This window comes from Vitis vinifera, chromosome 11 (genome assembly GCF_030704535.1).
Source record: "Vitis vinifera cultivar Pinot Noir 40024 chromosome 11, ASM3070453v1".
Classification (NCBI taxonomy): Eukaryota; Viridiplantae; Streptophyta; class Magnoliopsida; order Vitales; family Vitaceae; genus Vitis; species Vitis vinifera.
Genome location: NC_081815.1, coordinates 5721157 through 5793245, shown reverse-complemented (window position 1 = coordinate 5793245; position 72089 = coordinate 5721157). Strand labels below are relative to the sequence as shown.

Sequence of the window (72089 nt, the reverse complement as noted above, 5' to 3'; positions counted from 1 at the left end):
CAACATGTCGCACAATCGTGGCCTTTGTCTTCAAATCATTTTGCCCCCTTTATTTTTGTGGCATAAAGTGATGGATTCCTATGTATCTCATCATCTTCCTTGGTTTTGTTTGGCTCTGCACCGAAATCGTTTTCTTCATCTTTACCTGACTCATCTTCTTTCGAAATTTCATGACAAGAGATCATATGAGTTGATGTCATCATCCCTCTATTGAAGAACTCCAGAGAGAAGTATTCTTCTAAGGTGATAGGGGTGAGGAACTTTAGTACCAAGAGGTCATCAACTTGTACAATCGTTTGTTTTCTTTTAAGTTTCTTTTCTTCTTTTTTCTTCGCATATCGATGAATATTTTGCTTACGTTGTTCATTCCTAGGAAGATTTGGGTAGGGATGAGATTCTTGCTTCTTGTGAGGTCTACTTCGCGTCACCAATGCCCAACCTTCTTCGTTATACGACATTGATTCATTATCAAAATAGAAGTGACGAATGGTGTCTTGACATGACACTTGCGTTTGCTTTGGTTTCGGTGACTTGCATTGGATAGTATGGGCGCATGCCTCTAGTGTCTTAGGTGGAACATGTAACAAAACAGGATTGAGGGACCCAAATGTGACTGTAGCATGATTTGACTCTACTACTTCATCTAGATCCAGATGAATTCTTCCTTGTTTTGTAAGTTTCATTATAAGATCTTTTAAGATGAAACATTTCTCCACCGGGTGACTGATGATTCGATGGTAATGACAATAGTTCGGATCATTAAGACGACCTATTTCTTCTGAACGCTTGCACTAAGGTAGTTCAATAACTTTTTTCTAGAGCAGGTATTCCAACATGCTAGGCACATCAGAGTCAGGAAAATGGTACCTCTTCTCCTTTAATTCCTTCAAGGTGAACCGACACCTCTCATTTTCTTGGGTTGGTCTAGCATCTTTTACTTCTTTCTTTTTATCTCGCGCAAGAGTCACATTTACCGTCATTGACTCCTGGATGAGTTTTATTGAAATCTTATCACTTGCTTTCCCATTGTGTCTTTCTCTTTGCTAGTCAATGATAAAGTCATTTTTAGCATCATGGTTGGCTATGCTGAGCTTCATGTCATGTGCTCGGGTAGCTAATTCTTCAAAGGTATAGGGTCGTATTCCTTGGAGAATGTATAGGAGACCCCAATGCATTCCTTGTATGCACATCTCCACGGTTGATACCTCCGATAATCTATCTTTGCAGTCGAGGCTTAAGGAACGCCAACGGTTGATATAATCTACAACCGGTTCATCTTTCCATTGTTTAGTGTTAGAAAGTTCCATCATACTTACAGTTCGTCGAGTGCTATAGAAATAGTTGAGGAATTCACGTTCCATTTGGTCTCAACTATCAATACACTCTAGTGCAAGGTCTATGTACCAATCGAAAGCATTCCCTCGAAGAAAACAGACGAATTGTTTAACTAATAAGTCACCATCTGTACTTGCATTGTTACAAGTTTCAACGAAATGGGCAACATGTTGTTTTGGATTGCCTTTTCCATCAAATGATTGAAATTTTGGAGGTTGATAACCCATAGGCATACGTAGGTTATCAATCCTATTAGTGTAAGGTTTAGAGTACATGAGCGTACTCTGTGAGGGTCCACCGTACTGCGCCCTAATGGTGTTAGTTATCATGTCCTAAAGTTGTTGGACAGATAATGATGCCACTGAGGTAGATTTCGTCATTTGTCTTTCACCTTGCATTGTCCTATACATATGTGGTGCATCATCGAGAGGAGATGCAACATTCGAAGGGTGGTTGAGTCCGTGACTTGACTCACCCGTATTTTGTACTTGTGCCTCAACCTTGTTTATGAGGGAGGCTATCTGTATATCATTCTTCTCGACTATCTTGGTGAGTTTGGCGATGACGCAGACCATCTCTTCCAATTGCTCCTTTATAGATGTAGTGCTCGTTGCCATTACCGACATGGTCATCGAGAAGGGAGAAGTAAAAGAGTCGGAATGATTAGAGTAGTTTTCCTTCTTTGAATTTCTAGTTGGCGACCCGGAGTGTGAGCCGATGCTAGAGTTGGCATAGGTAATAGAGCAAGGAGATTTATCCCCAAAGTCCTGTAGTATTGAAGGGAGTTTTCCCCTACTACAAGGACTATGACCCTTTGCCCCGAGAGAAACCAAGGTGATGAGTGGTTGGTGCTCATCGCGTGTTCTTACCTGTTTTAGCAAACAAGCAGACTCACTTGTTTGTTTTGTTGAGATTGAAGATGTTGATTTTGCTTTGCTACGAGTCATGGGGCCCATAGCGGTGTCATGTGTCGATTGTGCAATGACAATCTTGTCATTGCCCTTGTTGACATGCACAACTTGAGTTCTTTTGGGTGCCATTGACATAGTAGAGATCAATCTTCTAACAAAAGAAATGAGAGGCAGAGAGGTCCCACCGGGCGTGCCAGAAATTTGTACACACAAATTTCGTAAAATTTTATCCTGCAAAAATTAGCAAAATAAAATAGGAAAAATAACGCGAACAAATGATTTATTAAATTTAAGAATATCGCGGGTACAATCTCATAAATAAATAATAATAATATTCTTTCCAACAAAGATTCTTTTGCCTTGATCACACTTTAGAAGACAACGATGACGTTTTCTTGATTTCAAAGGTCAATCGAGGGTCACAAGTGGCTTATTCCCAAATGACCCCTTTTCTTGTACGAAGTTACCTTTCAATTTTCTCCTTAGAATTTTCCTTTATGGAGTTTTTTTTCTCCGATTTCTGAAATTTCTTCCCCCCTCTCTCCTTGATGGAAGACATCTCTATTTATAGGTGAAGATAGGCTTATTCCCAAATGACCTTTCAATTTTAGTTGCTTAATTCAAGGGATTTAGTTTCTTAATTTTAACAAATTTTCTTTTACGGGAGGTTTTACCAATAAGATAATAATAATAATAGTTGGAGATGAGAGAGACTTATCCACAAGATGAGAGGCTTATCATTTTTTTTTTTAGAAAACCAAATTAATGATAATTTATTTATGTCTACAGTAACATTTTTTCGCGTGGATTTTTTATTTATTTATGAAATTTTCCTTTTTTCTTAAAAGAAACACCCCTCTATTTATAGATGAACATAAAAAATTTGAATTTTGAATTTTCGGATTATAGTTACGTAATTCAAGGAATTTAGTTGATTGATTTTAGTAATTTTTAATAACGTTTTCTTTATTATATTATTTTTTTTTATTGTTGGAGATTAGTTTCATTTTTTTAGGAAACTTATCAATTAGAGGATATCTATATTTTTATTTACTTATTTTTAAGACCAAATTAATGATAATTTAATCCACTAAATCTTGTTGTGTCTACTCGTTCAATCCTCGGTTGTTAATATCAACATTAAAGAGGGATGAAAGGCAAACCCTCGTGGTCTTATTGGGTGGGTTGGGCTTGGAATGCGATGGGTTGACCTTTCATTGTCTTAGTAGATGGGTTGGGCTCGGTATGTGATAGGTTGACCTAGATCCGATAGATTGATTCACCGACAATCCAACCGATTTAAGGCTGGTTCATTGTGTACTCTGGCTCAAAGACTAAACCGGACCAGGCTCTGGTCGACGGTTCGACTGGCCAGTCCTGTTTTTTCCCAACCCGATTTAAGTTTTATTAGATTCAAATTGATGGGGTTAGCCTCGAGTAGTCAAATCGGGTTAGGTTGAGTTGAACCCATTAGTAATAGCCTTCTTAAATTTATATATTATACATTTATTTCTAAATTTTAAAAATAAATAATACATCATTTTGAGATAATAAAAAAATTATTTATAAAAAATAAAATAATATATAAGAAAATTAAATTATTATTTGAAAGGGCTTGAACAAAAATTATTATATAAAATAATATAAATATTATTATTAAATACTCAATTTGGATTTATATTACACAATGCCTCAATTTAAGTCCAACCCAAATTTATATCAGAGGAAATATAATTCATTGATTAAAATGACGATAGTATATATTTTCTATTTTTTATTTTTAAAAATAAAAAGTTTTATACAAAATATTAGAATTCTTATACCAAAAAGTAGAAATTTATCTTATGCTTTATTTATTTATATATATTTTTTTCTTTTTCACAATTTCAAAAATTTGAAGAAATTCCTTAAATTTTAAAAGTGTTTTAATACTTTTTTTTTAATAAGAATTTCTACATTTTATATTTTTCAAAATAAAATATAAAAAATATATTCAAATGAACATACTTCCTCCTTTTTCCAGAACTTCCTTTGTCTTTCTTTCCAGCTTGCCAAAGGGCCCAAACAGTTAAGCCCAACCTCAATAGATGGCCACCATCAGCAGTAAGCCTTGAACCTACACAAAGCATGTAAGAAAAAGGCCAGACCAAGTCCACTTCCTTGTTGGTCCAGCCCATTCACGGCTCAAACCACTGAAAAGTTGGAAACCTTAAGGTGGTTTGATATTTTTCTTAAGTGGGTGTTTGACAAAATTATTCAAATTGTTGATTTAAAACTTATTATTTATTTTTTTCTTAAGTGTCAAATTTATTTGATAAATTTAATTTAAAATTTATTTTAAATCACCAAATTAATATATCTATCTTCATTAATTTTAACTAATATTTATTTATTATTTAAAATTATTTTTAATTTTAAATTGTAATATTAAACTATTTTACTAAACATACTTAATCTAATTAATGATTTAAATTAAGTTATTAGTCATATTAAATATTTAAATTAATTCATGGAACACTCTTATAATTCATTAGTTCGTACTTAGAAGATAAAAAGGAACATACATGAATTTTGACAAATATATTAAAATATATTATTTAAAAATACTTTATTATTATTTTTTTCTAAAAACATAAAAAAAAAAAAAATTTCAATTATCAAATATATTTTTCTATTTTTTGTTTTAAAAACAAAACCTTTGCCAAATACACACTACATCGTTCCCAAATGGAAATGCTACGGCGTTATTAAAGAATCACATGCATCTCCCCAAGTTGAGTCCCATCTAATCCCACCGTTCAAATCAAACCCAGGCCAAAAATGATACGTCACATGCCCATGTCATGTTAAAAATTTCAATTTCACCTCCCAAACACAGGTGTCATTGCCAGAAGACAGTTAGATCAACGGCCCTCAACAACGGTGGTTGATCCAACTGTGGATAGAGACTTCGGAGTATGGATCGAGTGGTGCATGGACCACCCTGAGGGCCTGAGTGTGTGCTGCCCAAAAGTTCAATAACCTTATCCCAAAAACGGTGAGCCCACTGAGTATATCATGTATGGCTACAGTTTGGACAGAAGAAGAAGAAGCCAAGTTTGCATTAAAAGTTGACTGCTTAGTATTTTTCTGATTTTTTTTTTTTTGCCTATTGGTATATCGATAAGACCAGCTTTTTGTCTTGATCCCAAGAAAATAAATTGAGAAAAAAAGTATCATAAGCAAAATCATTTTATTGATGTTTTTTAAATATTAAATAATTTAAAATTACATAAATTTTTAGCTAATTTTTAATATATTTGATTTAATTTTTTTTATTGTGTACATAATTTTTATTTTTTTTTAATATTTTCTTACAACCAAATATGACATTATGAAATCTTAATAAAAATCAGATAGTTTTAATTTTTATTCAACTCTATTATGTGGGGGTTGATGGTTCAAACACTGAAATTTGCCTTGAATTCTTATTTGTTGCAGTTGGTGAAATAGCCTTGAATAGTTGAGTATTGACTATTTAGTTAGGTTATTTTTAGGTTGGATTCCTTGGAATATGCTGATATTAAGTCATCTCTTATGTACTAATTTTAGAATTTTCCATATGAATCTCTTTCTTTCCTGGTTTTGGAAGCAATTGTAAACCATCTAATCTCTTTATTTCACCAGCATTTTGGGGGTCTGCTTGGCCCAAATGCTGCTTGTCTTCCATCCTTGTGAGTTGGGTGAGGCCTAATTGATATACTCTTGTTGTTTGTTCTTAACCTATTTGTTTGTTTTCTCGATATTTATATCTTTAATTAGTTGTTGTTTTTAAAAACTGTTTTTTGTTTTTGAAAATAAAAAACACTCAAAAATACCTCTAGCAATGATTTGAAGTTGTTTTCCCTATTTTCTACACTATAAACTAAATAAAAAAACACCCGAAACAAACCATAAACCTTACCCTTAAACCCTCAAAAAATGCATCATACAACAAATTAAACAAAATCTCAAATTCACACATAGAAAACAAACTCACAAATCCTTATATTTGTGTTCTCAATTTTTATTTTATTTTCCAATTTTCTTCTCCAAATGAATAAATTGATCAACAGCAATATTAGTTGTGGATGATCGTGACAACATTGCTAATTGAACTTTATATGGGCAACGGAGGTGGGGAAATAGAAGTGATGAGAGGAGAGGGAGAGAGGAGTGTGCAAGAAGCAACCATAAAAAGAAAGAGAGAAATATCTTGAGAAAGATATTAGAGGAAGAAAAAGAAACAATCATAAAAAGAAAGAGGGAAATATCTTGGAAAAGATATTAGAGGAAGAAAAAGAAGGTCGAGATGAAAAAATAATTTGGGGATGAGGATGGGCATGCAAAAGGTTTAAAAAAGAAAAAAAAAAGATTTTAAAAACAATTTTTATATTAAAAAATGGATACAATTTTTTTAAAATTTTAAATTATTTATATTTTAAATATTAAGTTGATTAAAGAAAATACAACTTTTTAAAAATTAATTTACCAAAAAAAAATAAACATGTTGAAAAGGCTTTACATTTATAGATTAATTTAATTATCAAATTATTTTTATGTTTAAAACACATTTATTATTTTTATTTAAAAAATGACAATAATTGGAAAGAATGTTGGAGGGATAAATTTTGGTAGAAAATAAGAGAAAAAAGAGGATAGTTAGTTAAGAAAAATTTAAATAAATATATCCTTATAAATTATAAATCATTGAATTAGTAATATTTCACACTAGTATTTAAAATAGTAAAATATGTGTGATTTTACATAATTTTCAATATTTTCATGCAATGTTTCTATAATCAATTTAAAGTGCTACTAAAAGTTTTAAATTTGAATTATTACCTTTAATTTTTTTTAATTAAAAAATCTAACAATTTATTGAAGGGATCACTTTACTGTTGATCCTTTAGTATGATATTTAACTATTTATTATTAAAATATTTCATCTTCTTATTTATTATAATTAAAATAAAATAAAAATAGAATAAAAAATTTAAAATAAAATAAAATAAACTAAAAATGTAATTGGATTTCCCAATCAAATCCATCACCCTTTTATTATTATCTTTTATTGAATTTTTTTTCTTTTTTTTTGTATCTTTTTCCATAAATTGAGAGGAGTTATGAAGAAAACACTATTTTTTTTTTTTAAAAAAAACAACTTCTAAACATGTTGTTTTGTTTTACTTGTTTTAAAAAACTTATTTATTTATTTATTAATTCAACCAAACATATTTTTTTTTTAGAATAAAAACTGTTTTTCATATTTCAGTTCATAAGCAAGTATTACAACTAAGAATACCTCTTTCACTATCAAATGTAATACATGCATAAATTACAATGGGATTATGGTTAGGTAACAAGTGTTACAACTAAGAATACCTCTTTCACTATCAAAAAATAAAAGGTGTCATTTCCATTTCAAATATATCTAGTTGCTAATTTGACTTAGTTATGCAATGATTATAAACAAAGCACGAAGACAAATAATTCCATATATAAGAGTGTATTTACCTCAACATGTCTTCTCACATAGTCTAATAAGGTGAAACTTAAATATTAACAACAAAAGTGCTATTCACTCAAAATATCACTCCCATATGTGTCATTAGAAAAATATCTTTTACTAAAAATGTAGAAGTTTAAATTCTATGAAGGTAATGGACCTATATTTTAAAGCTTGGTCTTATTTAAGAATATACAAATTTTGATAAGTTTGGTTTAAATATTTTTTATGCTTTTATAGGATATAGTAATACAAGCGATTCTATTCAATGATGCAATTGACGTGTTCGAGAATGAATTTATCAAAGAAAAAACATACTTCATTTCAAATAGATTGGTGAAGCAAGTAAACACTAATTCTCTCTCTCTCTCTCTCTCTCTCTCTCTCTATATATATATATATATATATATATATATATATATATATATATATATATATATATATATATATATATATATATATATAATTTCATTGAATTTAAGGACATCAAACATCATTTAGAGACTAATAATTTAAGTTGTAAGTATGTATATAATTGTAAAAAAAAACATATTTTATTTTTAAGATACTAACTATTTTATTATTATTTATATTATGATTTTGGTTTTTTCTTTTAATCCTATTTATGCATTGTGTATGATGAACATTCAGATTTGTATCACTTGTGTTATACATGACTTTGGTGAATTAGGAATTGTATAGAAGATTCAAGTTATGAGTTTCTTAAAAGTAGATGAGTTATTTACAATTGGTTCATAGATTTAAACAATCCATTTAAGGTTATAGTGTATCTCATAATTGGAAAAATGATTTATTTTGGTCATTGATATGGGGTTCATAGACACATTGAACAAAAACTATGGTAAGTCATGATATTGACTATTTGGTAGTCATGATTTCACCAAGCTACTATGTTGCATAAGTTCTCAACCTTTAGAGGTTTTTAGTGACTTTGACTTACAAGTTAAACCTTAAGGTGGTCATATATTTCTTATAAATTGGGTTATTGTTGATCAAGACAAGTGACAATATGTATTCTCAAGATATATACTGTTATATCTCATGAGTTTGAGACAATGTATTTCCTTAGGTGATTCTAAGGACATGTGATAATAAAATTTGTGGTTATAGTAATTCCTTAAATGGACTTGACATATGTTTTTGGAGAGTTAGAGTATGTTAATTGATCATATAATAGGAGGATCTGAGGCTCAAGAATGGTATAGATAATCTTAAGTGCTTGACATGAGTTCATAGGAAACTTGTTTGAAATAATTAGTAGGTCACATATCTAAGTTTTCTATACCAATCTAATATCATAGGATACTGAAACACAATTGATTCTATGTAGTGGAATGTTAAGTTAACTTCATATTAGCCCAAGGGTTCTCTTAAGTATATTTTGATGAAAATAAACTATGGTTAGTATGTTAATGATTTAAAATCAAGATAAGTTTTAGGCATAAAACAAGAAAATAAAAAGAAAAGTCAAGTAAACCATAAAAAAATCCAAGGAAAGAAAAATCAAGGGTGCATGAAGATCATTCAAGCTTAAAAACTCAATCTAAGATGAATACTTGGGTGTACCTAGGATTTTTACATATTCATGCATCATCTTCATACTTGGTGTTTCCTAAAACTATGATTTAAAGTTCATATATTTTCTAAACTCGAGTATATTTTCAAAAACCTTAGGTAAATCAATTCAAATTTGATTTATAAAGGTATTTAAGAATGTTGTATAATTGTTAGAAGTATTTTGAATTGAAAAATATAGGTTTTGTACCTTTTTAGGTCCAATCGATTGAGGGTGGATTGAACCAATTCAATTGGTTGGGAATTGGTTGAATTGGTTACCTTTTACCAGTTGAAGTCTAGTTAAGGGGTGCAAAGAATTCTCTAATTTTTCAAAAGGATTGTGTTCTCAGTTAAGGAAAACCTCTTCTCAGTTAAGGGTATCCCTTTCTTGATTGAGGTTCAATCGAATCCTAAAAAAGACAAACGACTACCTGTTGAGCATTAATTGTCCAACAATTACTCAATCAATCAAACCAGAGCTCGATCGGGAAAGGTTCGTGTGGACCCGCATCTTTCACGTGCGCCCCCACTCGATCGGCGAGACTCGCTTTTTATTTGTGAAAAATTGATTTTTGAAAAAAAGTTGGAGTCGCCACTTATTTTATTTTTATTTTTGAAGGGAAAATAAAACAAGAAATAAAACCCTAAAAAAATGACTCCATAATTTTTGGAAAAACGTGTCTTTGAAAAACCCGAGTCTAAGTCCAGGGATCAGGTTACCTATTGGGAAGGTACCTTTGAAAGGTAGCACCCCTCTAAGCCCTATAAAGGTCTCTACTGACAAAGTTAAGGGAAGTGTGACCATTAATCAGTTAATTATGGGTACCTAAGTAGACTAGATGATTTCGAATATTGCATGCCTAACAAGATCAAATAACAATGAAGGAAAGTTAAGGATGCGTACCTGGACGGCTTCCCAAGCGCTATCATAAAACATGAGAGATAGTATAGAAGTATAGCACACAACATGTATTTAATCATAGCGAATCTAGCATACATCTAAGCGCCTAAGGATTATCAAACATATGCATATTTCACAGTGACATGATTGTTTACAAAATTTAGAAAGTAGGTGATACGTACCTGGATAACATAGATAACTTACAATGCGCTTCCATAAGACATAAGGGGTTAGATAATAAATAATAATAAAATATAGAAATCCTAGCATGCTCGTTATTTAATTAGCATAGCAGAAATTATCAAAGTATATGAAAACACTAATTATCACACTCATCTTGTATACAATTCCTAAAAAAAAGATAGACATAATTTCAACAAGTGACAAAAGTGGCAACAAAAATAATTTTTGAAAAGATTTTCTTATGTAGGGGTTTCACCAATTCCCCAATTGATATACACGAATTTAGCTTAGAATCATCCCATTTGTTTGGGACCACAAACTTGGATTCATGCCTTACTCAAAATTGTAATTTTACTCGAAATTTGAGAAAGATGCAAACCGATCAAAACGTGGTTGCACATTATTTAAGAAAATGAGATTTTGATTCTAGGAACTCTAAATGAATTTTTGAAATAGATTTTTAAGGAAAATGAGATTTTGAGAATAGTGTTGTATTTTAAAAATAAAAAGAAATTAATTTAAAAGCAATAAAGTGTATGAATCAAAATACCAAGCAAAACAAAAGAGAACAAAATCACAGAGTAGAATTTTTGACAACCAAGAAAATTGAAGGTGAAAATGGAGGCCAATCTTCACTATTTTCCGATAGCCTCTAAAAATTGATTTTGACAAAGGATGACCAAAGTGATAAACCAAAACCATAGATCTTACAAGCACTGAAGCTTTAACAACGTTTAATCTTAAGATAAACTTAATCGAGCACTAAATATTATGTGACCTTTAAAATAGTACAAACGATACGTATCAACTAATATTGATGATTTGGAGTCATAAATTTAATCAACTAACTAAACAATTGAATAAAAGAAAACAAACACTTAGAATAAATAAAATTAGTCAAAACTAAAATGAACTATTTTTAAACACAAAATGACAACATGGGAATAGATTAAACTAATAGCCTACAATTCGAAAGCATAGAATTAATGGAAAAATGGAATAAAAAAAAAAAAATCTTAACATAAACTAAACAATATGAAACCAATCAAATTAATTAAAACTCTAAAAAATACCAATTAAAACAGGATCAATCAAAACTAAAATAATTATTTATTTATTTATTTAATTTTTTTTTATTATTTTATTTTAAAACATGGATATATCAACGCAGAATGAAATAAATTAACCAACTTAAATTCTAAAACTAATAAACTAAAAGGATGAATCATGAATTAAATTTAACAACTTTTAGATATGAAAAGAGTGACATGGAAGCAATTGAACTAATAAACTGAATTTTTAATAACATTTAAACTAAAAGATAAATTAAAACTTAAACTAAAAGAAATTATGAATTTCCTAGTTGAGAACAAAAATAATGCAAATCAAAATTCTAAATTTTTAACTATCATCATGAATTATCCAAACTCTAAAAAAAATCCTAACTTTTCCATTATCAACAAAAATTGCCCAAACTAATACTAAAATATATATATATATATATATATATATATATATATATATATATATATATATATATATATATATATATATATAATTTGTCAAACTAAGAAAATAAATTGTAACTACATTAAACAAAAATCATAATTTTTAAGATGGAATAATAAATCAATAATAGTTAAGAAAAATTAAAAATTAACGTTTAAGCTAAACACGGATTTCCTTATTGAGAACAAAATAATGCTAATCTAAATTTTAAATTTTCAACCATCGTCATGAATTATCCAAACTCTAAAAAATCCTAACTTTTCCATCATCAACAAAAATTGCCCAAACTAATACTAAAAAAAATCTAATTTGCCAAACTAAACAAATAAATTGTAACTACGTTAAACAAAAATCATAATCTTCAAGCTAGGATAATAAATCAAAATTAATTTATTTAGTTAAGAAAAAGAAATTAAAAATTAACATTTAAACTAAATATGAATTTACAATAAAAAATAAAATAAAATTTAAAATGCATAGGCCAAATAGGAATAATTTTAAAACTAAATCATGAATATAATGTTATTGGAAATAATTAAAGCTAAACAATAGATAAAATCCTAAACAAGTATGAATTGAATTGAATATTTCATGAAACAAAATTATAATAGCATGAATTAGATTACCTTAAAACGTGAAGGCCACTTTCCACCAATAAGAGTTTTTAATTAAAAAAAACAATTCCAAAGGTGACTTGTGTGATGGATATCCATGCACAGCAAGTCCTCAAAGTGCTGCACGTTAATGGAGAGGAATTTCCTTTGACAGCGTGCACGCTTGTGCTCTTGAAAATGAAGTCGTGAAGATCCGTAGAGTGGTGGAAGCCTTTCCCTTAAAATTCTGGTGCGGCTATGGTGTCTCCGATGAGAGGGGCTGGACCCGAGATTGTCTCCGGAACTCAGCTTTCTTTCCTTCCTTCATCGGTACGGCTGTTCTAGAAATTTCCTCAAGGGTGCGGCTTTTCCTTGCACCTCCAATGGTGCGGTTGTACTGGAAAAATCTCTCAATGGTGCGGCTACCTCCTCTCACATTCCAGAAAATCCCCCTTGCTCCTTTCACCCGGATCCTCCTTAGTGCGGCCGAAATATTCCTCCAAACCCAGATACGACTGCACCTGCTCCCACTTCCAGAATCGTGCTCTCTCACGCCAAGGATGATGCGGCCCTCAATCTTCAGAATGTTGCGGCTGCTGCTCCTTCAAGATTCAATGAGGTCGGTCTCTATGCACCTTCCCAATCGCAGGGTCTATCTCCGATGAATCAACAAACAGTCGCCTCTGTCGGTTCCAAAACAGCAGCCTCCAATCCCCTTGAAACATCCATTGATCCACTCTAAAAAATGACAGCCTGAATTCTTTCTTTTTCCCCTCCGTCAATCGTGTGTGTTTCCTCCTTTTCTTTTCTTTTCCTTCCTCTCTAGTACCCTACCAACATGGGAAGACAACTCACCAGCCCGGAAAATGATCTTTCTTTCCCTTAATCACGCGGCTGCACTCTTCCTTTTCAGACCACTTTTTTTTCTTTTTCTTGAACACAACCTCACATCCTGTCCACATACATGCTGCACCCTCTTTCCTTTCACTTGCCAAAACCTAGCCTTCTTAATCTTCTTCCCATAATCATCCTGTTGACTCCACCGACCACCTTCATCATGCTAATCTTCTTCCCATAATCATCCTTTCCCATAATCATTCTTTTTAATAATCTTTTTTTCAATATGGAGTATGTAGAATCCTGGGCAACAAAACAAAATATAACAAATAAAAAAAATAGAAAAAATAAGGGTTAGAGTAATAATAAAAAAAAATGTGACTAATAATTAAAAATTCAAACTATGTCATTTTAAAAGAAATTAAAAATATAGATCACATGCATAACTAAAACGAATTATCGACTCAAGCAATTCCCTATCAAAATAAATTAATAAATAGATAAATAAAAAATGAAATGAATATGATTATTAAGCTCATGCAATTTTCTAAAAATAAGTAAATAAATGAATAAAACTAATAAATAGAGAAAGATAAAAAAACAAAAACAAAATCAAGCACATGCAAGCCATACGAGCTATGCAACCATGCAAGCCATGCATCCATGCAAAAAATGATCTAAATGGGCCTAATGGTAATGACTAATGGGCCAAGTGTGCCTAAATGGGCCTAGGGTGCCTAAAAGTTATCCTAAAAAAAAAGCAAGAAAAGCCTAAGTCTAAGTTAGGGCTGCCAAGGGTCACAATAAGAGGTCAGATAATCCCTCAACCAAAGTTTCCGAGGTGGCTTAGAAAAGATAGGCTAACATGAATATTAATGGGTCACCAGGGAATTGCTATAAACGACATGTGCGAGGAAGACAAAATGGAGGGTCTACAGTTCGTTGTTGCACTTTTTGGTATTTAAGGTTGCAAATCTATAAATAAAGGACTTTTATTAATTTATTGTTAAAAAAACACTTGTATTAAACTCTTTACCTACCTTTTTCTCACATTCAAAACTCTCTTTCTTTTTGGTGCATTAACTTTCTCAATTGTAAATTCACATTAGTGTATCTTTGTATTCATCCTAACTTCTTTGTATTTGTTTATCTATTAAGCTAGGTTGACTGTGCTTAAACTCTCATCTATTTGAGTAAGATTGAGTGTTAGAGATTTAAGTTAGGATTGAACTTAAAAAAAGATTTATAGAGTCTATTGGAGCTGGTGAATCCAATTGTAAAAACATGAAAACTTGAATTGAAAGTTTTGAATTAGTGGAACCCTCACTCAAAAGGAGGTTGAGGAGAATGGACGTAGACAAGACTTATTAAACCATTACAAATAGTGTTTGCATCTCTCTAACACTATCTTTTTACATTTATTGAACTATTACTTGCTTAATTTAAGGAGTTCTTTGAAAAAGTTTTAAAACCTAATTCACCCTTCCTTTTGAGTGTTTTTCTTTAGTTAGTTAGCCTTTTTTCACACTTTATAATTTGATTTTGAGAAAGTTAGTATTTTTTTATGGGTCATAATGATCCTCGCTCGAGTTCATATTCCTTGGTGGCACATTATTTTGGGGATATTTAGGTCATTTATTTATATGTGTGCATATGTATGTTTTGGTAAACATGTAAGGTTGTGTAAGAGTTTATGAATAGTCTTTTTGGATTGAGTTAATTAATTAAGACTTAGTGAACTAAATTAAATGATCCAAGTCCAAGCCCAAGATGAGTTCAAGTCACTTAAGCTCAAGATGGGTTTAAGTCACTTAGGCTTATAAACAAGTCTGTATAAACCCCCTTAAGGGTTTAAGAATTGTATTTTTACCATTTCAGTCTTTCAGAGAGAGGAACCTTAGCTTTTATCCCCATATAGAGGATTCTATCATCCTTACATGTCAAGATATGGGAAAGAGAGCTATTGGGCAAAAAAATTGCAAGGTTGTTGAAATCTACACCACCCACTTCGTCGATTGGGATTGATATGAAAACATCTAGATCCTAGTTGTTGTTTTATGAGCACCTAAATCTAAGATTCATTTTTTAAATGTTTTCGTTGTCTCGATCTAGATCCCTATGATGATAGTAACATGCACCCCAACGAAGACAAGACTTAGAATGATGTAATTTAGAGATTTCAACACTTGCAAATATAGTAGTTGTTTTTGTGAAAGTTGATTCCCTCACTTGATAAAGAAAAATGGAGTTTTTGGTGACACAAACATAATGTTATGCTCATGAACTCATTGAAGTAATCTTATACATTTTTTATTTTTTATTTATTTTTAAATATAATATTGTTTAATAGTTTAGTACTATAACTTATTTATGATACGATTGTATTATGTCATGAGCCTAGAGTTTGGTCGTAGTGACAAGGCCTATGCGGTAACCCTTATAGGCTTGATCAAGGGGCTCAACCTACATGCCATACTTTTCAAAGACTATATGTTGATCGGTTTTGTCCTACCATAGACTCATCAGGGAAACAACTCCAGATCCTGACTAGTTTGTGTAGGAGTAGTCAAGTCTCATCTTCATTATTAAGTCCTTGACCAATGACAAGCTCCCCAAACTTAATTGGGTCGGCATGCCTAAACTCCAAAGAATCTTCTGCTCTAACCAGTCCTTAAAGCATGATCCTCACTTCATTTTGCTCTAACCAACCAACATATTCTTCTCGATAAGCACTTTCACTATTATCACGGACACCAAACAAACAGTATGTGACATTCTTCCCCACCCAATCTCTTGCATGCCCTAGTGCAAGGCTTCATATTTTCGCCAAATGATGCCCTTCAAATATTGCTTGCTCCCCATAAGCCAATAGCCACCAAGGTCCGTAGTTGACACCCAATGGGCTAAAAGAGATGTTTTCTCACCTTAGGAAGTGACATCCACCCATCGTGTTATCCTAGTAACACCCTAGAAGTAGTGCTCCCAGCACAAACTTCCACCCCTAGTAGGCAAGATATTGTGTGTTACTAGAACAACAAACAACACCTTTTTGATCCAGAAGCATCCATATTCCCTCATGGGTCCTTCTAAGTATAGCTTGAACACATGCCACAATGTTCATTTGATTGCATTGTTGCAATATGAGGCTTCATAGGTTACTTGTATTGCCATCGAGGAGATAACTCTTTGGTTAAGATTGTCAGAAATGAACATCGCCATGTTTACCACTTGTCTTGCTTTGATATCACTTGTCACTGGCCTAGAGTTTTGCCATAGTGACATGGCCCATGTGACAACTCCTATAGGCCTAATCAAGGGGCTTAGCTTGCACGCCATGCTTTCCAAAGGCTCTATGTTTACTAGTTTCATCCTACCATGGACTCATAAGGGGAACTACTCCAAATTCCAACCAATTTGTATAGGAGTGGCCAAACCTCTTTTTCATTATTAAGTCCTCGATTAGCAACAAACTCTCAAAACTCGATCGAGTTGGTATACCTAAACTCTGAAGAATCTTCCAACAATACCTACACACCCAATCTTTGGAGCATGATCCCCATTTCATTTTGCTCTAACTAGCCTACATATTCTTCTCGATAAGCATTTATGCTATTGTCACGGATACCAAACAAACAAGCTGTGACAATTAATATTATAAGAAGATCTTGTAAGAAATCAAATACATTTACTAGCAAAATAATTCCCCTACAAACTGATAATTACTTTTTATCGAAAACATAAATCACAACATATGCATGTATTTTAAAATATTTTTATCATATTTAGATCAACCATTGAGAAATTATATTTATAATTAGGGAATTTTTATTTTTCTACATTGTCAATCACAATGGTTCACTTCGACTCAAATCTTGAAGAAGTTGAGAAAAAATATATTAAAGAATGATATACTTACCAATATTAATATTGACAATAGGTTAAACTTTATTGCAAGTGTATGTTTGTCCGACATTATTAATTTAATAAAGATTATAAAATGAAAATAAGTAACATATGTTTTTTTGATAAAAAGACCATTATCTTAATACCTAGTCTACACTGATTTATCCCTGTCTCCATCCCTATCTATAATCTATTGAGTACTAAGCCTTGGGTTGAAATTCCAAAAGCACAATAAGGTATTTGATATTATACAAAATTATGTATATATATATGGATGAACCATATTAAAATGTAATGAATTAGGAAAAAAAAACTACACAACTTAGAACGCCAATAAGATTCATTGCAAATAAGGTCTACTTGAAGAAGACATAAGCACCATTTGAAAATTATTACGGTTAAAGTTGTTATCTTTACGGTAGCATATCATTATTTTACCCTGTTATTATATTATTTGGATATAGTAATTAATTCACATGGCTAATAATTATAAAGGTATTTTAAATAAAATATCAAATTTTAAAATAGGCATAAACTAATACACCTATACTAAAATCAATTAATCTATTCGAGTTCAAATGAACAAATTTAAAGTAAGAGAAAATTCCAAAAGGAGCATTTGAAGTTTGGGAGGAGAAGCATCTAGCATCGCACATGTGTAACCCTATTTTGGGATTTTAAAAGATTGAAGGCATAGGTAGTAGGTGACGTGGCCCACCTTTGAGACTAGAGAATCATAGATGGGACAGATGACTATAACTAATATTTATATTTTATTAAAAAACAAAGATTTTAAACGGGGGTGAAAATATACTTAAAAATATATCAGTGGAGTATGTCGGCTTACGTATGCCACGCGTCCACAATCATCTGGTTTTTTACTCCACCTGGCCATTCTGCATGTGCAGTTGCCTTCCCAAATATTTTCTCAATCTTTTTCTTTAGTTTATCGATTAACAAAAAAAGGAAAAAAAAAAAATTTAAGCAAAAGAGTGGACGACAAAAAGCCAAACTATCGAATAGAATGGAGCGTGTTTGAAACCTTGAATAGAGGTTGGTTTTTTTGTTTTGTTTTGTTTTTTTTTAAAGAGTAAAAAATATAATTTTTTTTTTGGATTTGGAAATATATGGATATTTTTTTTATAGAAAATAAATATTTTATAAGAATATAATGATTTAATTTTTTATTTAAAAATATAAACTGGAAACATTTTAACCTCTCAATGGAATCTTGTTTTAAAAAATATTAGAAATATTTTTTTTAAGAAAATGCTCTTAAAAATATTATTTGAATAAAAATTAATTGATTAAAAAGAATAAAATAAATTTTATATTAGTGAATTTAACTTTTTACATATTTTTACTTAAAAAAAACCCATTTTTAATATAAATATATTTTTTCATTTTAAACATTTACATGCAATTTAAAGAAAAAATTATTATTTTTTTAAATATAATATTTTTATGAAAAACAATAAAAGGTTAAAATTTCAAATATGAGTTTTCAATTACCCTAACGAGTTTATCCAAAAAATTTTATTTCATGATAGATTTTTGTTATGTTTTGAAAAAGAAAAAAATATGATTTTTTTTAATAATTTAAATTTTCAGAAAGGAAAAAAAAAAGAATAAAAAAAATATATAAACTAAAATAAATGTTTTCACTTTTAAAATCTACTAGTATTATATTTAAAGTATAAAATTTTTGAATGATTTTTGTTATATTTTATCTTATTTAACTTTTGGTGATGGATAAATCAAAGAATTTAAAAGTTCAAGCCGAATAGAGGGGCTTATTATGAAAATATATGATCACACAAGTTGACTTGATTTGAAATTTTAGCTTTTGATAGGGTTCAAAATCAATAATATAAATTTAAAGGGGCTTAATATTTATTATTGTATAGATATCCCACGAACGTTAGCATTTTCCTTTAAATTTTAATCGTGCTAAAAATGTTAAAAGGGTACTTTTGTCATAATATGAATAATTACCCCTCCGAAGGCATATTATTGGCATTATTCTCCTAATTGCTTCTTTCATGATTAAAACCATATACGCCACGTCCACTCTCGAAAGTACGTAATCATCTTACTCTCCAGATGTGGTAAACACGCGTCCCGCTAAAAATTGTACTGACGCACTCAGCGGTCCGCGTGGCGTTGAGTTGGCGCCGGAAAGCGCGTGTAAAGGTTTTAACTATATCCGAGAGTGAATGTAGCTTCTCGAGATTAAGGGGGAGCGTATCTCTCACGGGATTTTGCGATAAAACCCCGTTCGAATTTCTAGTACACAGTTGGCATAGCTTGCGTACGAGAAAGAGAAATGTGAATTTATTTATCGTTTTAGACGACACTGATTAAGGTATTAAATTAAAAATAATTTAAATGTTAATATTATAATAAAAAAACCGAGAGATCCTTACTTCTAATTTTTTATTATTTTACTTTATAATTATATGATAATGAGTTAATTCCGTTCATCTCCCTTCAAACCAATTGATTTAAAAATTTATTAAATATTTTTTTATTTTAAATTAAAAAGGAGATAAATAAAAACAATAAATAAAAAGAGTAAAAAAGATATTTGATAAAATTTTATATCAATAAATGTCGGATGTATTAAGTTAGAATCTTGAAAGAGGCAAAATTTATTAAAAATTAATGAAATTAGGTAAGAATTTCTTTATATAATATTAATTATATATATATATATATATATATATATATATATATAGCATGAGTAATTATTTTTTAATTTAAATAATTTTAAATTTTAAATTAAAGAATTTGTTAAAGAATATAGCATAATGTGTAATTGTTGAGAAAAAAAAAAATTCCAGTCAATAAATACAGTTTAAAGTGGTAAGGGGGAGATGCTTTTACCGTTTCGCGTCGGTTCTTGAATATAAATTGACGCAAATCTCACTCTCCTCTCACCGCTGTCTCTCTACGGTTCGCTCATCGTCTCGGCAGACACCGAGACAACAGTATTCTCTTTTTCTCTAGAAACTTGGAAGCTGTGGTCTGATACAGAGTGTTAATGGCGGGAAACGACTGGATTAACAGTTACTTGGAGGCGATTCTGGATGTGGGACCTGGACTTGATGATGCCAAAACGTCTCTGCTGCTGAGGGAGAGAGGGAGATTCAGTCCCACTCGCTACTTCGTTGAGCAGGTCATTACTGGCTTCGATGAGACTGATCTTCATCGCTCATGGGTTCGGGTAATCTTCTTTGTACTCTGCTATCTTTCTTTCTATTTGGGTGTGCGCCTGTTTGATTGTATCTGAAAGCTTGTGTTTGGGTCTCTGAAAATCCAGGCGGCGGCGACGAGGAGTCCGCAGGAGAGGAATACGAGATTGGAGAATATGTGTTGGAGGATTTGGAACCTGGCTCGACAGAAGAAGCAGGTTTTTTCGTTTTTGATTTTTAATTTGATATATATATTGGTTTGTTGATGTTTTGTTTTGATTACACTCTGTTTGGTTGGTGAGAGATCGGAGTAGAAGGGATGGAGGAAAATTGAATCATACGGGTCTGTTGGGTTGGTTTCCCGGAAATGAAAATTAAACTCAACTGAGCTAAATGGCTGAACAAGGGTCAGTTGATCACGGGCTTCTGTTCATTTCATGTGTTTTTCTCGGTAGCCAAAAGCAATGTCATTTTTTCAAATTCTGTCTTCTTTTGAATGCCGGCTCTAAATTTTGGATTTTGGAAGTAATTTGCTAATTAAAGTAGGAAGAAAAAGGTTTATTTATTTATTTATTTATTAATTTTAAATTTATTTATTTTTGGGGATGGGATAAAGTGGTTCATGTGGATGTGTGATATGGTGTTATCATATAAAATTAGGACTTTTTGATTGACTATGGGTGGATTTGGGTATGGTGTTTACTGGGTTTCATTTGCGATAATCATTTCAAGTGACATTACCGATGGATGGGCTAATTGCAAATCGCCCAATTCAGAACCATAGGGATTCACGAGGGACATTGAATAAAAACCTGAGCTTATTTCTTTACCAAGTTTGAATTATTATTATTTATTTGTAATTTATTTATTTATTTTTATATTTAGATTTGTTTGGCCTTCTTCATCTTTCTAGACTGGGGTTGGTTGTGCAAGAATACCAGAAATTGCTTTTAGATTTGTTTGATTGTCAAGTGGTTCTTACTTTAATTCTACATCTGCTAGATGTACTTATAACAATGTTAGTCTTCTGACCTGGATACAATCTCTTTCTCTCTCTCCTTATTTTCTTTTCCTTTTTTTTTTAATGGTTTATGGACAACCTGCTAGGACCTGTTTTGTAATGTAGAAAGGACAAGTAAAGAGATTGATAATTTCCTTAGGTTATGTTTGGTTCCTGGAAAATTTCAGGGAAAGAAAATACAAAGGAAAAGTAAAAGGAAAGAAAAAATGAAGGAAAATAAAAGATAGATTAAAAGTCAATAAATTATTTTTATTTGCTACTTCAAATTTATTTTACTTATTTTAACTCATTGATATAAATATTAAATAATTTAAAAATACATAAGTTTTTAACTAGTTTTAATTATGTTTGATATTTTTCATAGGACAACCAAACATGAAAAAATAATTTTCCTTTGCATTTTTTTTTATTTCCTTAGTTTTTTTCCGGGAACCAAACATAACCTTAATATTTGGGATCTGGGAAAATGAAAACCTCAATTCAGCTATACCTGATCGAATTATTTGGATTGGTTGAGCTAAGAGCTTTTATTTATTATTATTTTAATTTTGAATTTTGACTTCCTTGTTCCCATCATATTTAGAGCTAAAGCAACTGGAAAATTTTAGTTTCAAAAACTTCCTAATCCCACTTGCTTTACTGGCAATAAAAACTAGACTGCTTATATCTTCAAACTTTGTCAATGTTTCTTTTACACCTAATTGCTAGCAGTTGATGTTGTAGATTTGCTAAAAGTAATATCTTTAATTCGACTTGTATTAAATTCTTTATGATACCGCATTCTGGACATATTCCCCACAAATTGGAGCTAATTTGTGAGTATTGAATTCCATTGACTTCTTATTGTTGCCTTCTCTTTTATAGCTTGAGGGAGAGGAGGCCCAGCGGATAGCTAAACGTCGTCTTGAGCGTGACAGAGGCCGCAGAGAAGCAATTGCTGATATGTCTGAAGACTTATCAGAGGGAGAAAAAGGAGATACTGTCAGTGATATTTCAGCTCATGGTGATAGCATCAGAGGAAGAATGCCTAGAATCAGTTCTGTTGATGCGATGGAGACATGGGTTAGTTATCAGAAAGGAAAAAAGCTGTACATTGTATTAATAAGGTATGAACTGAACTTTAGTGCTCTAATTGGCACATGTGATCATAAGAAGACTATAAAATGATCACGTGTGCTTTCAATTTTAACAGGAACATTATAATTGTCCAAATGCTGATGACTAACTGCTGAAAGGAAACATCTTGGGAAATTGAATGTCCTAAAAATTTATATTTATCTATTTGCTAATGTTAACAAGTAAAGATTATGATCTTTCTGCAATGCATGATGATGTAGAATTACTTTTAACGATTAGTATGTATGCAGCCTTCATGGTCTAATACGGGGTGAAAATATGGAGCTTGGCCGTGATTCTGATACTGGTGGTCAGGTAACTTTTGGTTGTTGAAACTTTTTGTTTGATGTTGGCAATGTAGTTTTACTCCCAAATAATGAATACTGATCATCTAACAAAGAGACTAGTTATCTAATTCTTTACAAAAAGACCTAAATTATCTTCATTTTTTCCCCTTCTAGGTTAAGTATGTTGTTGAGCTCGCAAGGGCTTTGGGCTCAATGCCAGGAGTTTACCGGGTTGATTTGCTAACTAGACAAGTATCATCTCCAGAAGTAGATTGGAGTTATGGTGAACCTACAGAGATGCTAACTCCACTGAATTCCGAAAGTTTCATGGAAGATATGGGGGAGAGTAGTGGTTCTTATATCATCCGTATACCATTTGGTCCAAAAGATAAATACGTTGAGAAAGAACTTCTATGGCCGTACATCCCTGAATTTGTTGATGGCGCACTTAATCACATAATACAGATGTCTAAAGTTCTTGGTGAGCAAATTGGTGATGGGCAACCGGTCTGGCCTGTTGCCATCCATGGACATTATGCAGATGCGGGTGACTCTGCTGCTCTTCTATCTGGCGCTTTAAATGTCCCGATGCTTTTCACTGGTCATTCTCTTGGCCGAGATAAGTTAGAACAACTTCTGAAACAAGGTCGAATTTCAAGGGATGAAATAAATACAACATACAAAATAATGCGTCGGATAGAGGCCGAGGAGTTGGCCCTGGATGCTTCTGAAATAGTTATAACCAGCACTAGACAGGAGATAGAGCAGCAATGGCGCCTGTATGATGGTTTTGATCCAATACTAGAGCGTAAACTCCGAGCAAGGATCAGACGTAATGTGAGCTGTTATGGCAGGTTCATGCCTCGCATGGTTGTAAGTACTATGACATTCTTGGTTTTCTTGCAGAAGCTTAATTTGCTTCTTTTGTTTAACCTGACTTAACCTACCTTGTCCTAAAGCTTGGTTGTGGTTCATGAGCTTAGGGTCCTAAGTGTTGTTTGAGTTGAAGGTTTAATTATGAGATTCCTGGGCCGCAATGAATTCTAAATGAGAGTTTTCTTGAACACATTGTGTAGTTGTCACGTTAATTAAGTAGTCTATTTTACTTAAAAACTATTCTAGTGCTTCAGGTCGTAAAAAAGATATATTATTAGTCTAATTTGAATAAGCTTGAACTGGAAAGAATCTGTTAAGTCTAGGCTGATTTCTTATTTCATGTCTCTTCACAAGCATAGGTTTGAGGTGAGCCCTGAAACTCTTGGACTTATTAAATTGATTTATAGCTTCAATGATGTAATTCAGATCTAAAGTAATGTTTCAGATTTACAAATTTGTTGCTCCTTGTTATGTCATGTTATATTTGTTCACAAAAAACATCTTGAAATGTTATCGCTCTTTGCAGATAATTCCTCCTGGGATGGAATTCCATCATATTGTTCCACATGATGGTGATATGGATGGTGAAACTGAAGGAAATGAAGACCATCCTCGTACTCCTGACCCGGTTATTTGGTCCGAGGTTATAGTTATTCATTAGACCTTTACTATTATTTTACTTTGCATTAGTTTTTCCACTGTTTTATCTTTCACACTGGCAGTCCAATCCCACTGAGCAATGGTTGTGGTAGTTAGAGAGCTGATGTGAAATATATGGTCAAACTTCCTAGATTATCTTCCAAATTAGGTTGTTTTGATTGTTTTGTGCTTTAGATAAAATTCTGACCTGGATCTTTTCTTTTCTGTCATTTTTAGTGCTGTTTTAGAATTGATGCCAATTCCTTAACTTACTTGGTATTTTGTAGATAATGCGCTTCTTTACCAATCCACGCAAGCCTATGATACTCGCCCTTGCTAGACCAGATCCCAAAAAGAACATCACAACTTTGGTCAAAGCCTTCGGAGAATGTCGTCCATTGAGAGAGCTTGCTAATCTTGTAGGTCTTAGCCTCCTAATGATACTTATTTGGTCAATACATCATATTGATATTGTAGATAAGCTAAATTGGCTTTGCAGCAAAGTCTTTTTATGTGTACTTAAAAATTTATTCTGTGCTCTTTTTTTGTCTTATTTATTTAGTTTTTTTGCAGACATTAATTATGGGTAACCGAGATGGTATTGATGAAATGTCCAGCACAAGTGCTTCTGTTCTTCTTTCAATACTTAAGCTGATTGACAAATATGATCTTTATGGTCAAGTGGCATACCCTAAACACCACAAACAGTCCGACGTTCCCGACATTTATCGTCTAGCTGCAAAGACAAAGGTAGACCTTGTACTTTATTTATAAGATTAAGTAATTTTAAATAGGAAAGATAATATGTGATAATTGTTGTATTATAGATTGTCCAGTTCTATTCTCATGCGTGCTCTACTTTCAGATTACTATTTTCTAGACAAACCAGTGACTTGACTTTGTATTGTAGTTTACTTGTTTATTTCTTCCACTGCACTCATTTCTTCTTTCCATATATTATTTTGATAATCATAAACCTATGCATTAGCTAAATATGATTGTTGTCATGGGAAAATTAATGCAAGGGATGAGTTATTCAGACAGCCAACAACTTGGAATTTGCAATACCCTTGAAAAACAAGTAGAAGTCCAAAAATGATTATATTCATCACCCTTTCAGGTCTCCACTAGTGTTCAATATTCTAGTTATTGAACAAGTAGGTCTCGCTTTTTGGTTGAGAATAGAAGAAGGGTTAAATTCTGGAAAGACTTGTGGTGTGAGGATCAAACATTGGAAGAAGCCTTCCCAAACTTAATTCTCTTTTGCTACTAACAAAGATGGTGGATGAGTGGTAGAGACTTGGGAGGAGGTTGGGGTAGGGGATAGTTGGAGCCCCTGTTTTTCAAGGCAGTTTAATGCTTGGAAGCTTGTTGAAGTGGAGATTTTGTTTTGGAAATTACAATAATTGGTAGTTAAAAGGGGAAGTGGAGGACAAACTGAGATAGAATGAATCCAAGAACGACAAGTTTTTAGTTAGATCTCTTTATTTTTTCTTTTCTGGGGGATATAAAGAGCCTTTTTTGGCTAGTATAGTGTGGAGAATTTGGGCACTAGTGAAAGTCAGTTTCTTTGCTTGGTAAGCGTCTTGGGTAGAACTCTAACTCTTAACCACCGCAAAAGGAGGGTTGGAATCTCTTGAATAGGTGTTACTTGTGCAAAGGTGAGAAGGAAATGACATATCACTTGCTTTTGCATTGTTCCAAAGCAAGAATGGTGTTGCACTTGATTTACTCTCCTTTTGGAGTGGAGTGGGTTATGCATTCTTCAGTTAGAGGGAACCTGTTGGATTGGCATGAATCTTTCATGGGTAAAAAACGGAAAAAAGCGTGGAGGGCCACTCCCTTGTGCATATTGTGGACTCCTTGATAGGAAAGGAACAAGAGGGCTTTTAATAATGTTTAGTAGTCTGACCAAGTAATCAAATCCACTTTTACGTATACTTTTGTGAATTGGGGTTAGGGTGTATATAGAGGACTACACATTGTCTATGTTAGATTTTGTAGATTGGTTGAGCTTAAAGTTAGGAGAAAGTTTTTTAGTTCCTTTATACATATACTAGGCATTGTTTGCTTACTTCGTGTGTACTATGCTATGCCTCCACTTAGGTGCTTCTAATATATGCTCTCTCTTTTGCCTATCAAAAAAAATATTCTAGTTATTAGTAGATTAACAACTTACAGTGCTTCTCAAAAAAAAGGGGGAGGTGAATCAATCCAACACAGAGTTGGATGCAACTCAAAGGATACAGTAATTTTGATGATTTTTTTCGCATTCCCATCATATTTTTAGTAGTAATTTTTGAATTGTAGAACTTTTGGTTTGTCATCTTTCAATTATTAATGCTATTTTCTAGGAAACTCTGATTTACATCCAAAAAGTGGGTTTACTCTTGTTTTATGCCTCTACAAGTCTGTTCTAATCCATAATTTTCCTTTTTCAATTTCATAGTGTAACTAGTTGATGGCACAAGTCATTTTATATGGCTTTGGTGGTGCCGTGGCGGAGCCAAGAATTTCATTTGTGTTGTGGGGGGGGGGAGGATTTAGGGTGCAGCGGGCAAGAAAGAATGAAATAACTCAAGTTTGCCAACTGGTGAAGGAGGTTTTTTTCCCTACCATGGTTAATGAAGGTGGAGGATGTGTTAAGAAATTCGAGACTACTATAATTGAGGTGGTGTTAGAGGTTTTACTCTTTATCGTTTGTATTCCTATTAATGTACGGATTTACTCTAACTGAGGTGTTGGGAAAGGTTTTGAGCTATCTTCAGTTGGAGGTTCTATAAATGTTTTAGCCTCCATTTTGTGCCATTGCCATTATTCTGAAAACCATATATTTTAAGTCAAGCAATTCATCTTGTGGGCTTGATGTGGTCTTCAAAGTTAGACAAATGTGGTAAACTTGCCTCAAAACTGGTTTGTGAAATTTCATTTCTTCTAACAAGAAGCTTCCATAACTACTCAGAACTTTTAGGGATGTCCAAGGAAGATAACAGAGGCTATTGCCTTCAACCCCTTCTACTTTTTCTGTTTAGGGTTTATATTTTATTTTCTTGTTTTAATTTTTACTTATTTTATTATGGCATTGTTTCATGAAGTATTTATCTATTTAGCAATTTTTTATAACATTAAGTTATTATTATTAAATGAACATTTTGTGCATTTTTCATTCAATTATTCTATAAAGAAGATTTAAGTCATATTTTCTGCCGACTTATTGAAGTATGTAACCTACTGAAATTTGCCAATATACTCAATCTGACAATTTCTTTTGCCATCCATTTATGCATGCTAATTTTTTGCCCCCCTCCCCTTCCCCCCCCCCAGTTTAGTCCTATTTTCTAATTCAGTTTCTTTTCAGGGTGTTTTCATTAATCCTGCTTTCATCGAACCATTTGGTCTTACCCTAATTGAGGTGCTCTTCTTTTTATACTCATGAAGTTTCTAAAGTGTATTTTAATTCTTAATACTTATATAACACCTTCCTTTTTTTTTTTTTTCTAATTCAAAAGGCTGCAGCATATGGTTTGCCTATTGTTGCCACCAGAAATGGAGGTCCTGTTGATATACATCGGGTATTTCTACTAAATTTTCATATCATATATGAGTAGAATGATCATATGCAATTTGTATAGAGTTGTTCTTCACTGCTGCAGTTTAAGGAAACTCATTGCAATATTGTTGCAGGTACTTGACAATGGCCTTCTTGTTGATCCCCATGATCAGCAGTCTATTGCCGATGCTCTTCTAAAGCTTGTAGCAGATAAGCAGCTTTGGGCAAAATGTCGACAGAATGGGTTGAAAAATATTCATCTCTTCTCATGGCCAGAGCATTGCAAGACTTATCTAACTAAAATAGCCAGTTGCAAACCAAGGCATCCACAGTGGCAAAGAACTGATGATGGAACTGAAAATTCAGATACAGATTCACCAGGAGATTCCTTGAGAGATATACAGGATATATCTTTAAACCTAAAGTTTTCATTGGATGGACACAAGAATGAAGCTAGTGGAAATCCCGAAAATTCTGATGAGAATGCTGTTGATGGGAAGAGTAAGTTAGAGAATGCTGTTTTGACATGGTCGAAGGGTTTTGTAAGAGATACAAGGAAAGCTGGGTTCACGGAGAAGTCGGATCAGAATACCGGCACTGGAAAGTTCCCAGCTTTGAGGAGGAGGAAACATATTTTTGTCATTGCGGTGGATTGTGATACCAATACAGATACTCTTGAAACTGCTGGAAAGATACTCGAGGCATTTGGAAAAGAAAAGACTGAAGGCTCTGTAGGGTTTATACTCTCAACATCAATGTCCATATCCGAAGTTCACTCTTTTCTAGTCTCAGGGGGGCTGAGTCCTTCTGATTTTGATGCTTTTGTCTGCAATAGTGGAAGTGATCTATATTATTCATCTCTTACTTCGGAGGACAGCCCTTTTGTGCTTGACTTATATTATCATTCACACATCGAATACCGTTGGGGCGGAGAAGGGTTGAGAAAGTCGTTGGTTCGTTGGACAGCTTCAATTAATGATAAAATGGCTGACAATGAACGGATTGTTGTTGAAAATGAGCAAGTTTTAACTGAATATTGCTATGCTTTTAAAGTTCAGAAGCCAGGAATGGTAAATTATTTTCTTTTATTTCTGTATTTCTGAATAAATAAAATATCTGATTTTTTTAATAGTTTCCTGACATTTTTCAAATTCAGGACTTCTTGCATATATCATTTCCAATTACATCAATTTCCCTTTTACATTTAGTGGGATAATAAAAAATTTTCTGGCCTCTGGGTGTTGTCTTTGCAGGTACCTCCTGTCAAGGAGCTCCGGAAGTTGATGAGAATTCATGCTCTTCGTTGCCATGTTATTTATTGTCAAAATGGGACAAAGCTGAATGTAATTCCCATAATGGCGTCTCGTTCCCAAGCCCTCAGGTATAGTCCTTGTTCAATCCTACTTCATTTCATAATGATTTTTGTCCAAACTATTTGCTTAATTTCATAAAGTATGTTTCTTGTTTAGTGTATGATTGTGGTTAGCTAAGCATCATAACCATTTGCTTTGAAGCCTTCACTAATTTATCACCTCTTACATTTGTGGTTGAGGAACAGTGAAATTTAATAGTGAACTCATAATTCTCCTAATTTATGAACCTATCTACGATTGAGTTGATGGGACCATTGCAGCTATGGCTTTGGGTTTTGTTAGAGCATATTTGGATATTGAACTTGACCGTCTGCTTGGAGCTTATGTTTATATGATGTATTTGGATATTTTGGAATATTGATTTATTAAGATTGAATGACATAAAACTCCTTCCCTTCAGGTATTTGTACGTCCGTTGGGGTGTGGACTTGTCCAATATAGTGGTTTTTGTGGGAGAGAGTGGGGACACCGATTATGAAGGATTGCTTGGTGGGGTGCACAAAACTGTAATTTTGAAGGGAGTTTGTGCAAGCAATCAACTCCATGCAAACCGAACCTACCCTCTTACTGATGTGGTGCCATTTGACAGCCCCAACATTGTTCAAATGACTGAAGATTGCAGCGGCTCGGACATCAGGAGTTCCTTAGAGAAAGTAGGGGTCCTCAAGGGCTAGAAACTCAAAGCCTTGGGAGATTACAATTATAAGGTCTTGGGGAGATAATACTTATATGGAGCTCTGTCTTTATATCTATCTGGTCTTTCCTCTTCATTCTGCCTTCAAATCTGCAACTCAATGAAGAGCCATCTCTTCGTTGTGGTATCATTTCCTCCTGAATTATGAATCATGATTTTGGTATATATTCTTTTGGGTTTTCCCTTAAAAAATCGTCCTCTGTCTGGCCCTTGGCCAATGTTTCTCAGAGTCCAACTTCTGTTGTAGCTGTACAGCTTATGTGCTAATGGGGCCTGGGCTTTTGCTGTGGCCCTTGGTCGTTCCCTTTTCCCTCTCTTGTAAAACAAGGTTTTGTGCTGTTTTCTGTAATAAAATAAAAGGTGGGAGGAAGCTATTTTCTTGGTTGGTTGTACTGACCACTGAGTAATGGTGAGAAGAAATTTTAACAAGCATGTTGGGTAGCAGCACAGGTCTCATAAACAGGCCTTAATGTTATTTATATATTTTTAAATTATTTAATCTTATATGAATGATGAAAAATAAATGAAACGTAGTAAATAAAAATAATTTATAATTTTAAATTTATTTTTATTTTTCTTCATATTTTTTTGTTTCTATTTTTTCTTGGTGAATCAAATATAGTTTAAAAGAAATGTATAATGTCTAAAAAAATTATGGAAATTTCTAAGAACTTCCGAAAAAAAGAAATATGGAAATTTCTAAAAATTGAATCAGATGAAAGGGTTAGCTACGGAAAAAATTAGACTAATTATAACATAATAAAATGATTTCATTGTTTTGCATTCTTTATATTTCGTTTGTTTATAACCTTATGTCATATATTTGTATCATTACTTAACGGTTTACATTTTATTATACAATTTCAATAGTGAAGGTTGCATTCCATAGTTGAGATTGCAAGTTCTATAAGTATTGAATCAATATCCTAATATTTTCTTAGAAATATTTTTAAAATAATAACTTACTGGAATTTCTCGAATTCCACTAATGATTTATTCGAAAATTTTCACCAATGATTTATTGATAGGACGTAAATGTAATTCCTTGTTAAAACAACTAGGAAAATTCTACCGTACCACTTAGGTACCTACCAAAAAAATAGTTTTGGCCATTGGATGAAGATGGTTTGATTTGGACCGTCCAACTGACTTATGTATTTTAAAATTTTTTTTAAAAATATATAAAAAAAAGCAGGTTGCTGGTCACCGTGATTTCCCGCTTCTATCTTGCTTAATCTTCAAATTTGATTCATCAAAATACGTCTTATATATTTTGTAATATGGTAGTTGAAATTATTTAAATTTTATATTAAATTATTATCCCTTTTTGTATATATGAATAATGAAAGTATAAGGTAGTTGGTAGGATTTTCTTTTTTTAGATAAGAGTTAGGTAATTCATTAAATAATAAATTATATTTGATATTTAATAATAAATTATAAAAAGTTGTAATATTTAGATATGTATGAAATGGATGTGATTATTTCTCATCAACAAGTACTTACTTTACACATGTTATTTTATTATTGGGTCAAATGTAAGAGTGGGTATCAAAGAACAACCCAAACAAGTATTGATAATCGGTATTATTTTTGGCAACTACATTTAGATTACGATGAATGAAAAGTTAATTTAATTTTCTCGAATTTTTATTTATTTATTTTTAAAGCTGGGTAATTATTTAAAAAAAAAATTGTCATTGAACGACACAGCCGGCGATTGGGCTGCCATGGCCAAAACTCCAGCGTAACCCTAAAGCTTTCTCAGTCTTCGCTCTTTCTCTCTATTTCCCTGTACTCCTGCCCTTTCCCTCTCTAAAGCTATGTCACCTGCGGCTACGAATCCCAAAGCCGGATGGGAAGTTCCGGTGAGTCCATGATGGAGATTGTTTTTTGGTTTTGCAAAAAGTTCTTCATGTTTGATGGTGTGATGGAAGGTTGATATGGAAAATTGGGACTGTTTGATTGGTTTTTGGCGAATTTTTGGATACTGTTGTTAAATTGGGTTTCATTTGTATTGATCATTTGAAGTTACATTGGCGATGAATGTGATAATTCTGAACTCCCAAATCACAATTTTAACATCCAAATGCTCTTACAAATAATAGAGAAAATAAATAATTTAGATGTTTATCCTTAACTTAACTATTAGTATTTATCTATTTATTATATATTAGTTTGAATTATGATAGAACTCTCTATCAGTTTCAACTTGGAGCAAATTTAGGGTGCAAGGCTTAAGCCCTGCATGCCTCCTCCTACCGCAAATGATAATGACCTTGTTATGCCTATATATCGTCAACGCCTTCTTCCTTATGGTCTCCAATGTAATATCCTAGTTTCAATGCCTCTTATATTACCGTCTCCAATGTAATATTTTGATTTTAATACCTCTTTGCAGCCAAGAGCTCCAAACTTTTTTGGTTCAAACCTACCAGAATTTTCTTCTCCTTTTCTTCCTACCAGTATTGGTCCCTTTAATTTAACATATACTTCTTCATTACCTTCAACTCTACCTAACTCTTTCTTTCTTTCTAAAAGCTTCTTTAAAGATTTGATTGCTTTCTTACATGTCTTGGGAAAATAATCATGCTCATGTTCCTTTACCTCTACTTAAGATCTACCTTATACTTTGCCTTCTCCTTTACCTCCTATATCATCTACTGTATTAGCTTCTCAGACATTGTCTAGTTTGATGTCAAATAAGGCTCCTAATCCTACTCTTCCTTCAACAAATTTTATTTCTACAAGTCCCTCTAAGTTTTTGGAAATGCGGCTTAGGAAGATCCCACTACTCTTACCTAATTTTTCAACCACCAAATTGAATCCACTCGCTGCCTAGACCCGCCCGCCTAAACCCAGGGAGACCGCTCTTCACAGACCCAGGGAGACCGCACTCCACAGACCCAGGAGACCGCACTCCACAGACCCAGGGAGACCGCACTCCACAGAACCAAGGAGACGGAGACCACTCTCCACAGAAACCTGAATACCGAATACTACTCTATTTTTTTTTTCTCTCAAGACCAAGATTGGACTCTCCTCCTGGAGCTCCATCTTGTGGGGGCATAACAGAGAAAATAAATAATTTAAATGTTTATCCCTAATTTAACTATTTGTTTTTGAATTAGAATAGAATATAACATTTGAATTAGAGTAAGAGATAGAGTTTGAATTATAGTAGAACTTAAATATATTTGTATACAAATATCTATGCCATTCTCTCTCTATACCAAATTTATGGCATATTCTCTCTATACCAAATTTATTCTTTATCGCTTGGGAGATTCTTGCCTTGATGAACAAGAAAAAAAAAAAAAAATCAATTTGGTTTCACCCATAGTTGAAAGTTGATAATTTAATACATCTAGTGTCAAACTTCTATTTTGTCTAGTTGCTTATAGAGAGCCCTGAATAAGCTTCATTTTTTCTCCCTGTAGTTTAAGTATGTTGTGGAGCTTGCAAGAGGCTCGGTGCCTGGAGTGCATCATGTCTATCTGCTAGCCAGACAAGTATTGTCACTGGATGTAGATTGGAGTTATGTTGAATCCACAGAGATGCTGGCTTCTGAAAATTCAGTGGATCCATGCATGATATGAAGAGAGTAGGGGTTCATATGTCATCTGTAAACAATTTGGTCTAAAAGATAAATATATCCAGAAAGAACATCACCACATTGGTTAAAGCATTTCGGGAATGTTGGCAATTAAGAGAACCTGCTGACCTTGTATGATTCTCCCAATAACATTTGATTGGTGAGCACATTTTGCTGATTGTGCTAACCAGCTGAATTAGCTTTGCTAGTAAGGTAGTTTTATATGTGCTCCTTTTGTCCGTATTTTGCAGATGGTGCTTAGGGGTAGCCTCAAAGTATTGATGAAATGTCAAGCACGAAAGCACCTGTACTTCTCTCAATACTTAAGTTGATTAACAAATATCATCTTTATAGTCAAGTGGTATATTCTAAGCAATGCAAACAGTCTGATGTTTGCACTGTGCATTGTGCATTTGGATGCCTGCTTTTAAGCGGCCATGTGGGTGACTTTGCTGTCTATTGCACTTTACTGGGTTATCTCTTCCATAACAATTTTCATTTCTTTCTACTTTATTGTTTTGATAACTGTAAACTGATTTATTAAGGAAATGACACTATGACCCTTCTCTAGAGTTTAGTGTTATAGTTTGTGCTTGCATAATAACTTCTGATGTTTTATTGGACAATGGAATGTGCATGTGATCTTATTAGTACTATTATGTGGAATAGACAATATTTACATTTAATAAATGGGTTTGCTCTTAGGTAGTGTTTGTTTTTTGACTGAATAGAAAAAGCCAAAATATTTGGCTTTTTCTATTAAGCTAAAAGTACCTTGTTGATATTAACCAACATAAATAAAGTGAACTTGTTATCAATAAGTTTAGTTTAGTTATGTTGGTTGATGTCAATGAGTTACTTTCAACTGAATGGAAAAAGTAAGATATTTTGGCTTTTTCTATTTAGCAAAAAAACAAATACCACCTTAGTCTCTTCCTATTTGCCCAAAATAGTCTGTTTTACTCCATAATATTACTTTTTCTGAACCAATAACTAGATTTCATGGTACAACAAATTGATCAACTAGGCTGTTTGAGGTATTTTTAATTATTTCACATGAAAGCTATTTCCTTTAACAATTGTAAGGAGCATATTGCCAAACCTTGGGAAGATGGCATATGTATGAAAGATAATGAATTTTGTGGATTAAAATTGGGATGGCTTTATTTATGTATTTAATTTTTTTTTAAATTTAAATTTATTTATTTTTTCCTGTCATTACTATTAAAAAGATTTGGGTTCAATGTCATTGAAGTGGCAATAAAGGTTTAGGGCTATCTTCAATATGGTTTTTGTAAATATTTTAGCCTCAACCATCTGACACCCTCATTATTCTGAATGATCATTTTCTGAGGACCTCAGTTAAAGTAGGCTCAAACAGGCCTAAAAATCCTACTTTTGCATTGAGCAGGCAGCAGCTCATTGTTTGCCTACTCTTGCTACAAAAAAGTGTGGGTTCTGTTGATACACATCATGTATGTCTACTGAATGGATATACTTATTGGTTAGAAGGATCTTAATCTTATATTTCTGAAACTGATTGCCATATTGTTTTAGGTGCTTGACTATGTTCTTCTTCTTGATACCCATGATCAACTGTTTATTGTTAAAGCTCTTCTAAAGCTTGTTGCAGATAAGCAGCTTCAGGTGAGATGTTGGCAGAATGGATTGAAAAATGTTTATCTCATCTAATAGCCAGAAAATTTTGCATATCAGAGAAAAAAAAAAAAAGAAAAAAAAAAGGAAAAGAAAAGCCAGAACATTGCAAGAGTTATCCATCTTGAATAGCCAAGCTACAAAGCAAAGCATCCACAGTGGCAAAGAAGTTATGTTCTGGTTGAAAATTCAGATTTATATTCACCTGGTATACAGGATGTATCTTTGAACTTAAAAGTTTTTGATGGATGGAGAAAAATAAGAGGCTAGTGGGAATCAATATAACTTTGGTTTCTGACAAGAATCCAATCATGCCATGGATGGGAAGAGTAAGTTAGAGGGTACCATTTTGAAATAATCAAAGGATGTTTTTAAATGATTCACAAAATGCTGGGTTTATGGACAAAGTAGATCAGTATATATGCACTTGTGAATTCCCGGCATTGATAGGGAAATTTTATCCTTGCTGTGGATTGTGAGAGCATTTCATATTCTTGAAACTGCTGGAAAGATATTTGAGACTGCTGGAAAGTACAGGACTGAAGGTACCATAGGATTTATATTGTCAACATACTTGGCCATATCTTAAATACACCCTTCTGGCCTCAGGAGGGCTGAGTCCTACTTATTTTGATGCTTTTATCTGCTAATAGTAGAAGTGATCTCTACATTCCATCTCTTAACACAAAGGGTCCTTTGTGCTCAGCTCTTGTTACCATTCGCAGATTGAATACAGCTAGTGTGGAGAAGGGCTCATCAACACATAGGTTCACTGGGCAGCTTCTATTAATGGTAATGGTTAAGTTGGTTGAGAATGACCACATCATTATTGAAGATGAACAACTTTCAACTGACTATTAGTATGCTTTCACAAAAACAAGGAATGATAAATTTTCTTCTTTTTATATTTATGAAATGATTGATGTTTCATACTTCACAGGTGAGTGAGGATTTCATGGTTCAGATTTATCATTTCCAATTTTTTGATTTTTCTTACACTTATTGTGCTTGATGCAGTTTTGCTTGCTAGTAGGACAATGATATAATTTTTCATCTTGTTTTATTTTTACAGGTTTTTCCTGATAAGGAGCTTCAGAAGTTGATGAGAATATAGTCTCTTCATTGCCACTGAATGTGATTCTGATATTGGCATCTCCTTCCCAAGCTCACAGGTGTAGTTCTTATGGTTAATCTTATTTTGTGGCATAGTCATTCTTATGTGAACTTTTGGCTTAATATTTTGGTATACTTTTCATGTTTAAAATATATGATGGTTTTTTAAGTGTTAAACTTCCATTGATTTCCGACCTTATATTTGAATTTGAAAAACATTATTATCTTAGTAGTGAAGTCCTTTTAAATCCTCTCTATTTCCAAGTAATAGTGGCGAAAGGATTTGTAGGCAGAATATGTTATGTGTAGGACTGGTTTATATGGTTTGCAAAATTGGGGTTATTGTTTTGAATAAAAAAGTGATTCAGCTTCAAATTTCAGGTCATTTTTTATCCTGCTTCACCAGAGCAGTGTAGCATGTCAGTGAAAATGTCAAGCTGATGATAGTTCTATATGATTCATTGATTATTGTACAATTGTTAAATATATGAATTTGTTTCCTTAGCTCATCATTAATTATTCAGCTCAACTCCCTTAAATCCAATTTATGTGATAATACAATGACAATTTGATCATGAAAGCTGATGAGAAGCATCAAAATCATTATATTTTATGCTATTGTGAATCTATAATGCAATTATTGCACATGTGGATTTGCTTCACAAGCTTCTCATTAAACATCTTGCCTCCCAACTACCTGGAGTTAAATCAGTATTGTTACATTCATGTGGAAAAGTGTTTCTTCTGGATTTCACTGATGCTTCGGGCACCCCCGGAAGGAGGCCTTCTTCGCCCTCCACCTAAGCTGTGCAGGAAAGGCCCAAAGCCAATCCCAGGGAACAGTGAAGCTTCATAGGGTCCAGTTAGGGCATGTTTTGGAATATTGGCTTTTCATTTGTAATTCCCAATCAATTACTTTACTATTCATTTGAGGAGGGCTTTGCTGCATCCCTCAAGAAAGAGAATCCTAGTTTGAGAAGGATATGCTTTCGTGTTGTGTTTACTCTTGTAATGGTCTTACTTTATGCTTGGTCTATTGTCTCCTGTATGGCACTTTGACCCGTATTTTTGATAAGCTTTTGGGTGGTTAGGCAGTCACTATGTAAGCTACCATGAGGGTCCCATTTTAGAACTCTGTAGTACTCTGTTTTCATTCTCTGCCTTATTATTATATATTATAAAGATGTGTTGCTTATTTTTCTTGCACTCTGCTTTCCTGTAATAAAAAATCTTCTCTTACATCGCCTGCACCTGTTCCCCTCAGTATCTTGACATAGTGACCCTAATTTTATGAAGAATCATACTTCTAGAAGTGCTTCTCAATTGGCAGACCTTCTGGTTTAAAATTGTATAAATATGAAGTGTGTATCAAGAACGCTGTATAGTTGCTGCAGTCTTCTAGTAAGTTTCTTTACTAATTTAATTGTTTAGGCAATGAGGAGGGAAAACAATGAAGGAAAGGAATTTCTTGAACTGTTCCAAGTTGATCTTTGCCACTAGTATATATTGAGAGTGTTTCTCCAAACTAGTCTCTAGAGTTAGGGCTGCTTCCTGACTCAACCAGCTTTATACAGATTCCCTTATAAGTATTGCTAAAGTATTATTGTTATCAAGTATCTTTTGCTATCCATAATGCCTGAATGTCAATATTTTGGATCACATGATCTTTTAATTCCATGATAAGTAGTTAGGAAAGGGGCCCGGTAGACAGTTGATTGTGATTGACAGAACCTGGGAACTTCAATATACTGATGTTGATATTCCTAATCTCAAAAAGTTTGATGTATGCATGTTGCTTTTTTAAGTTGATGTATAGGATATCTAAGAATTCTCTTTAAAAAAGAAAACATTTAATTGAAATTGTCTTCCTTTCAGGTGTCTTTATGTTTGATGGGGTATGGACTTGCAGTAGATGGGAATGCAGAGACACAGATTATGAAGGATTGCTGTTTGGGTTGCATAACATTGTAATTTTGGGGGTGTTTGTAGCAGTGCAAGTAATCAACTCCATCCAAACAGAAGCTACGCTCTTTCTGATGTGCCATCTGACAGCAGCAGCATCATTAGAACTACTAAATGTTGTAGCATAACCAACATCCATTCTTCCTTAAGAAACTAGGGTTCCTCTTTGTCACAGGATGCTTCAAATGACCCTCCCCATGGGCTTATATAGGAGGAGGGAAGCTTCTGGAAACTCCTGGAGCCATCTACACTAAGTCATTGGTGGGAAGAGTGTGGAAGGTTCTAGAAATGCCTAGAGATGTCCACACATCTCTACACTATGGTGGAAGGCATGGGAGGAGTCCAAGGCTTTCTAGAGACTTCTAGGAATCTCTTGTATATTCTTGTACATAGGGTTGTACATAGAATAGGGTAGGATGTTCTAGAATATTCTTGATTTGTAAGGGAACCCTCCAAGGTTCTAGAGAGTTCCCTTGGTGCCTATAAATAGGTGAGGGCCTCATTTGGCCAAGGCACCACCCAAATCACTTCCTAATCAAGCAAGTGAGCTTCCAAGCACTTGTAAAAGCTTCTTTGAGTAATAAAGAGCTTCCATTCTTTAAGGAGTTGCCTACCAAGCTTCTTAAGCTTTTGAGTCGCGAGTGTCTTAGCCGAGCGAGCTAAGTATTGGGAGTAAGGCTGACTTAGCAAGATCAAGCGTCTTGGCTTGTCTAAGTGCCGCACGAGCTTAGTGAACGACTAAGTCCGTGACATCTTGCTTTAGAAACCATGCTCCTTTATGTTGAAAGTAACGAGTTCCGACACTTGAGAGCTCTACCCTTGTCTACTTGTCATTTTATTTAGGCCTTCCTTTTCCTGTCGCCTTTCTACTCTCAACTTCCTGTAGAGCACTCTCTTTATTTTGGAATCATCTACCTTGATGCTTATTTGTGGGTCTTATCATGGAACTTCAAAGGCAGCATTTTATTCCTTTGGGAATTGTCTTCAAAAAGCATACTTTTTTGTCACCTAGCCAATAGGTCCCATAGAAGCCAACCTTTCTTCTATTCCTATAATGTTTCAATATGCCTGTGCTTTACCATTACCCTTTTATCATAACTAGTCGAAGCCAGTAATGTTTCAAAAGCACCCATGTAGGCTGATGCTGTGTCTGGATTGCAGATAAATATTTCTGCTGGGACTCTTGGCTATTGATTAAAATTTGAGGACCAATCTGCATAAGAAGTGGCAGGTAAAGCAGCTCCCAGTGTGAGAAACTGCAACCAAAAAGTCCCGGACACAGGTATGTGCATGCAAGCGACAGCTTGAATAACTTATATTCTACAGGTGAGTTATGGTTAACTAGATTTAGGTCTTCTTTACTTCTGTACTTTGAGCATCGAAAAAGTGCGAAACAATATCTGTGCTCAGACATGATGGAGCTGTTAATATCGACTACAATGATTACAAGGTATTCTTAATTCTATCACTATTCCAGAAGGGCCTCCTGTGCATATATTTAAGATATTGGTATATTCTTTGGCATCTCTACTTCTTGTGCTGTGCTTTTCGAGTATGGGCCAGAGCTCTAAGCTTCTTAATAGGTTGGTTGAGGAACTTATCCTATCATTACAGCTATCCAAGTTTCCCAACCCCCAAAATAAATAAAAACAAAAGGCCCATTCGTCAAATAATGCAACTGTAAGGCCCTTAAATATATAGAGCAGAGAAATTGAAAGCCGGCTAGAGTGATGCCCAGGTTCAAGTGGTCCTCGGAATAATCACTTGTATTTTCCTTGACTGGGGAGGCTTTCCTAGTTTCAGCAATGCACCCTTTATTTATTTATTCACTTTGGAAAAAAATTCAGCAACTAATATGAAGGCAACTTTTGATTACCCCTCACCCCAGAGTCTAAAACCCAGCTCTATATGCATTAGAGTTATTTTTCTGGATTTTAATGTGAACATATGTTATAAAATATAGCATAACCCATCTATGACGGGCTCTCTCTTATGTAAATATTATTTATTTTAAATGCAATGAGTTTTTACGGTTTTAAAATGAGTTTACATGATTAAAAGAAGTAAACTACTTATAATATGAGAAATTTTTTCCTTTAATTGATTTAACATATCATAATCATCCCTTATGGAGGGATAACATTCTTGATCTTTGTCATAAGATTGTGGATCACTCAGAGTTTCATATTAGGCCAGGAGATTGATTATGATATTATTTGTAATGATTCGCTCTTCTTTTCATTAGATATTATATGCTCTTCATTGTGGTTTTAGAAGTCATTGGCATGATTAAGAAAAACCCATTACATGTCTAATGCAAGAAATTTTTTCCTTTGACGACAACCCATGTTAGGAACATCACGATCCAGCGGTGAGAAAGGTATGAAATGAAGAATAGTGAAGCTCTTAGCATGACAAGTGAGTGGATATGGTTAGTACGACGTGTGGTGGTGTGTTGAAGTTGCTTGAGGGCAACCCACTTGTGTTAAATAATCCAACTGTCTGATAGTCGGCCAACTGTCCTCTTTGGTAAGAGAGGGTTGCCTAATGCCTTGCTCTTCCCACCTGTCCTAAACTTGAAACAGCTAAAAAAACAGCTGAGCTTCCCATACCTGTAAGCCAAGTGAACCCCCCTCACCCATGTCTCACCCTTTTAGTCTACTTTTGAAATTGGGAGGAGAATTTCATAGTCAATGCCGCCACCTCTCAAGCTACCAGATGATTGTTAACCAAGATTGACGAATTCAACTTTCAAAACTCTCATCATTCTCAGGCTTTCACACCTGAAAATGGTTCATTTTTTTTCCTTTTATTCATTGGGTAATGATAAATTTGTGACATGCTTTTCAGGGATTTTCTGAAAAATATTCATGCCCAATCAAAATATCCTTGATTTTATAAGAAGGCATATATGATCATTATTAAATTTATTGAAAATGGTTTCCATAAGTTCTTTGAAAAATGCCATAAGTATGGAAATTTCTCTGTTAAAATTTTGACCCAAAAATTAAAACTAGTAAGGTATATATTAAGCTAATATAATCTACTGTCCTATTTGTAGATAAGTGGTGAGATTTAATCTCATGATTTTCAATATGATTCCAACCCACCCTTCAAATATTTTCCCTCACATTTAACATAAAAATATTATGATAGTAGATACCATTCATAATATTCATGATTACCTCTCCTTCTTCACTCAAACACAATTTCATTCTTAAGTTTTTTAAGGACTCCCCTTTCTTTCTTTTACATTTCTTGCACTCCACCTTCGGTCAAGGCAATGGTAATTTGGTATGACCCCTTGGTGGAGTGCAAGATTGGTTAAGTAGAGAAATCTTGTAAGGCTAGTTCTTTTTAATTTTTCCTATATTTTTTTTCTCCTCTAGAAGAGGTCAAGAACAAACCTCATGTGTATATATATATATATATATATATCTATTAAATATTGTTAAAAATATATTTAAAAAAAAATATTATAGAAGTATTTATTAAATTTTTATTTTTCTTGAAAGTGCATGAAAAAGTATAATTTATAGGATAAATGTTCGAGACTCAGATATAAAGTAACGAGTATGAAATAATGAAACCTAAATATACATATGATATGATTTGATTGATCGCATTTTTTAATTATTTCTTTGGTATCAAAGCTAAACCCTTAAGAAACAAGGATAACATTTGATATGATTATCGATATCAACGAATTTGATTGTTATTTGATATTTTTTAAGAAAATCCATTATTTAATGATGACAAACTTAAGTCTTTTTGAATATAATTCGTCATTTTTAACTTATGTTACAAGGGGAATCATTATCATAGTTTCAAAAAAATAATCTTTATATCATAAAAATTTATTTGAATATGAAACAGTATCTTGTACAAACTTAAACACAAGGCTTCCAAAGAAGCAACGTCATAATATTAATTAAATTATTTTTTGAAGTGTAAAAACACATCAAAATTAGAGCACAAATGAGGTGGATAAAATGAAATTAGGTAGAAAAATTTAATATGATGAGTTGGGACATCAAATCCATATGGCTAATAAGGCATATGAATTTAATGAGGTAACCTAACAAAAGCAGGCCATTGCTGAACCGTGTCAAAGTCAAAGCGAAAGGAGAGAAACAACGTCTTTAAATGCCATCGGTTGGTGTAGTTGCAGAATCCCCCAAAGCTACGGCCTACACTAATTGCAAGGACACAGACACTTGAAGCCAGTGCCAGAAGCATCTTCACAGCGTCTGCGGAGGACACATGAGCTTCACCGAGGGGTCTGTTTGGAAGAAGAGAAAAGGAACGAAAATGGATGGTGAAACCCACCATCCCCACCACCACCCCCACCACCATCACCCCCACCACAACCACCACCACTCTCACTCTAGTTCTTTCACAATCGACAACAACCCCAAGAAGAAGAATCTGCAGGCCTCAAGCAAAGGCGAGCGATGCGCTCTGGTGACGTTTCGGGAGTTGCCGGATTACATGAAGGACAACGAGTTCATACTGAATTATTACAGAGCCAATTGGTCTCTTAAGGAAGCTCTCTTCAGCGTCTTTCGGTGGCATAATGAGACAGTTAACGTTTGGACGTAAGTGATGACCCATTTTTCTCCCTTCACAAGCTTTACTTTCTCATGTTTTTTCATTTTTAATTTTGTTAATATTGTAATGAATTTCAATGGGTTTTCTTGTGTTTTCTTCTTGTTGATATCATAACATGGGTTCTGTTTGTTTGCTTGTAAATTTTCAGGCATTTGCTTGGATTTATTCTATTCTTGGGGTTGACTCTGGCGAATTTGATGCAAGTGCCTCAGTTTGCGGATTTCTTTACCAATTTCAGCTGGTACGTGAATCTCTGTTTGCCTGTTTGGTTCTGGACCACTGTGCTATTCTCCCCTTTTCTCATTTCCTACATTTTCTCGGACACAAGCCTGTGTACAAAAAAAAAAGAAAAAAAAAAGAAAAAAAGAAAAAAAAGAAGAAGAAGAAAGAACAGAAAACAGAGAGATGTAAAGGTTGCCCATGAATGACAATCAGATGCAGCAAATATTATGTGAACAATTGCTCGTAGGCATATCCAACACTGCCCTGCCCCTTCCGCAAGTGGTGGCTTAAAAGCATAACTTAGCACCGGCCTATTTTGTTGTACTTTCCTCTGCTTTATTTATTTTTTAAAGCAAGTTTTAGCAAGCGAACTCAAACAATTATGCAGGCAATATTAATATGATCATAGTCATTAGTCCCAAATCCAAATGGAGTAGTTTTTAAGCTTCTAGTCTCTGAAATGAAGCATAATGTCAAGGTGCTTGATCTTAATCTGAAGGTATACAAATGCTTGTTGCAGGTCTTTTCCACTGTGCGCAGCTATAAATGCTTCTCATGATTCAAAAGATTTCTCTCTGGTAAGTCATTTAATTTCCAGCTCCTACATATGAATTTACTGAAAACATGTCCCACTTCTCTTTTTCGAATAGTAATTAACACTAGAAGAGCTGCAGGGCACATCAAACCTCATCCAATTGAAGCAAATAACACAGCCAGAAACCGAGTTCCTGTCACCAGAAATGGCCACAACACGGTGGCCGTTCTTCATCTTCTTGGGTGGCTCCATGTTCTGTCTGCTCTCAAGCAGCGTTTGCCACCTCTTCTCCTGCCACTCCCGCAGCTTGAACATCTTGTTGCTGCGAATGGACTATGTTGGAATCGCTGTCATGATCATCACCTCCTTCTTCCCCCCAATCTACTACATCTTCCAATGTGACCCCCACTGGCAATTCATTTACCTTGCTGGGATCACAGCCATGGGGATGTTCACCATCATAACACTGCTCTCCCCATCCCTTTCAAGTGCCAAATATCGCGCTTTTCGAGCCTCACTCTTCGCAGCCATGGGGTTATTTGGCATTCTGCCTGCAATCCATGCTGTCATTGTGAATTGGAATGAACCCCGGAAATCTATAACCCTGGTCTATGAGTTGGCCATGGCTCTATCCTATGGGATTGGTACCATATTCTATGTTACTCGAATTCCGGAGAGGTGGAAGCCCGGCTGCTTCGACATCGCCGGACATAGTCATCAAATATTTCATGTTTTGGTGGTGATGGGGGCATTGGCTCACTACGGTGCCACACTCGTATTTTTGGAGTGGCGCAATTCAGTAGGGTGTGTGTAATATATCTCATAAGCAATATTATGTAGTTGTTGGTATTGTGGCAGAAGATATATTCCTCAAGAAAACAATATTCACAAGGGGTTGCTAAGAATATCACTAATCAAAAATGAAAAAATTATTTCATTTTATTCATTTATTTTTGGAGGGGAGATATTCATTGAATGTATCGATGTTATAATAATTGAATTTGGACTATCAAATATTAATTTAATTTCTTCTACAAACAATCATATACTATAATCTTGTTCTAAGAATTTTATCATATGCGAATCATTGGTTTTTTGAGACTTCAGCTCATGGTTGGACTTGGATTTTGCTGGATAGTCCAAGTCAATGTTATTGGACTTTAGCACAGTATATAGGCCTTTAGAACTGGCCCAGTAGTTGAGTACCATGGTCAAATTTTAGACCGACCTGATCTGTTGGGCTTTGGTCCAATCCACCCAGCCCAATTTTATCCAAAATGTCAACACCTTATATTCCAATGTAACTAGATCTAGAGTATCATATGTGGTATTGGTCTATTAAATTGTGCTAATGTGGACTTGTCATGGGCACTTTTCCTCATGTCATGTTCAATGCATCAAGAAAAAAAAAAAAAAAGGAAATCCAATCGATGAGAACAATGCCAATGACAGCTGCTTCATTCACATTAATTTCCAACCACCCACCTTCCATCTTCTCTTTTTTCAAGTGTGCATGCAGATTTATACATCTACCATGCACCTATTCGTTTCACCTTCATGTATTAGAAATGACAGATGTAAAAAGGGGAAGAACTCAAGGATCGTATTTTCTTCTACGTCAGCCAGAACCCTTTTATTTGTCTAAGGACTTAGAAAATTCTAATTCTTGAAGTTGCCATGTCAACCTTATTCAATCTGGATGCTAGCTAGAAAGAAAGAAAATATATTGCACCGAGAAAGGTTTACGAGGCTTATGAAGAGTAGATCTTAACATCTATTTACCGTAAAGATCATTTTCTAAAGAATCCTAATTCCAATATATATATATATATATATATATATATATATATATATATATTAACCTTCTTTCAAAAATTGATTGTTTTAGATTGAATTGTTCTTCCCGGTTTGAAATCATTGCCATTTTTATTTTTAAAATGAATTATTAGTCTATTTTCACTTGATCACATTTATTTATTTACTTATTTCACATTCAAGTCTTAATTACTAAAAATAATCTATCTTAACGGACAACACCTAAAGCCACCAAATTGTCATAGCTTTAGGTAAAAACTATTTTTTATCTAAAAAAGCTACCTTAATATAATTGAATTAGGTTATACCTTTTATTTTGATGCTATAAATGACAAAATCCATCCATCAATGGTCAACATTCTCTATATGTATTGATAGGATCTTTGCACACAACTCAATAGTAAAAGGTAGAAGAAAGTTTGTTGCCGTATTGAAAGTTAGATTTATGTCATTATCATCATTTATGGATAGTACTACAAAGTTGAAATTTTCATATCCAAGATTAATGAGATAATGATAAACCAACTTTAACTTTAATTAGGATGGGTTTTTAGACAATGCCTCACATAAATATATAACTAAGTTATTGAATGTTGTGTTGCTCCCGACTGAAACAACCTTTAATGGAGGAGAGTTGTAAAAAATCTCATTAGGTGCATTGATCATATGACTTTTCCCCATTATTGATCCTAAAGCTTAAAAAATGAATAAGGAAACATTAGTAAACTTAAATAAAGGGAAATTTTAAATATAACAAAAGAGGGAAATTCAAGCCCTACTACACTTGCTCAACTTCAAAAAATATCTTTCCAAGTATTCTACGCTCCACCAACGAATTACTTCTATAAAAAAACTAAAAATTAATACAACAAAAAAGAGAGAACCCATATGAAAAATTTTAAAATTAGAAATACCTAGATGAAAAATGAACATTCCAAAGAGAATTAGATGAGATTTGAACATTTCTCAATAAATAAATAAATAAATAAATAAACAACATTGATATTTTCATACTTCTTTGTTGAGGAGTTATTGGATTATTATTTATCTCTATTACTACAAAGATTTTAATATAATTAATTGACATTGGATGCTCTAGTCTTTAATTTTCTCAAACAAATCTAAGAAGTCCTTGAGAAGGTTGTGTTTGTTCTTCCTCATAAACTTGTTTCTGTTAGACAACCACTCTGCACACACTGGTTAGTTCATAAGAAAATAAAAGAAAACTGAAAAAAAAAACAGAGAATTAAGGAAGAAGATTAGACCGAGTCTTGTGGAAACACAATCTCCTTAAAACAGATTCGCCTTCTCCACAGGTGCTTTGAGAATCGCAAGACGTCTGTCTCCCAGGATAAAACGATCTTCGAATGGCAGCAACAACACTCTGCAGCCACTCCGGCGAACTGGAAATTGTTCAACTCTATCACGGACACGGAAGGAAGGAACTCTTCAACACTCTGACAATACTCCAAAGTTTTTCTGTTCTATTCTTTTTTTGAAAGAAAGTCTACCACTATTTATAGACTTCAAGGAGGGAAGAACACAGACAGGTTCAGAAAGTCAAAATGAATTTGGCTTCTTGAGACTCTTAGAATTCTGGAAAAATGAATGAATTTACTTAATTCAATGGATATACTTAATTTCATTCATCCCCTTTTTCCAACAATTCCCCACATGAAAGAAATTAAGACACGATGAACTTGTGATAGAGTACAACGGTTGAAACCTGCATAGGAGAGGTAGGTGTTACCCTTTGAACCTTCCCTTGTAGAAATATGTTTACTCTACTAGCTAAACAGTAGACACGATGTCCTTGAACTGTTCTGCCATTTATGTAGATGATGACATATCTCACACAGGAATCTTCCTAACATATTTCAGTTCTCACTTTTATGTTCATTTTGGCCATGAACATATGCCTGGTTCTGTAAGAGTTTAATAAGAATTGTGCCCTATTCAATTCCCTTAGAAGCGGCCCCACTTCACTCTTACATAGGTGATCTCTTAATCACGAGTAACCCGCATTACTCTGTTCGGATTTTCGAAGCATAAGGATCATTAAAAGCATAGCTTACCCTTTCCTCTTACGGGCATCACTATTTTATCATAGGAATGGACTAGGGAAGATTCCCACAGTGATTTAACAAATTCTTTACAGTTTAGTTGTCCTTTTTGAACCTAGATCTCGGGATCTCCAGTCAACTAGGTTGGGTATCCACTGTATTGACTTATTCTTTTATGGGCTTTAGTCCCATTCCCCTTGATGACTTTTCAACTAACTCTCTATTTAACCCTTTGGTTAGTGGATCCGCAATGTTATCTTTGGATTTCACATAGTCCACAGAGATAACCCCAGTTGAGAGTAGTTGTCTAATGGTATTGTGTCTACGACGAATGTGTCTAGACTTACCATTATACATATTACTCTGTGCTCTACCAATTGCAGATTGACTATCACAATGTATGCAAATTGGAGGCACAGGCTTTGACCACCTTGGAATATCCTCTAGGAAGTGGCGTAACCATTCAGCCTCTTCCCCACATTTATCTAGTGCTATAAATTCAGATTCCATTGTGGATCTGGCAATAACCGTTTGTTTTGAGGATTTCCACGACACTGCTGCACCTCCTAGTGTAAACACATAACCACTATGGGATTTTGAGTCTTTAACATTAGATATCCAATTCGCATCACTATATCCTTCAAGTACAGCAGGATATCTCGTATAGTGCAGCCCATAATCACGAGTAAACCGTAAGTACTTTAGTACTCTTATAATTCCTTGCCAATGCTTGGCTCCGGGATTACTCGTATATCTACTCAGTTTACTAACCGCATAGGCTATGTCTGGTCTTGTACAACTCATTAAGTACATTAGACTGCCTATTACTCTAGAGTATTCTACTTGAGAAACACTCTCACCTTTATTCTTGGACAAATGTAGAGTTACATCCACCGGTGTTCTAGCAACTCCAGAATTATCTTTATCAAACTTTCCAAGAATTTTGTCTACATAATGTGACTGACTTAATATGAGTTCATCTGATGTTCTTTTGATTTTTATTCCCAATATAACATCAGCAAGTCCCATGTCTTTCATGTCAAACCTTGAATTCAACATGTTCTTTGTAGATGTGATCATCTTATCATCACTACCAACAATAAGCATGTCATCTACATACAAACATACAATGACATATCCATGTTTTGTATCCTTGACATAAACACACTTGTCACATTCATTGATTTTGAAGCCATGTGACAGCATAACATTGTCAAATTTTTCATGCCATTGTTTCGGTGCTTGTTTTAAGCCATACAAAGATTTCACTAGTTTACAAACTTTCTTTTCTTGTCCTGGAGCTGAAAAACCCTCAGGTTGCTCCATATAGATTTCTTAATCTAAATCTCCATTTAGAAAGGCTGTTTTTACATCCATTTGATGTATTTCAAGATTTCTCAATGCAGCAATTGCAAGTACCATCCTTATGGAATTTATTCTCGTCACAGGAGAATATGTGTCAAAATAATCTAGGCCTTCAGTTTGTCTGTAGCCTTTGATTACAAGTCTTGCTTTATACTTGTCAATTGATCCATCTACTTTCATCTTTCTCTTGAAAATTGACCCTTGATCTCAGAGGTGGCAGAGTTCCCCATGAACACTTTTTTTCCCATTCTCAATTGGTTCAAAAGTGGAGAACATTTTCTTATCAGAGCATACATGGCGAGTAGCACCAGTATCAATCCACCATTCCTTTGGGTTAGAACCCACCAAGTTCACCTCAGAGACTACTGCTGTGAGGTCAATGTCAGAAACATTTTTAGTGATGTCGTCAATCACATTAGCTTCCTTAGGTTTATTCTTTTTGGGCAGTCTACAATCAACAGACTTGTGACCTTGCTTACCACAATTGAAGCATTTCCCTTGAAATTTCGGCTTCTTTGAGATCCCTCCTTTAGGTCCCAACTTAGATCCTTTCCCTTTGTTGTTGTTCGTCTTTGCCTTGGAACTTTGACCATGTTCCACAAAGTTAGCCTTGGCCTCATTTAGAATGTGCGCCCCTTTCTTTTCAGATCTTCTATTATCTTTTTCAATGCGAAGTCTAATAATTAGATCCTCGATGCTCATTTCCTTTCTTTTGTGCTTGAGGTAATTCTTAAAATCTTTCCAAGCAGGGGGTAGTTTCTCAATAACAGCTGCTACTTGGAAAGTTTCACTCAACATCATTCCCTCAGCATGTATCTCATGCAAGATTACTTGAAGTTCTTGGACTTGACTTACCACAGTCTTGGAATCTACCATCTTATAGTCGAGGAAGCGACCCACAACAAATTTCTTAGCCCCGGCATCCTCAGTTTTATATTTCCGATCTAGAGATTCCCATAGCTCCTTAGCTATTTTCTTGTCAGAATAAACATTGTACAACGAATCAGCTAAACCATTCATGACATAATTTCTACACAAGAAGTCAGAATGTTTCCAAGCATCTATATCACTGATGACTTGGATATCGTGCTCGTCTTCTTTGAGCTTAGGAGCATCCTCAGTCAAGAATCTTGCAAGATTCAACGTGGTCAAATAGAATAACATCTTTTGTTGCCACCTTTTAAAATTTAGTCCACTGAACTTCTCTGGTTTTTCTCCTGGTGAGACAGAGATTGGTACAGCAGTAGGCATCGCTGGCACTTGGGCCACAGTAGGGGTTGCCACTGGGGCTAATTCAGTTACAACAACGTTATCGGATTCAGTTGTCATTTTTCTGAAACATCCAAGAAAATGTGTCAATTTTTTTTTTCTCCAAAAAAAAACTTCAAAAAAAAAAAAAAAACTGAAAATCACTTTACAGAGTATTCCCAGGAAAGACTAGTGGGGTATAATGACCCAGACCAGGACTAGCTTCCTTAGACAGAATATTCAGTTCCCAGGAAATTGGAGGGGTCACAAATGGTCCCGCTTAAATTTCAATTACCTTAGACAGAATTTCTTTGTATCATAATTTCCAAATTTTCAAAAGACTTGGTACAAACTTTATAAGAAGGTATTTTTCCTATAAAAAAAAACATGAGTCACAGTCCAATGGTGTCTTACTGAGTTGAGCATGAGAAAAAGGGCTCAGGTTAAGAGTTCGAAACTTCTTTTTGTAACAAATGATTGTTTTTTTTTTCTAACAAAAAACACAAATTTGAAAATTTTTTTTTTTTTCAGATTTGTTTTTTTTTTTTCTTCAGGTAAACCCAATTTCAACAAACTTATATATATATATATATATATATATATATTTCCGAAAAACTTGCAAAAATTTTTTTTTCCAAAAATTATCTTTTGTTTTTTTTTTCTTTTCCAAAAACTTGCGGGGGTTTTTTTTTTTCTTCTTCTTCTTCCTGATAACTTGTTTCCTTTTCACCAACCACTGGTTTTCCTTTGAAAAAAATCTGTTTGAAGAATGTTAGACAACCACTCTGCACACACTGGTTAGTTCATAAGAAAATAAAAGAAAACTGAAAAAAAAACAGAGAATTAAGGAAGAAGATTAGACCGAGTCTTGTGGAAACACAATCTCCTTAAAACAGATTCGCCTTCTCCACAGGTGCTTTGAGAATCGCAAGGCGTCTGTCTCCCAGGATAAAACGATCTTCGAATGGCAGCAACAACACTCTGCAGCCACTCCGGCGAACTGGAAATTGTTCAACTTTATCACGGACACGGAAGGAAGGAACTCTTCAACACTCTGACAATACTCCAAAGTTTTTCTGTTCTATTCTTTTTTTGAAAGAAAGTCTACCACTATTTATAGACTTCAAGGAGGGAAGAACACAGACAGGTTCAGAAAGCCAAAATGAATTTGGCTTCTTGAGACTCTTAGAATTCTGGAAAAATGAATGAATTTACTTAATTCAATGGATTTACTTAATTTCATTCATCCCCTTTTTCCAACAGTTTCTTCTAGCATGCTACATCAACTCGATGGAACAAAATTGCAAAAAAAAAATATTGATGTAGCCAAACTCAAAGAGTTGGGAAAAAAAGCTTTATGTGTTGAGTATAATTGAAAGAATCACTTTTATATAAGCCATTAACAGAATGCGTATGACATGAGCAATGCCATGTAATATTTGCAAGGATGACTTCTCACCAAAAAAAAGTTCTAATGTCTTATTTATAGGTAAAAAGCAATTGTAGGTTTTAAATGATTGAAATAAATAAAGAAAAATCACTTAAAGTGTATTTGACAGTGATCTTTAGAAATATTTTTAGTCTTTTTAATATTTGAAAATATTTATTTTTCAATCATTAAAAATGGTAGAAACACTTGTGAGAATTACTATCAAATGCACTTTTAATATTTAAAACTGATAAATTACAAAGAAAAAGGTTTTTTCCATTTTTAGGATTAGGCTTCAAAATAACCTACGAATCAAATACAAAAGGAAAGTAAAAGTTCATCATTAGGTTAAATACCAAATTGATCCAAAAATAAAGCTTCATAAATCATAATTTTTTTTTATTTATGATTTTATCAAAACATTAAATCAAACTAAACCGGAAATTGAGTTTGGTGTTAGAACCTATATATTTAGCTTTTCCTCATGATGACTATCATATGGTCGGTTACTAGGCTTAACATAACTTGCGTGAGAAAACTCACATTTAACTATTAGACTAGTAAACTTTAAGGACTTCCTATGCACTTTAAATATGGTAGTAAAAATTATGGACAATTTCCACAAAGTAAAAATACAAAAACATATCTAAGAAAAAAAAAATTTAAAGGAAAAAAGTCAATTTGATGCAAGTCTAAGTACAAAAAAATGTGACACCGTTTTTGGCAAAACAAATTGGAAGAGGACTTATTAGATTATTAGTTATCTCTATTTTAAAAAGGATTTTATTAAAATAAATTTTATATTTAAGAGAAAAAAAATTGAGATAAGAAAAGCTTATTCCTTTAGGTAATAGTATAAGATCTTTAGGTAAGTAGAAAGATTGCTTTACTTTTTCCTTGGTTGAAGCTAAGAAGAAATCAAACTTGAGAAAATTCTATTAAGATGACCATGGTGAATTTTGAAATCAAGGGGGGAGAGGTGATACGGGAGATCAAAATGTCAACTGCTTCTACCGTTCTAAAGTTGAAGAAGAGAATTGAAGAGGGTTTGAATGTGAGAGTGGGGAGGCAAACTCTATAATTTGATTAGGTGGTTTTAAAGGATGCATACACTATCACACATTATAACTTCCACAATGCAACTAGTATTCATCTTACTACGAATATGAGGAAAAATTTAAAAATAAAATTTTCTTGAAGTATGGAAGCCTTACTTTGTTGATGGTTGACAATGATGAAAAATTTTAATACGACCAATGTGATGGACTATTGCAAACAAAGGTGAAGTGGTTCATTTTATTTTTTATTTCTTTATGGAAAATGAAGTATGAGAGGATGCAATGAAAATGGGGTAAGTTTTTCAAAATCTAGTGGTGCTTATGTGGTGTCCACGTGGTACCCATGTAGCACAATTTGTTGTATTTCTATCAATACTTTTGGATGTACATTTAAAAAATATATATATTTTACTAAAAAACCGGTCATTTATGTAGGGTGTGACATCACCTTGTGACACCATAAAATATGGTATTAGATACCATCTTCATCTTTGATAGTCTTCCATTTGAACCCAAACATTACTGTATTGTATACCATCTTCACCTCCCATCTAAACCCAAACATCAATAAAATATATTTTCAATGAGAACGAGAATAAAATCCATAGTTTTTGCTAGCTTATAGTTAAGTAACCCTAGTTTTAATGATAATAAAGTAAAATTAATAATAAAAATATGTTTATTGTTCGTATATAGGTGTTTTTGTAATTACAAATATTTCATATGCATAAACTAAGCATGCTCACATATTTAAGAAGCTAGTTAAGGCATAATTCAAGAAGATAACATGGTGCAAGAATACAATGAAAATTCGAGTGAAGACTAAGTTTGAAAATTAAACTTAAAACTTGGTTTAAATGTTTAAAGGTGGATTGAGAGTTGCATTAGCACATGTGATTGACCTATTGCCTTGTTTCTTATTGAAAATTGAAAAATCATGAAAATTTGACTACTATTAGTCAAGAGCTTGATCATATAGTTGATCTATTAAATAAGTGGTTGACCTATTTGGTTACCTATTTACTAGTTTTTGATCTCTAATGGTTATTGATAATGCATTTAATAATTTGATGAATAATTAGATGGTCCATATATAAATTGTCTTATTCTAAATAACTCTATCTAATAAATAGTTTGACCCCAAAACGTTTAGACATTTATTATTAAATAATTAAATAATTGCATACATTTTATAGTCCATTGGATACCTTTTTCGAAGCCATTAAAGTGATCCATACTTAAACTAAGATTTTTGATTAAAAATACTCCTCTTGAGCCCTAGATAATGTACTTATTCTTTGTGAGAGTTTTTTTGGTACCTTTAATTTATTGCCAGTCTTGTGAAATTATGTGGAATGATTGATTGAACCATATTAAAATTGGACCTTTGCATGTGAAATGTTTTATTTTTATGTTCATGCACTAATATGTTAGTATTGAAGTTTCTACTTGCACAACAAATAGTATTACAGCTCAAATTGAAGATTTATATAAGAGGTAAGGATAAAAAGCACACGAAGATTACAAAAGGAATTTTGATTGAAGATATAATTAATTGTTCTCGCATTGGAATGAGATATAAAAAGTATGTAACAAAGAAAAGAAAAATTGACTTGATGGAAATTGATCTAAGGTAGGTATTGTAAATTCCTTCCTAATTGGTTTATATATATGCATATACCGTAAAAAATATTGTGCATAATATTATAGTTTATGAGGGGAAAGTTATGAGATGAAGACAATGATTAAAATGACGGGAAATAAAAATTATTTGAGAGAAATTTTAGGACAAAATAGGAAAATTTCCCTAAATTTGAGGATTTTATAGATTTTTTGCTGTAGATGAAGACAAGGATTAAAATGTCATGAAATAAAAATCATTTGGGAGAAATTTCCGGATGAAATCTGAAAATTTCCCAATTTTTGAGGATTTTATCAATTTTTGCCGAAATTTTGGTGATTTTCCCTTATTTGGCTCAGTCAACTATTGGTCAACGCTCCCAAACTCTATTGTTGACCTGTCAAACTGACCCAAAAAATTGTCAGCAAATAAACCGAATGGGCTAACTGATCTTAGCAATATTTCATGAATAAATTATTTATTATATAATGTTTTAAAAAATAAAAATTTATCAAATAAATTAATTTTAATTGTTTTATCTTTAAATTTGATTTAATTTAACTTATTATTTAAAAGGCAAAACAATCATATCTTAATAGTTTTTTCAGTATATGTTTTATACCATAATTAAATGCATGAAAAATAAGTATTTATAAATAAAATTATAAACATTTTTTTAACTATATTTATATATATATATTTCAAGTTCCACAATAAAAATAACTTTAACATATATATTATTGTTTCTTTTATAATTTTTTTTTGAAGTTTTCTTTAATATATTTTCATGAATTTTGATCCATTTATGTTTCATCAATATTTTTTATCAAAGCTTTTATCGATATTTCTTAATATATCTCATTATATCTGTAAAATTGAATAACTGATATACCTGTAAAAATCAATATTTTCATCATTCGATAAAGATGAGTTTGTAAAGATTATATATAATGTGTAAAAATGTGAAAAAGAGTTGAAGATGCTTGATGGAGTGAGGGTTCTTAGTGCATCTATTTTTTTTTCATCATTTTTCTATTATATTTTTTTATAATATAATGGGATGGTTCTCACTCATCAATGGATATAAACATAGTCACCAAACCATGTTAAAAACTCGTATTTATGTATTAGCTTCTTATCATGACTAGGGTATTTGTTGTGATTAAGGATTCAATTTGGATGGAATGGTCGAATTTAACTCAGACATAATCAAACTTTTGAGTAAGATTGAACAATTATTTTCAATATTTAAATTAGACTTGGGTTAAGTTTTTTTAATTCGAACTCAATTTAGGTTGTATTCGAGTCAATGTTTGGATAACCAGATATTTTTATAATAGTTATAATGTATATTATCTTATATAATAATATTTATATTATTTTTAGATTTTTAAGAAAAAAATATCAAATAATATTATATCATATACTTTTTCATTTTTTGAAAAGATATAAAAATTTATTTTATTTTTTTGTTGCTTTTTTGAAATTTTGTTTTATTCATTATTTAAATTTTGATATAAATATATAGAATTTTTTTTTTTTAAAGAAAAAAAAAACATTATGAATATATTTTAAATTATGCAACTTGGTCAACTTGAAACTAACTCGATCAACTTAAAGTCAAACAAAACTTAGAGAAATGAGGCTGGGTTGACTACCTTGGGTTAAAAGTTCGGGTTATATTGAGATTAAATCTATTATTTTTTTAATTGAGATTGGATTCAAGTTAATTATCAACCTGATCTACGCACTTAAGTTGCAGTCCTACTCGTGATTGGTTATATCATAGAAAGAGCATTTGTATTTGTCGGGCTCTGATCTAGGATAGTAAAATATTAATTTATATCACTACACTGGCTTGCGTAAGGCCCAAGGTTTGGTTGGTCTTGTGTCAAACTTCTTCCACCCTTAATTATAACTACTTTAGTCGATTCATAAAAATGATTTGCATATATATATGGCGTTTTTCTTCTTCCCTTGCAACCTCGCCTGCTTGTACACAAATAACAAACAAAATTTCTCAATGCCGTTACTAATGAAGAAGATTAAAGAGCAACTGAATGGATGCATGTTTGGTGTTGCGTGGATATGAAATCAAGGCAAGTCAATTGAATCCAAATCCATTAAGCCAAGCCGGATTTTTAATAATTCTCAGAAGTCTTCGTATCACCTTAAGCTCCGCTCTACTTAGAAGTCCTCTTATGGCCTTTTATTTAACACAAATCCCTATACTTGTCCCACAATTTCCAAAGCTTATACCAGTTTCCATTCGATTTTGGTGGCCTTAGTGTCATTGCTAAAGTTGGAGTTTTGACTTTATATGACTTACATTGCAGTCAACCAGCGTGTGATCCAAGACTCGCTTTAAAGCTCTTATAAACATGTGAAAGGCTTTGGGATTGGAGATAAATCAATTCCCTCCTTCCAATGCTTCACTGCTAAATTAATCCTCTTGGGATGGCATGTGAATCGTATTGTTTCTATATTGATTTTAGCTAATTTCAGCATTATGTGACTGGCCAATGTTATCTCAGGCGCTTTCAAGACCACTTAACATAGATAAGATTGGTAGAATTCAGTAAAATTTCAATCAGAATGGCATTTTATGGTGATAGGTTTTTGTCCTTTTCAATGGAAGTTGTATATTCTGATGGTTTTCTCCCCATAAGGCATCCCATAAATTTCATGATCTTTACTGCCAAGTTACTGGTTGACGTAAATTGACGACTGATTGCCAAGCCAAGAATAAAAGAACTAAGTTAGAAAACTGTTTCCACGGCTGGAAATAGAGGAAAACCTATTAAATTATCTTTTTTTTTTCTCTTTTCTCTTAAGCAAGATTTTGCTAGGCTATATAGCTTCACATGAACCGTATTAGAGGAAAGGAACTAATTAACAAGAAGGGAGTCAACGTGGTTCTGCAGCTTTCAAGCTGCAACCCTGGATAATGGCAGCCCTAAGCAGCTGCCCTGCAACTTTGTTCCTACTTCCAGCTGTTGTTGTTCTTCTTTACCTCTTCTTCTCTCCCTTGAATGAAAATCATCTCACCTACTTCCTCTCTTCTTCCACCGTTTTTAATCCAACAAAGACCAGCCACACCACCCTACCAGAAGTTTTCTTGAATGAATCTCTCTCAGTCTCCATTTATAGAATCAGTAAACAAAAAGCAAGCAGTACTGTCAAAGTGCCAATGGTTGGAAAACTTGACGATGAAAAGCTGCTTAATTTTGAAGCCAACTTTTGGGAATTTCTTCCATCATTACTGATTTTTCCCCCTTCTTGTGCAGAAGATCAAGAGTAGTTTGGCAAGGATTGAAGAAGATTTGGCTAGAGCTAGAGCGGCCATTCGCAAAGCAGTTCGGTCAAAAAACTATTCATCAGATAAGAAAGAGGCTTTCATTCCCAGAGGATGCATCTACAGAAACCCATATGCTTTTCATCAGTTAAAGTCTAGAAGACTCTACAATGTGGTGATATTAGTGACTACATGCTTAGATAGCAATTTAATACTAGAACACATCATGCAGTTTAATAGACAATGCTGCTATTGATGAATATATGCCTAAAAATCCTGAATGGTTTATACTTCAGAAAGCATTTGTCAATATTTTTCCACACTGCATGCACTGGAAATGAGTAGCTAACTTTATTTTTCATTTATGTTAAATGATCAGGAGTCATATAGAGATGGTGAAGAGATTCAAGGTATGGACCTACAGAGAAGGAGCGCAGCCCATATTCCATGAAGGGCCATTGACCAACATCTACGCCATAGAGGGGCAGTTCATCGATGAAATGGACTTTATTGTTGGCAAGAGCCCTTTCATTGCAAAACATCCTGATGAGGCACATGCATTTTTCCTACCTCTAAGTGTAGTAAAAGTAGTTCAATTCCTCTACCTCCCCATTACTTCCCCAGAAGACTACTCCCGCAAGCGACTGCAACGCATTGTAACCGACTATGTTAAGGTTGTAGCAGACAAATATCCGTACTGGAATAGAAGTGGTGGTGCTGACCATTTCATGGTTTCTTGTCATGACTGGGTATCTTCTTCTTCCCTAGAACCCATGGTTTGTAACTATAAACCTTTTAGTTTTCTTCATGTCATAAAAAACTCAATGTGCCATTAGCCCTCTCTTTCCATCCCTAGCTCTCAATATCTATCATAAGTGAACACATAACCAAGTGGTCAGCAATATGAGGTTATAAACCTTTTAGAATCTATAATTTTGGCAACCAAAATAAATTAATATAGCCATTTATGTAAGATAGCTCAGAATCCATGGCTAGTATAAGGCATTCCAGCATCCAAATATAGTGATGACATGTTATGTTAATTTGGGGTTCCAATTTCCGTATGGAATGAATTGAAATAGATTTGGCCCAAGGAAGAACAATTCAAATATGAAATGAATTAAATCTATTCTTCCTTGGGCCAAATCTATTTCATTCCATATTTTCCACCACATAATTTCAAAATATGAAGTAATTAAATGTATCAAAAGTGAAACAAATATGGACCCATCATTTTCCTTTTTGATTATGGCATTTATCATACATTCATTTGGTGTCTGAATTCTTCCCTTTAACTTGATATTTCAGGCGCCATCCGTTTCATATGCAAACCCTGAGCTATTCAAGAATTTCATCAGGGTCCTTTGCAATGCAAACAGCTCAGAAGGATTCAGGCCAGGAAGAGATGTCTCACTGCCAGAAGTCAACTTGCCCGCCGGGGAGCTTGGGCCACCACACCTGGGCCAACCCTCAAACAACCGCCCAGTCCTGGCCTTTTTTGCCGGAAGAGCCCATGGCAACATCAGGAAAATTTTATTTGAGCATTGGAAGGACCAAGATAATGAAGTACTTGTCCATGAGCGCCTCCATAAAGGCCAAAACTACGCCAAATTAATGGGCCAAAGCAAGTTTTGCCTGTGCCCAAGCGGCTATGAAGTGGCAAGCCCTCGAGTAGTGGAGGCAATTCATGCAGGATGCGTCCCAGTGATAATTTCCAACAACTATTCTTTGCCTTTTAATGACGTCCTTGATTGGAGCCAATTTTCGATACAAATTCCAGTAGCAAAGATACCAGAAATTAAGACCATCTTGCTAGGCATTTCAAAAAATAAGTATTTAAAAATGCAGGAAAGGGTGCTAAGAGTGCGGAGGCATTTTGTGCTGAACCGGCCAGCTAGGCCTTTCGATATCATTCATATGATCCTTCACTCATTGTGGCTTAGAAGGCTTAACTTCGGGCTGCCACATTGATTTGTTTGATTGACCTTGTAAAATTGTCTGCATTCATGAAAATCAGGCTTCTATCTTCACCTAGAAAGGCACTATTTTTATTCTCAAAATCCAAGAATATACTTACTAATGAAGAAAACTGAATTATAGAGTCTGTACAGAGGGATACTGTGCTTAATCATTTCAACCCTAAAAAGTTAGTTTTAGATAAAGACACCGTTTTCCAATTCACTCATGGCCAAAGACAAAGTTCATGCTAGATCTTTAAGAATATGAGCAAACGATCACTCAATATCCAAAAGAAAGAGGAGAAAACATTCTTAGAATAGACATAAGTTTTTTAGACTATGTGGTTGTAGTTGAAATGGTCTACGGATAGAGGAAATTTCAATTCGAGGGGAAGAAGCCTCACCTCTATTCGAAGTTACAAAGCTTAAACTAAAAACAAGAACACTGGTAAAAATTATGGGTTGAACAATATCAATGCTTTACATATGCCCGTTAATCCTATGCATGTTTCATACTCATTCTAAATAACTTGGACGTTCATATTCTTTCCTACTTCAATTTAAGGGGGACATATAAATGAAAATAATCAAGGAAATACATAAATTTAAGTATCTATTAAGGGAAATAATTAAGGAGATACTCAAAATCAAATGTATAATGGATATGGATCCTCTTAAATCAATAATGTAGGAATGATGGGAAGACATCAATCTAAGCCCTACATCAATAGGGTGCATGCAAAACTATCCTATGGTTACTAGATCTAGGTGCTTAGAAAAAACAATAGCTATGATCTAGATGTTCTTAAATCAAATCAATTCCAATTTTTGAAATTGTAAAACTTGAATATCTCACGATCTTTCACCCAGTTGCTCTCTTTCCTGGATCTTGACATGGGAAGATGATGAATCTTCTCTATAGGGATGGGGGCTTGGGTTCCTCTCTCTGAAAGAATAAATGACTCGGGATTCAAGCCTTAAACCTTTAAGGAGGTTTATATAAGCTTGCCTATGGGTTTAAGTAACTTGAGGCCATTTTGAGCTTAGGTTACTTAATCTAACCTATTGGGTCATAATTAATAAATTAGCTCTATTGGACTTCAATTAATTAATTAACCCAATTTAGAAAGATCATTTATGAGCTCTTTTGCAGGTTTATATTTTACCAAAATGCTCTTATGCATACATATGGATAAAGAACTCAAATATCTCTTAAGTAATGTACTACTTAGGAATATAAGTTCGAGTGAGGACCACTTGGACTCATAGGAAAATACTAGATCTTTCATGATCCAATTTTGAAGTTGATTCAACATTTCACTATGAAAATTAATTGTTCTCTAGTATCCTACTACATTAAATCAAGATATGAAGCTCAAGCCTATGACCTACTAATCAACCGCATGCAATCTCCCTATGAATTAGTTCTATAATTTAACGAGGAAGATGCTATCAACCTTTCAAGATTATCTCTACAATTCTTGAGTTTTGGATTCTTTCATTATGTGATCAATTGACATACTTTAGTTTTTCATGAGCATACATCAATTTCCACTTAGGAAATTGTTACAACCATAATTTTCATGATCACAAATCCTTAAAATCACTTAAGGGGACATACTGTTTGAAATCCATGAGATATCATGATACTTAACTTGAGAATACCTGTTGCCACCCACTTTAATCAACAATGACCCAATCTATAGAGAATATATATTATCTTAGGGTCTCATTTGTAGGTCCAAAACTACTGAAATCTCAACACTAGCTTTATATTTTCTTAAGGTTGAGAGCTCGTACAACGTAGTAACTTAGTGAGGTCATAACTACTCAATATCCAATGCCATGACTCACCATAGCTTTTATCTAATGTATAACTATACATACTTGTGCACACACCATGTGAACCCTATCCTGATGACCAAAATAAGTCATTCATTCAATTAAGAGGTAGTGCATTACAATGTTAAATTGATTGTCAAAGTTCATAAACTAGTTGTGAACAAGTCATCAACTTGCAAAGAGCCTATAACTTGAATCTTTTATACAACTTCTAAAGCACCCAAGTTATTTACAATGTAAGTGATGTAGGTTTGAATGTTAAACATGGATAATGCATAAAAATAATAGTAAATAGAAAACCAAAATCATATTATAAATAATAATGAATTCTATTTACTATTACACCATGTCATATTTTTAAGGTTTTTTTAGGGAAGAAGCTTCACATCTATTTAAAGTCACGATGCTCAAACTAAAATTCAAAATACTATAATAACTTTGGGTAGAACAATACCAATGTTCTACATATACCCATTAGTCCTATGTTTCATGCTCGTTCTAAACAAGATGTACATCCACATTCTTCTTTTAGTTTAAGGTGGACATATCAAAGAAAATAATCAAGAAAATACATGAAATCAATTATAAATTCTGGGAAATAATCAATAAGATACCCAAAATCAACATGAATCATGTTCAATCAAATGAATAAAGAAAAATAAAATATTTCCTTACTTTTAAGAATTTCCTTATATACCTCATTAGACAATTAATTGTATAAAGTTTGAGAAATAATAGATTTTTTTTTCTATTGTCAAATTATCAAACTCTTTAAAAATAACATCAATTTAATTTTTTAAACTTATCAAATTTTAATTGTTTAATAAATATGCAAATGAAGTGGTGTATCATGCCACCCTCTCTCCCTCTTGCTATATAATAAAGTTGCAAGTACTTATTAAAAAAGTGTTCTTATAAAAATATGTTATATTTAAAAGTTATTGTAAATATCTTTATAAATATTCTAATATTTTAAACCTCACGTAATTATGCAGCATATAGTTTTATTGTTATGTTATTCCACCAACTGTATAAAATTAAAGCTTCCGCTAGTAAGGCGATACTTCCACTAATTTTTTAAGGGGCCTGCTTAAAATCCTCACTGGTTACTCATGGGCAGGAATTTAATTTTTTCAAATCAACCTTTACTGTCCATATTTCAAAAGGGACAGATTTTATGCTTTCCAAGCAACTTCCGATATTCTATGAAGGGATGCTAGTAAAACGTTGGCATCATTCTTGCAACAGACAGTGACCCAATGGAGATCAGAAAAGTAAAATATCAAAGTACAAATTTAGAATTCGATCAATTTTACAGTCTCTATGATGATATGGCCACTGCTGAGGCATGAAGGTACAAGAGATGGCCACTAGCAGTTTTTTAATTAAAAATAATTGGTGTTTGGTAGTCGTTAATTGTGTCAGCTTGGACTTCACTCTGGTTATGAGTCTTGATATTAAGACCCTTTGATCCAAGTGGTTTAGTCAACCTCAGTTCTCTTATTTTATAACATACAAAGTATATATGGGATTTCATTCATTTATGAGACCTTTAATTAGGTGAGTGTTTCTAGATACATCTTAACCTTATTGTATAAAATTTCTTATAATACAAGTCTTTTTAGCACCTTTTGTGCCATTGCCATGATCGAATTCCGCAATATATACTTCATTTACCATTTGCAGTTTTCAATGCATCGACTCAGATATATCACATTAATAAATTGAGATGCTTGAGATGATTTTTTGCATGGAAGTTACATGCATGACTTGCATTTCAATCAAAAGGGAAGCTGCAGGCTCGAGAAGTTTGTGATCCAAGACTCACATACCCCGTGGTATTCATTATAGGCTCTTATAAACATGCTCCTACTCCATAAGATAATATATACTGAAACAACTCAATTAATATACCTTCGGGATTGGAGTTCTGTAGAGTAATCAAATTTCCAAGCTGCAGTCGAGTCCAATTCTTTCTGCATGGAACCTAAGTAAACTTATTTGGGTGGACATATTCTTCTACGTACAGGAAAACCTTTTGTCCTGCGTGCCAATTAATTAGTAACGCAAGTCTTATGGATTGTTTATCATCGATCCCTTAGCCATCTGATGCAGAGCATATTGATAAATCATAACAATGTTTAATTTAAAAGTGACATCTTGTATGAGCACCATATCATGAGATTTCTGAAATGGTAGGTATTGGAATACACCTAAACCAAAATGAAAATTCGATTTTCTGGGATTACAATTCAAGAAATAGAGGTTTGGGTTTGATCCTCAATTTGAGCTAGGCGCAGACTCCCCTTGCTAAGAAAGTTTGATTAATTATTTGGATTAATTTTTTAATGCAGTTGTTGGGCATGATGGAATAAAATTAATTCCATGTTACATAAAGAATTTAATATCCAAAGCAGTGCCTTCTACCAAGTACTGGCCTCTTATTTTTAGCATAATAGGTGAAGCTTTTGTGGATTTTAATTTTCCATTTAATGTTTGCAAATTATGCAAGGCTATATATGGCCTCAAGCAGGCTACTTGAGCATGGTATAAGAACTCAACTCATTTCTACAATTTTATAGGTTTCTTAATTCCAAAGCCAACTTCTCCCTTTTTGTTTATCACAAGGATGCTATCAAGCTACATTTTTTGGTCTATATGGATAGTGCCATCATCATTAGTAATTGCTTTAACTCTATTGCTCAATTTATTAAAACTCTTTCTCTAAAATTTTTTGTCAAAGATTTGGGTGTTTTGCATTATTTTTTAGGCATCGAAGTTATTCCCAAACCATGGTCTATTTCTTACCCAACAAAAATACCTTCAAGATCTTTTTGAGCACACACACATGGATGATGTTAAATCTGTCAATACTCCTATATCAACCATTATCACTTTTATTTTATGAGATAACTCGTTGATTCTAGATGCCATTGAGTTTCATCATGTAATTGACACACTTTAGTATCTCTTTTTAACCCGATCACACATCTCTTATGTTATAAATAAACTTTCATAGTTCATGCATTTTCCATCTTAACTCCATTTGGCCACTACGAAGGGATTACAATTTTATCTTAAGAGTATTATTTATTGTGGGCTCCTGTCCATTGGTTCTACATGGTTACTTTGATGTAGATTGAGTTGGTAATAGGGATAATCAAACCTCCACTATTGCTTTTGTTTTATATCTTCGCAAAAATCCAATATCTTGGTGCTAAAGAAAAACAACGCACAATCACACACTATTCTTCTAAAGATGAATATTATGTTGTTGCTTCCATTGTCACATAATTGAATTGGGTACAATATCTTTTGCACAAACTTCATGTTACACTTACTTCCATCTTCTCTCGTCTTATATAATGATAATATTGGAGCTACTTAAGTTTGTGCTAATTCAGTATTTCACTCTCATACGAAACATATTGCTATTAGTTATCACTTCATTCATGATTAAATCTCTAAAGGACTTCTACATGTGGCTCATGTTCCTATGGTTCTATCAAAGAGCAACTAGCTGATGCTCTAACAAAACCATTAAATTCCCAATGCCTCATTTTGCTTCAATCCAAGATTGGTGTTTTTTTATGGAAGCACCATCTTGGGGTGGATTGAAGAAACTTCATACTTTCCAAACAAATGACCACACAATCGTCTATGATTCATTATTCTTATTGAAGCTATCAAAATTTACCTCATCGAAAAAATAAGGACCTTAGAAAATGTATACCTTGAGGACTAACTAATTGATAAACTTAAATCTTCAAAAGAAGAGACTAACTACCCTTGACAACTTGTGAAGAAAAGTTAAAAAAATGTAGAAAAGTCAAGAGACTAACTACCCTTGATAGCTTGTGAAGAAAAGTTAATAAAATGTAGAAATGTGAAGAAAAGTTAATAAAATGTAGAAAAGTCAAGAGACTAACTACCCTTGACAGCTTGTGAAGAAAAGTTAATAAAATGTAGAAATGTGAAGAAAAGTTAATAAAATGTAGAAAAGTCAAGAGACTAACTACCCTTGATAGCTTGCGAAGAAAAGTTAATAAAATGTAGAAAGGTCAAGAGACTAACTACCCTTGACTGCTTGTGAAGAAAAGTTTACACTAGCAATAGACCCATTGGAGGGGCATTCCATAACTCATGTAACTACTTAGAAATTTACGTTAAAATTCCTTGGAGGTTTTCCCATAACAAGAAATTCCACTTTATATACAATAATAAGTAGGATAAAATTTCAATTATACTAGAAGAATTTTACCTTCTTCACTTGCCAAATCAATTTCAAATCATCATTAAAGAAGTAAAATAAATCATTTATTTTGTTTAATCAATATACCAATTGTATATTCATATTTTATTTATTATAGGTTGTGAATAGTCTTTGTTTCCCTATTGTGTCTTCTCTCTGTGTATATATTGTAAAAATTCAATGACACGGAATTGAAGTTTTCTGCCTAATCCATTAACCTTTCCTCTTTAGAGTACTTATCATTGATTGTGGTACTCTATTAATGATAAAGATGAAGTGCACTGAAGTCAAAGAGAACGTAAAGTCGACAAAGAAGACTAACAATAACGTGTGGAAAACTGACGATAATGTGTGGAATTGTGGACAACAAAATTAAATATAACCATGAGGACAAACCAGCATGCGTGGAACTTGGGTATGTATAGCCATCGTTGGAGATAGAAGTTGGCATCAATTTAAGTCAACAAGTACGAAAAAATATGCAGGAAGGGAAAATAAGTAGTGTGGCCCATGGACAACATAAAGATGATAAAGAACTCCTCAAAAGCCAGTGGAAAAAAAGTTCGAAAAAAGTATACCTTAACTCAAAAATGTAAAAGAGAATTAATAAAACAAGCAAAATGGTAGAGAGGATGGACCAGTATACTTGGCATTTATATATAATAAAGGTAGGTGGTATAAATTAACATAAACCTAGAGAATTGTACCATTCCTAAATTTAAACCTTTAAAGCTCATGTTGAACTAAATGGAAATAAAAAGGTTTTATTGTTGGATTGATGAGTATATACCTTAGAAAAAATGTAATGCGGTAGATGATAGGCAACATGGGTTGATTGATGAGTCTAGGAAAAGTAATTATTGATAAAATTTTCTAAAACAATGAACGACAATTTCCTTGAAAAAAATCATTGAAAATGGTTCAAAATTGTAATTTGGAAAGTATTTTAAAAAAATAGTTTCAAATTGTTTAATTTTATTTTATAATATTTTATAAAATAAAAATCTATTTGAGAATTTTAAATATTTTAATTTGTTTTCTATATTTTAAAATAATGTTTAGTTACAATGCTTTATTTTTATCATTTTTTATATATGTATGATTATTTTTTAAAATAATCATTAGAAAGTAAATGAAAACAACTAAAATTGTTAAGGAATTGTTTTTAAATCAGTTTTAAAAAATAGTTTTTAAATCAGTTTTAAAAAATAGTTTTTAAAAACAATTTTCTTGTTTGAAAACTAAATTTTGAAAAATAGTTTTTTATTCCTAAAATAAAATAAAAAAAGTATGTTTAATTGTATTAATAAAAAGAGATATATAAACAAGTAAAAGTTTGTTTCAAGTTTTTTTAAATTGAGTATTTTCTTCTATTAACATCCCTTCTGAATCCGCCACGTGGCCCTTATCCGGCCACCCGGGGCAAACCCGTGACACGTGGCATCAATGTGTTTTACCCGGAATGCAATTATCCGGCCGATGATACAACTTTCCCCGGACACTTTTTACCCGGATCACACAATCGGTCGACGATTCAACTTCCCCATATGTATCATATCCGAAGCACACTCTCAACTGACCGGGGAACATGTCTTCTGAGAATTGGAGAAACAATTCTGACAGTGTCCTTGACCAAGTCTCTCAAGCCATTGCTCTTCTTCAATTCTTGATGTGCCTGATGCGACAGCCACAGGTCATCTAAGGCCACCTGACTCAACCCATGTGCTAGTGATTATGGCTTGAAATGACATGGGCGCCGCCTGAATGAGCTTCTAACAGTCGTCATTTGACACCAGGAGCGTAATAATTGCTCCGCCACCCTATGAACAACAATCATGACTATCGTGGGCCCCACTAGCCCGGCAACTACGCTACCCCTCCACTCCATATAAAAACCCTGAGAAAACTTTCAGGAGGTAAGCAATACAAGAAAAGACTAGGAAAGTTATCCAGAGGGGATTATTGCTCTCAATCATTTTCAAAAGCTAACTTAAGCTTCAGAGGGTGTGTCCGGACACCTGTCCGGGCATCTTTTTGCAGGAAGAAGGAAGGAGTTAAACCTCTCTCGGTTGATCAAATCTCCATCTTTGACAAGCGTAACGGCTCTGGTGGACTTTTGTCATCAACAATGATAATATAAAAATTCATTCTTAATTTTATCCTAAAGTCTTAATTGAATATAATATTATTGTCCCAAAAATTCCTAATTTATGAAACTTGTGATTTTGCTCACATTTAAGCAATAATACCTGAAAAAAAAAACAACATTTTGGAAAAAAAAATATGAATGATATTTTCTTTATGTATTCCTGAATTGATGATTTTCTTTTTTTTTTTTCCCCTATGGTGGAGCCATTTACCATTGCTACAGAAAATTACCTTCCATGCACAAGTAACCTTTCCATAAATGTGTGTTTCTAATTTTGCAATTTGAGTCCATTATGTATTTGTATCCTATAAATATCATGATAAAAACGTTTTTGATTTTTTATGCAAATAATTGAGAAAACCTAATTTACCTTTTTTATTCTCAAAACTTTTAAAGAAGGTTGTTTTCACTTCTGCTAGGTTGAGAAAGAGATTTAAATCCTCTCAAATACTGAGAATAGATCCACTAGCAGCTCACTTCTGCTATGTAAGTGCTACGTAGGTGTCACACAACAAGACTTTGGGATAGTTTCCACCAAGTAAATTGTGAACTATGATTTTGAATAATGGATTAATGAATTAAGGCCTCAAACCCACGAGTTATACATTGGCACATTGTGTGGATGGTTTTCCACATATAAAATCCTTGTATTGATTATTCTTTAAGCTTCCTTAATTTAAAAAAAAGATTAAAAAAAAAAAGAACAAAAAAAGAGATAGTTAAATAATTGAAGATATTTAATTTGGGTTAAAAAGGGTTGAAACACCCACCCCTCTACCTGTGGGATCCTCCCTAAAAAAATGCCACATGACTCCCTCCCCCTTGCGACGTGTGGCACAACTCATTCCACCCAGATGGAAATTATCGCTCATTCCACTTGGATGTCTCACATCCGGAATTCTGCCCGGCCAACGTTCTACCTTATCCGGGTGTCTCACAGCTGCCATTCTGTCCGGCCGACATCCCACTTTATCCGGATGTATCACAGCCGGAATTATATCCGGCCGACGTTCCACCTTCTCGGATATTTCACATCCGACGCCTGCCGCCGGATGGGAGAGGAGGACGATTCAACTTCCCCGGGCAGACATGTCCGGATCCTTCGGTAACGTTTATTCGGATAACATCCATGGCCAACGATTCAGATTCCCCGGATAGCTTGGCTCGTCAGATACTCGCGATTTGCCGGATCCATTTCCGCCCACAATAAAAAAGATAACTTTGACGATACTAACGACCAAGTCTCCTGAACTGACACTCATCTTTAATGCAAGATACATTTGACAAGACATTCCCAAGTCTTCTCAGGTCTCCTGACACATCCCCGATATTTAAAGTCATAAATTGAGGCGGTGGAACCGCCTAAATATCCTCCTAACAGCCGCCATCTTGGACCAAAAACGTCATGATTGCTTCGCCACCTATGAGCCGCAATCATGACGATGGGACCTGCTAGCACAGCGGTGCCATACTTTCTGACTCATATATAAACTCTAAGGAGGCTCTCAGGGAGGTAAGTATTCTTGAAGCGATAAGCACTCTTAAAGCATTCTAAAAAGCAACAAGGGATAAACATCCTGCTAAGGGATAAACATCCTTGACAAAAATCACGGAGCAAGACTCCCAAAGGAAAACTCTATTTTCCAACAACTTCCAAAAGACTAACTTAGTCATCGGAGGGTGTGTCCGGACAACCCATCCGGACATCTTTTTTGCAGAAGGAAGGAGGATTCACTGTAACGCGTTGATCAAGATTCTGTTGCTGGTGACGACTATTGCAGCAGGGGAATTTTGCCATCAACATTGGCGCCGTCTGTGGGAACATTTTTTTTTCTCAGTAAATCCTATACCTTCCAACTATAAAGATGACTTCACCCTCAAGGAGTCGTTCTTTCACTAGAGGTGACGAAGGACTTCAAATGGCAAGACAACATGGAAAAACAACAGCGAGAAAACGAGCGACAGATGCAAATTCTGCTCCAAGAAAGGAGGAAACTCAGGGAAGAAAACAACGTCTTGAGGATCCAAGGCTCTTCCCAACATCAGCACTATCAGCAGAGGTGGGATCCCTGTCACAACCATGAAGCTCCATTCCCCCGAGAGGCGAGCCCAACCCTCAGGGCGCATGAAGCATGTCCTAATGAAACCCAGGTGCACGCTCACCATGTCTGATGAGACGAAAGTTTAGGCTCTACTCGAGTCTCATCCAAGCGACAGCGTGAGAAAAAGCCCCAAATATCCGACGCAGCGCGCGCGTGTCTGGGACCCCAAACACCCTGCAGAAACATGCCTCACACTGCCATATCACTGGAGGCACACTCCGAGCCTTCAAGCTTGCCTACTCTACAAGGACATGCCGCCCGCCCACTCGTGGCGCGGGTTGGTAGAGATCCCTTATACCTAGCCCTTCCGGGCTCTATCAGCAGGCGCCTGGACGACATGTTTTCCACGCCTTTCAACTCTCGTATCATTAAATATGAACCCCCACGAGGGTTCATCGTCCCGAAATTCTCCACGTATGATGGATCTAGCGATCCTTTTGATCACATAATGCATTATTGGCAGCTCATGACCCTTGACATAGGGAATGATATGCTGTTATGCAAAGTTTTCCCAACAAGCCTACAAGGTTAGGCTCTCTCATGGTTTTACCGACTGCTCGCGAACTCGATTGACAAATTTTGGGATTTGTCCGAGGTCTTCGTGGGACAATACTTATGCTCAGCCAGGTATAAGTAAAATGTCAGCACCTTGCAGATCATCAAAATGCAAGAAAATGAAACTCTAAGAGAGTTCGTGAAGCGTTTCGGACAAACTGTCTTACAAGTCGAATCGTACAACATGGATGCAATCCTCCAAAATTTTAAACTAAGCATATGCCCAGGGACCCCCTTCTTTGAGTCTCTCGCCAAAAAACCTCCTACATCCATGGATAATTTATTCCGGCGTGCGAGTAAATACTCCATGCTAGAAGATGACGTCCGTGCCGTTACACAGCAGGTCCTGGTAGCTGGCCAAGCCACTAAAAGCGAAGCCACCAGAAGCTTCGGAGCACCCAACCATCCTGGGTCGTCCAACAGGGGGCAAGATGAGCGACGCCTGCCACTCATTCGGACACCTCTCACCAAGTTGTATGAAAAACTGCTTCCTATAATCCGTGAGCTGCCCGGCTTCAGATGGCCAGGACCAATAAGATTGCACTCCTAAAAAAGGGACAACAACAAAAGATGTGATTACCATAAAGATCATGGGCACAACACTGAAACGTGCATAAGCCTTCATTACATGGTGGAGGATCTCCTAAAGGCGGGACACTTGAAGCAGTACGTCCGAACAACGCCTAAAGGTGAAGGATCTTCCCATGATCAAGGCCCACATGCCCCAGCGGCTCCTGTTAGGGCAGTAATCAACTACATACACGGATGCCACTTTGCCCCCGACCCATTCCGACTGTGATGCCCCCGTCTGGCACAGTTTGGTGGTACGGGTGAGCACCAGAGCACAGCCTTGTCGCCACCATGAGTTCAAATCTTACGCAGGTCACTCTGCCCTTGGCCCATTCCGGTTGTGATGCCCCTGTCTGGCACAGTTCGGTGGTATGGCTGGGCACCAGAGCACAGCTTTGTCGCCACCATGAGTTCGAATCCTACGAAGGCCACTTTGCCCCCGACCCATTCTGGCTGTGATGCCCCCGTCTGGTACAGTTCGATGGTATGGCTGGGTACTAGAGCATAGCCTTTTTGCCACCATGAGTTCGAATCCTACGCAAACCACTTTGCTCCCGGCCCATTCCGGCTGTGATGCCCCTGTTTGGCACAGTTCGGTGGTACGGCTGGGCACCAGAGCACAACCTTGTCCCACCACAAGTTTGAATCCTGGGGAGGCCACTTTGCCCCCGACCCATTCCGGCTGTGATGTCCCCGTTTGGCACAGTTCGGTGGTACGGCTGGGCACCAGAGTACAACCTTGTCCTACCACAAGTTCAAATCCTGGGGAGGCCACTTTGGGTTGCTTTGGCACCAGAGCATTGCCACCCAAGTTCGAATCCTGAAGACGTCACTTTGAGTCGCTTTGGCACCAAAGCTAAAAATATTCTGGTCCAATCCCTGATAGCTATTCTGGTCCTGGACCATTCCGGCTGTGATGCCCCTGACTGGCATAGTTCGGTGGTACGGCTGGCCAAAGCCAAAAATACTCCGATCCAATCTCGGATAAAACAAACGACGTCCCAACACGACAGACAAAGAATCGACTCCGGATGATTGGTGGTCTC

General features: G+C 34.1%; 3 protein-coding genes and 1 long non-coding RNA gene across 8 annotated transcripts; all 4 read left to right on the top strand.

The window, feature by feature from the left end:
- The first annotated feature begins 20120 nt into the window (after positions 1–20120).
- Positions 20121–30419, top strand: LOC100241955 (probable sucrose-phosphate synthase 1). The gene is made up of 13 exons (XM_002265437.4): positions 20121–20503; positions 20600–20689; positions 22357–22598; positions 22860–22923; positions 23070–23768; positions 24298–24414; positions 24698–24829; positions 24984–25160; positions 27769–27822; positions 27920–27982; positions 28095–29030; positions 29214–29341; positions 29734–30419. Exons 1-13 carry the CDS (start codon positions 20321–20323, stop codon positions 30005–30007), a joined length of 3159 nt encoding a protein of 1052 aa, XP_002265473.1. The 5' UTR covers positions 20121–20320; the 3' UTR covers positions 30008–30419.
- A 1147-nt stretch (positions 30420–31566) lies between these two features.
- Positions 31567–39877, top strand: LOC104880684 (uncharacterized). 5 transcript variants are annotated; one of them, XR_786872.3, is made up of 6 exons: positions 31579–31895; positions 33468–33782; positions 33874–33929; positions 35180–36070; positions 36351–36450; positions 38267–39877. It is a non-coding gene; the product is annotated as an uncharacterized LOC104880684 (long non-coding RNA). The 5 variants fall into 5 exon arrangements; XR_786868.3 differs by having other exon boundaries at positions 31569–31895; positions 33874–36070; XR_786871.3 differs by having other exon boundaries at positions 31576–31895; positions 33468–33929.
- Positions 39878–42182: 2305 nt separating this feature from the next.
- On the top strand, positions 42183–44671 carry LOC100262689 (heptahelical transmembrane protein 1). The gene is made up of 4 exons (XM_002263692.5): positions 42183–42951; positions 43113–43205; positions 43707–43764; positions 43861–44671. Exons 1-4 carry the CDS (start codon positions 42617–42619, stop codon positions 44533–44535), a joined length of 1161 nt encoding a protein of 386 aa, XP_002263728.1. The 5' UTR covers positions 42183–42616; the 3' UTR covers positions 44536–44671.
- A 13294-nt stretch (positions 44672–57965) lies between these two features.
- On the top strand, positions 57966–59586 carry LOC100247082 (probable glycosyltransferase At3g42180). The gene is made up of 2 exons (XM_019222916.2): positions 57966–58364; positions 58924–59586. Exons 1-2 carry the CDS (start codon positions 57987–57989, stop codon positions 59584–59586), a joined length of 1041 nt encoding a protein of 346 aa, XP_019078461.2. The 5' UTR covers positions 57966–57986.
- The last annotated feature ends 12503 nt before the right edge of the window (positions 59587–72089 follow it).

Bases quoted from the DNA above. Each gene is read 5' to 3' on its own strand.
- LOC100262689 (XM_002263692.5), top strand. From the start codon at position 42,617: ATGAGCTTCACCGAGGGGTCTGTTTGGAAGAAGAGAAAAGGAACGAAA. The intron at 42,952-43,112 runs GTAAGTGATGAC...GTAAATTTTCAG, and splicing joins GAGACAGTTAACGTTTGGAC to GCATTTGCTTGGATTTATTC. The intron at 43,206-43,706 runs GTACGTGAATCT...TGCTTGTTGCAG, and splicing joins TTCTTTACCAATTTCAGCTG to GTCTTTTCCACTGTGCGCAG.
- LOC100241955 (XM_002265437.4), top strand. From the start codon at position 20,321: ATGGCGGGAAACGACTGGATTAACAGTTACTTGGAGGCGATTCTGGAT. The intron at 24,830-24,983 runs GTAGGTCTTAGC...GTTTTTTTGCAG, and splicing joins TGAGAGAGCTTGCTAATCTT to ACATTAATTATGGGTAACCG. The intron at 27,823-27,919 runs GTGCTCTTCTTT...CTAATTCAAAAG, and splicing joins TTGGTCTTACCCTAATTGAG to GCTGCAGCATATGGTTTGCC.
- LOC100247082 (XM_019222916.2), top strand. From the start codon at position 57,987: ATGATCAGGAGTCATATAGAGATGGTGAAGAGATTCAAGGTATGGACC. The intron at 58,365-58,923 runs GTATCTTCTTCT...TTGATATTTCAG, and splicing joins TGGTTTCTTGTCATGACTGG to GCGCCATCCGTTTCATATGC.